This window comes from Silurus meridionalis, chromosome 18, assembly GCF_014805685.1.
Source record: "Silurus meridionalis isolate SWU-2019-XX chromosome 18, ASM1480568v1, whole genome shotgun sequence".
In the NCBI taxonomy this organism is placed as follows: domain Eukaryota; kingdom Metazoa; phylum Chordata; class Actinopteri; order Siluriformes; family Siluridae; genus Silurus; species Silurus meridionalis.
In genome coordinates, this window is record NC_060901.1 from 14928626 (window position 1) to 15000714 (window position 72089).

A 72089-nucleotide genomic window follows, 5' to 3' on the forward strand; every position below is an offset into this window, starting at 1 on the left:
GTATTGTAGTTAGGATTACAAGCTTAAATTTATCTAATTTAACAAGTGAGCCACTATAGACAAATGCATAGATCACAATGAGTGGGTGTTCCTAAACATGCAATCCAGAACTCTGTGTTGTTTTGTTTTATTTACATTTACAGCATTTATCAGACACTCTTATTTCTTATTTAACTCTTAGAAGTACTTAAATTTATTTTATTCATACAACTACAGTAAGTAGTTAAGGGTTAAGAGCCTTGCTGAATGGCCCAGCAGTGGCAGGTTGGTGGTGCTGGAATTTGGACTCATGACCTTCTGACCAGAAGTCCAACCTATAACCACTGAGGTACCACCTCCTTCTATCTATCTATAATATTTTTTCCTCTATTAACCAATCCATTAGGTATATCAGTATATTTAAATGAGGCTGTGTCACAGAAACGTGTCATAAGAATTGTACAGGAAGTTCTGCATGATCCTTTATGAGTGTGTATAACAGGATTAAGGTCTAGCTGACATGGCACTGGAGACAGAAGTAAGGACGTTGCATCTGACAGAAGAATTGATGCTAAAAACATTGTATGCACCTGTATTATAGACACAACACTACTTTTATCTATAGTGCCGGTAGATATTGACCTGTAGTGAAAACGTGACTCAAGGTCAAGATTAGCAAGACTTGTGTCACATTGCATTTCAAAAGCATGTGTCCTGAAGTATGAAAACTCCAGTATTGAGTACATGTACACATTAAGAAATGAGGCAATCTAGGAAGAGAAGAAAGATCAAGAGGTCAAGGTAAACAGAAACCATCTGATGAGCATATGAGTCAATGAGGACTGAAAACAATGACCCTTATTAAGTTAGACTTACTAGTCTTAGTAAGTTTTAGACCCTAATATAGGAATTTTCAGGAACCTATCTTGGTTAACGTCATGGTGGAGCCAGCGTCATGTCACAGGAACAGTGAGTATGAGTCAGGAATACACATACACATAGATCTTTGTACACATATACACACCTAGGAAGAAAACTGAATAACCCACAGAAATCCCACAGGGACACAGGTAGAACATGCCAAAAACCTTCACACAGATATTAACCAGAGCTCACGATTAAACCAGGGACCATGGAGCTGTCAGGTGGCAACACTAGCCACTGTGTTACACTTGTTTCAACAAAAGTCATTCTTTTAAACCTTAAAGTCTTTTCTGCTGAGACAAAAACTAAAAATATTAAACAATTAAAATGCTGTTGTTAAGATGGAAACAATCTTAGAAACTTTTCATAACTTGGGTTTATCCTGCTGAAAAGATATTAGACCTTCCAAAACTAAGAAGATTATACTTTGGAAGAAAAAAAAGGTTCTTTACAGGACTGTAGAGCTGCCTATACTTTCCTGTAAAGTACATCCTTGTTTGTGAAAGTCCACTTGGAAATTCGAACAGTTCCCACAAACAAGAATTCACTTTCATGTGGTAGATGGAAAATCCAAGTTTCTGTAAACTTGAAATAGAATAGAATAGAATAGAATAGAATAGAATAGAATAGAATAGAATAGAATAGAATAGACATAAAAGAGGTCCCTACACACAGAATGTTAGAAATTATATAATTAAATTTAATATTTAGATTGCTATGGTAGAGTTCAAAGATTATTACAACAATAACCAGCAAAAACATTGAAGACTTCAAGTTATCTTTTTAAAATTGAACTATATTCTAAGATTGAATACATTAAAACATAAAATCTTCCCATTATATATGTAAAGCTTTTCTTATCTTAGTTTGCTAAGATATAAATAAAAGTGTCTTCCTAAATAAAAACTGAGAACTTTCAGATGAGCATGAGCATGACGATGACGAAAATTCTAAGTTCTCAGTATTTTATACCTGGTGTGTAAAATAGTCTTTTGGCTCATTGTATTATAAAAGGAGAGACTGAAAGGACTGAGACCTGCTGTTTAATACAACACACTCAGGACATCAAAACACATCGTTTATTAATGCAAATGGTCTGGATTCCAGTTTAGACAATTCTATACAATCATATAAACATGTACTAATCTTTTATTCTAATTCTCTGCTTTATTAAGCCGCATTTGATGTCACCGTTTCTAAAGTTGTTATTTTTGTTATATAACACGTCTAAAGCTTTCATTATTACCTTGTAATTCATTCTGCACAATACTCTTGTATTTTATTATCTATTCTCTAATCTCACTGTCAATATGTGCCTTGAAAATGTAGTTATTCTAAGCTCTGTAATTTAAATACAATTATATAGATATCATATTAAATTTGCCCTATGATGCAGCATGATCTGTATTTTTTTTAGCATGTAGGATAATTCATATGTAATGTATATGTGTGTTATAATTTAAATGTAAAAATAATTAAACCTTTTTACTTTAGTATTAATTATTTGATCATTTGATTTCTTCCTCATGCCATCTCAGGAAGTTTTCCTCTCTACAGTCACCAACGGCTTGTTCAAACGGACAAAAAAAATGTAATTATTATTCTTATCTTATTAATGCTTTTTTTCCACATTATCTGTGTAAAGCCGCTTTGAGACAGTATCCATTGTTATAAGTGCTATACAAATAAAAATAAATTCAATGAATTTAACTGAACTTTTGAAAAAAAGAAAAAAATAAGTTGGGTTTTCCTGCACAGTCAGGAGATTTCAGTCCTGGCCACCTGACACACACACACACACACACACACACAGACAAATACACAAATACTGTAAGTTGCTGTCTGCTTCCCGTGTGTGGTCACCAATTTAAAAATTCCATCCATCTTGATGTTGTGTGTCTGTGCGCGTGCGCGTGTGTGTGTGTGTGTGTGTGAAAGTCTGGAAAGTTTGGTACTACAGTGCATCTCAGTTTAACCTGAGCTAAGGCTGACAGTCATGTTTTGATAGAGTTTAACTGGGTCATCCAGGGTCATATCTCATTTTGCTCATGTCTCTGAAACCTGAAGCAGCATCTCAACAAACTTTACAGAGAGTAAACACACTGCAGTATGTTGAAAACTAATGGTTTAATGTTGAAAACAAGCATAAGAATGTTGAAAACATAAGACAACCTGGTCTTTTTGTTTTTTTCTCTTTTTTTTGTTGCCCTTTTTAAGGCATGCTGAGGAAGTGTAATTTGTTGCTCTTGCTTAATTTTTCTTGTCATTGTTGGGTTTTTAGCAATATCCTAATTCTTGGGTAAACCTTTTTTCATGTATGTCAAGACTTTGTTCTTTGCAGTTCACACACTATTATCATTGTTATATGCTTTATTGAATAAAAAAGTGTTGTGTCATAGGTATGTTGTCTTTCAACTTTAATAGAAGCGTTTAATTATCATTAGCATTTCAAGGGCCATGATCATTTCCATTTCTATGTTGCCTGCCCACAGTATGTGAGTGGAATCACGTACACCTGAGTGCCTTCTCTCCTCCTCTTCTCCTCTCTTCTTGTTCTTTCTCTCAGCAACTACCCTGTGCATGCTCCACCCCCAAAGCCAGTTTTGGTAACTGCCAGAGGAGAAGTGTTGGCATTCTGTATTTGGCATTCACAGTGCGAAGGATGAGCAGCGCTCCGGACTGCTCAAATTTCTAATGAAATATCTTTAACCAAACAATCAAACAAGTGATCCAACGTTCTTGAAGAAATAAAACTCGGTAGGGACTGTTAAAAAATGTCCCTGTGCAAATATTCACTAGCAATATTCACAATATTCAGTTCTTGCAAGTTATAACATGTCAGGCTCTTGCATATGTGCGTCTTTTAACTGTTTATTGCGTCCCCTTAGGTTAAATAATGAACCTGATTTTGACAATAATAGAGATTTTTACATTGCATTCACAATGCATTTTTGCATTCAGAGTGCAACCAAACATGTTTAAAATGCGAAAGCAGCATAAAAACGCTGTTTAAAAGGATTCATATTCTATCGGCGTGTGAATGTGAGTATTGGCTTAGCATCAGCGGCATGCAAAAAGTTAGAAACCTAACTGGAAGGGGCGGGGAATGAGACTGGCAGAGAAAGTGCAGAGTGGAGTACGTGATCTCTGGCACACCACAACGCAGGGATCAATTATTCAGCCATGTGAGAGAAAAAGAGAGATGGAGTGAGGGATTAAGGGAAAGTGAGGACAACTGTAATGCCATGTAGGTGAGGCTGCTGTTGAAATAATGGAATTAAACTAAACCCTACATACTGCCATTTCCAACTGAATACCAGTCGCATTAGTTTACGTTATCCTTGCTGCCATGTGAAACCTTAGTTAAACATGTTCCATGGTTAGTGTTTGTGCATGACCTCCAAAATAAATTTTACCCCAGAATTAATGTAAGAATGATGCTGTGCAATCACAGATGAAAACATCATGCGGGGTGTTATAGGAAAAACAATCCAACTCATTATTGAGTTCAATGAAAAATACTGATATTCAATGATCTCTAATGAAAGAGATGAAGCTGCTGCTTATTTTTCCAAAGTTTTTCCCATTGGCATTTCCCCCCTTATTTTCCTCTTCTCATATATAGCATGGTGGGCCAACTTTGGTCCATGGGCCCTAGTTTTGATATCTCTGGTATAGCACTTTTAACAATGGATATCGTATCAAAGCAGTTTTTACGGAATAAAAAAATGATAATATAATGAAATAGAGGTTATCATCTTTTCACTTCAATATATAAAACTGTTCATAGCAATTGCAGTCCTAAGCACCTGTAGACATTCGAGTCCATCATCCTGGTTATTAAGTTTAACACTCCACAGTAACCTCATGACTCTACATGGATTAATGTGTAGAATTAAATGACAGTACTGTTGTTATACAGTACTGTTGTTATTCTGTATTATACAATACTTTTAATTATGCTAAATATCAGCAATCTTGATAAGCCACTTGTCTGAACTGTTGTATAAAGATAAACATTTATCACTTATCATTAACCCTATTGTTATAGTACTCTGCCCTTCCTCTTTATCGATTCATCTTCTGCGTCTTGCTCTTGGGAGTGAGAAAAATGCAGTATAAGTCAAGGGACATGAGTGATTATCTCACTGTACAACTCGATTGAAAATCCGGCTTTGAATTTCATTTACTTTCCCTGTCCCCCAACCAAGGATTAAACCTCTAATCTCCTGACTGGGCTGCTGTCTGGCTGCCATTCTGGGTCACGTTTTTCACTCAGATAAGAGTCAGCAGAGTTCTTTTTCCTCCGGACATTGGCACAACATGTGCAGATTGACAAACTGACAGACAGACAGATGCCCTTATTAATCCCAGAGGGAAAATGACAAAAAAACACAGTTTGCAGTTTTGTTTTTTGTTTTTTATTTTGTTATACAGTGGTGAAAATCACAACCTATAAAATAAAAAATATATTTTATTGAATCAATTATACAATAATTAGAGTCAATTACCCAATAATTATAACGTGACATTTGTGCACCAACTCTAGTTTTTTTTTTATTTGTGCAAGAACAATAAAGCCCTGTATTGCAGTCAGAGAAGTCACAAAAGGCCACACAAGAACATTCTGTCTTTTATTGTATTGCAAGTAAGTCACTCAGCTTTACATTCCTATGACTCAGGAAAGTGCTGCCTTACAGACATCTTTGACAGACAGCATTACTTTGCTTGTTCTTTAGCATTCAAATCACCATGAAGCCTGGAAAACCCACTGAGCACTTGTATAAGAAGTCACTGTGCCCAGACCAGGAAGGTGTTTGTTCTGAGGGTGACTCAGCTCTGTCTGTTTGCTTGGTCTTAAAGAACTCAGTGACCTGTTCTTCCAACATGGGTCCAAGTCTCTATAGGCTCTTAAGGACTGGTGCCTTAATATGTTGAAGACGATTACGCTAAGGAGCGTGGGAACATTTGTCGGGTGTAAGAGTGTAATTAGTCAGTCAGCTAATCTGCATGAAGAGCATTATCTATCTATTTCAAGCAGGCACACCTAAGTGGATCGTATCAAACCCCTTGTACAGACATTTGTAAATGTAAGACACTTAATAAAACAAATCAGTTCAGAGATACAAGACCTCAAAGCAAAGACTCGGATCATGCATACGAATGTGAGGAGCCTCGTCCAAGCCATTGGAGTCCAAAAACGGATTTGTGTCACCCCATTCCCTTGCCTGCATAAACTGCTATATAAAATGAAAATGTGTCCTCTGAGTTTCCAAAATGTTGTCAATTAAGACAAGAAACCGCTCTTACCAGTGGACATGAGAGAAGTCACATCCACACTCCACACTATTAAATGAAACTGCCACTACGATGCAAATGTTCCATTAATACAGTCATGTCAAGTCAGTAACAAATGTTGAGTATCCAGCTGCCTGGGTTTGCTCCACAACCACACATACTCTCCACACTTCTTTTTCAATGTGTTTAATGCTACTCCAACAATAATACACAAGAATTAATGCAGCAATTTGTTCTAGAGGTTAGGACAAATGGATGCTTACATTTGTAAGAGGAAGCTGTGGTTTTAACATTGCTGCCAAATCGAGCTTCCTGTTTTCTTCCTTTTAAAGCTAATGCTGCACTAGTCCAGGCACATGTTTTGATAGATAATAATATTATGGGAAAAGAATGAAAGCAAACTGAGGTGACATCCCAAGTAATAATGGTATAAATATCCAAATTGTCTTTGTAGGGTGAAATAAATGGCACTGTTTTAATACCTTAACAGATAATAACTTTCTGAAATACTTAAGGTGTGAAATGCAAATGAAAGTAATGTGTTTTCAAACTAAATGAAACTGAAAAATGCAATGGCATTTGGTATAATGGGACAAAACCTCAACTTTTCCTTGGTTAGGCCTATATGTTTATTCTAAATTAGTTTTTTTTGTTTGTTTGTTTTTTTAAGCTATTTAGAGGTTTTTAAGCAGAATTATTCCTGACATTATTCATTATTCATCATTGAATAGATTAAACATACTTAATAAGTATGTGGGAAGCAATTTATTGGTCATCATATTTGGTTATAAACAATTACAGCAATGGCCAAAAATTGTGACCACACCCTTAAGTTACCGCTAATAACCTGGTCTTATGCAATGATTTAATTACATACATTTTTACTGTGAATTGCAAGACAAGTACAGAAATAAAAGCTGCTAAGTTTAAACGTCCCGTTTAACTAAATGTGTCTTGAGTATACCCAAGTTCACCCTAATTACACCCAGTGAGGTATGTGACTGCACATAAAATAAAGAAGTGTGTCCATGAGTGGTAACTCAAACTCTCAATTTGTGGCATTTGACCACACACAATTTATCATAGGAAGTCTTCAGGCTAACTGGATGTTGTCCTATAAATAGCTATTAGAGCTCATAATGCTGTGCCTGACTAATGTCACATCCACACAGCTATCTAAACTGATGAGTCAAGCTACTATCAACAACTTTTGTCTTGAGAACCATTATTAGGTTTTGTGGATAAGATAATAACTGGGCAGGGCGTGTTACAATTTAAAAAGAATTTACCTTGATATCAGTATATTAGCCTACTGATATAATTATAATCTTTACAGCATTTAATGAGAATTTAGAGACCTCATCTCGCACTGCACCACGCTGTCTGAGATCCTCCAGCACTGTTCGACTGGTACCTTACCTTCTCTCATAATGAGAGGTAAGTATACTTCAAGGCTCTTCTCTGTTCTGGCACCGAGGTGGTGGAATAAATTTCCCCTAGATGTCCGTACAGTGGAGTCCCTGACTATCTACAAACGACGATTGAAAACCTACCTCTTTCTGAAACACTAGAATTAGTACTTTCCAAGTTTGCTTTGTAGAATTCAGGAGTCATATTTATATTAAGTTTGTAATCTTGCATACCAGTGTAGATTTATTCATTTCTAGAGACTCAAAGCACTTTTGTACGTCGCTCCAGACAAGGGCGTCTGCTAATAACGCAAATGTAAATGTAAATTGTTTTAATGTCCAATAAAAAGCCTTTACACAGAATGTAAATGTATTTGTTCATAACTGCTTTATTGGACAAAGTTATTTCCTGTGTAGGTCTACTTGTTTACTTTCCCGTTACAAACTCTTCTTGATTTCAATAGCTTACTCATGCAGTATTGCTGGCTGTTGCATGACTGATGATACGTTTATAGTTACCTAGTGACGAAGGAAACGTTTCTTGTTGTTTATTACAGTAATACATCAGTCGTTCTGTCAACTCAAAATAGGATTGTGCCACTGATTATGATTATGAGTGTGTGAGTGTGTGTGCGAAGTGTGAAAAGGCCTGTTGTAATTGCAATGAGCTAAATAACTGGCTTGGATTCAGGGAACAGATTTCACCCTCTACATTCTTAAGATGATTTGAGTCAGACAGTGAACAATGGGTGGATACAAATCTCTATTTTCCATAAATGGATTTGCTATCTTCCTTTTCGTCTAAGGAACTGAAATGCTATGGGTGTAGATAGGCTCGTTAGTGTAGGGTGTTTTTGTCATCCAGATCTGAAATAGTATGTTTATGCATCAAGGTCAGATACAGTAAAATTTTCTACACTGTAATTGCATTTATTTCATCTTAGTCATTCATGACTCACACCAGAAAAAGGATGATACATCTAATTTTAAATGGCAATGCTAGAACATACTTCTATGTCCATGCATCTTTTAATTTTTTTTTAAACAAGGTATGCCGCAAGAATGTTGTTTCCAAATTTCTTATCATACTCTCCCCAGACTTTAGCCCTGAAGTTACAGTAATCTTTGATCCCATGAGCCACCTTCAGGTAAATAATTTACTATATAAATGTGTATGATGTAAGGATGTGGCAACAAATGATCTTACAGAGAAACTGTGGTTCTTGTTCAGAAAACTAGACTCATTTTTCTCATGTTCATCAGCTCTGCTGGAATTCCCTGAAATGCTAGGTATATTTAGGCCACATAAAAAGAGATCATAGAATTTCACGGACTCATTTAGTATTGCTAGCATGTCGCATCAACCGGAAGACTGGCAAGTGTCTAGAACTGATAGACAAAATTGGCTTGGGCTGCAAGCCTCATATAAGAATATAAGAGAAAGTTAAATGCTGAAGTGTGGGAGAAATGTAAAATTAACCACAGATACGGTGCCAAAAAAAAAAAAGAAAAAGGACAAGTTGTGGGCTGAAAGATGCTGAGTGCATGGTAATGATGTCATGTTGATGACAATCTTGAAAAAATAAAATAAAAAGGAAATGAGACACATCTCTGAAAGAGGAAAATAAAAATCCCAGGCATTCCTACTTCCTTCAGGTTATTTATTGGTCCAGTTAAAGGAACATGTATGTTTAAGTAATAAACTTAACAGAGAGGTGCTTTGTACTCAAAATACAAACTCAGGTTGCACTTTAAAAATAAATAGATAAACAGAAAAGCATTACAAAATACAGAATTAGAGAGGAGAAAAAGGGGGGGGGGGGGTGTACTTCTACAGTTAGGAGCGACACAGTACATTTGTGTTATGTTTTTACATAACTTGCATTTGAGCCAAGCCAAGACTCCTCAAAGTGCATTCAAATCTTCACTACATTCGCTAAATAATACTAAACTAAAATAATACCATCCTGCCCAAAATAGCAAACAGTAAAGCTTTTTTTAACCTACAAAATAGATTAATTCTCAGAAGTCAAACAGTAAACATTTGGTTTATATGAACTGTATATGGAAAATTAAATATGACACTTCCTCCAAAAAAAAAAAAAAAAAAAAAAACATACACATATATATATATATATATATATATACACATATACACACACACACACACACACACACACACACACACACACACACACACACACACACACACACACACACACACACATATATATATATACATACATACATATATATATATATATGTTCTTAGATCTATAGTACCGAAAAATAGTTGTCGGCCTTAAAGCCGAAGCACTAGGCACTCTACGGAATTTGTTCAGTCATTCATCAAGCACAAAGGAAAATCATCTTTTCTCCTTCATAATAAACAACTATAAATACCCTGTCAATACAAATAAATTCCATTTAAATACACATAATGGTGTTCTCAATCGTGCAGACACCTCTCATCATCAGAACATTTCTTGCTTATCAAACACACATTCCATCATTCACACACTCAACAGATAAATGAAAAACTAACATTAACAACAAACTATTTTTTTCCCTAAAGCCAGCAGCAGTATTCAGGAGATCATTAAAAAAAAAAAAAAAACATACGACATCATAAGATAAAAATGCCGTAAAGAACTTAGTATTGGTTGCCTGACATGAGGCAAAGTGTACATTATCTGCACACACACAGATACAAACACACACACACAGGTGCTTTTTTTATCCTCGTTGAAGGTGAAAGACCCTTAGTGCTCATTTTGTCCTTGACAAAAAAAAGGACTCAACTGGTCCATTGTAAGTTTTTGGTTTAGTTAACTTCCATCATAATGAAGTCAGAGATCTTCCAACTCACTGGCAGAGCTGGGCAAAGTCATGATTCTCTGTGATGTGGTGATTCAGTTCCTGCAACAAAAAAAAAAACGACAACGAATTTAATTAATGATTAATAGGAAAAATGTAAATGATGTTGACGTGTTAACATACCAGGAAATTACAGCAAAGCTACTATAAAGAAACGAATAAATGGCACATGCATGCACTAAGAAAGTCAACCAATCATGTGGAAGCCACACAATGCACATATCATGCAGATACAGGTCAAGAGCTTTAGTTAATATTCACAACAAACATCAGAAAGGAAAATAAGTGTGTGATCTCAGTGACTGACAATGGTATGGTTTTTCGTGCCAGATGGGCTGGGTTGAGTATTTCAGAACCTGCTGATCCCCCGAGTTGTTGTTTTTTCTAATACATAATAGTCCCAGTAATTAATTCAAAATGCAGTAAAAATAAATAAATAATAAAAAAAAATTAATCCAGTTCTGGGATTGCAAATGCCTTGTCGATTAGAGATATCATAGGTGAATTGCACACATTGGTGTGAGCTCCACCACAGGATAGCTACTGTAGCTCAAATTCTTCCTCTAGTGCAGCCTCAGTGAACAGAAAAGTATCCCTACACAAAACAAATTAAACATTGAGGCAGACAGACAACACTCTGAAGGCACACTGGACAGGAAGAAAACAAATCGGTGGCATTGAAACGATTCGCCATTCAATAATTAAGTGTATAAATGAACAGGTGTTCCTAATAAAGTGACCATGAGTGCATATTAATAGCAATCAACCTGATTATGCTGAATGCTTAATAAATAAACCCATACAACACAAGGAGTACTCTACTCTCCAGAAATGTTCCAACATGACCCACATTCCAAGAACCATTTTCGTGGGGTGTTCTTTAAACAGATCTGACGCTGAGCCCCGGCAACATTTAGTTTCCTTTTTGTGTAGGTTATAACTGGTCTAATTGTTCGGTACGCTCTGTTCACTTGCCCCTCCCGTCAGCGTACAGTGTAACCTAATTTGTAGGTGGAACGGAGATGTAGTGGCATAGAGTAAACCAAGGTCATATGAGGTTGCATCAGTAAAAACCTGTGGGTATGTGTTCTCATGTGACCTACAGTAGCAAACACTCGTTGGGAACATTAGATATCATTGTCCAGTCACTGAAATAAAAGCTTTTCTATCTACCACCAGTGGCAACACTATTACCTCTGAAACAGCAACACGGTCATGCCTGTCAGGTAGTGGAACACGGTGCGTCTTTAGGCATGCAAAACACAGGCAGGATAGACGAGAGGAGCGTTACACAGTGTTCAAAAGAAATATGAGCAATACGCTAACGGACAGCTGGAAAATGCAGAGTAAGCCCACACATTCACACACACATACACATACACAGCAGGGTTATATAATGATGTGTTATGTGTTATAATGATGCAGGGGGGAAAATGCCAGTTATGGAAGTGATGTAATTGCAGAAGGGAGGACTTGGGTGAGGTTATACCAGGACATTATAATTCCTATTGAGTTTTTACCTCAGAACACACTGCAAAATTCTATTATAATATTAATACATGGTGCATTTAGCGAAACTAGTATGATGTGTTCATGAAGACTGAATATCACCAGTGAAATGAGCTATCTGAACTGATCTACAAGCTCTGGTTAAATAATGAAGAGAACGACAAACATTGATACTTACAGACAAGCTAGGCCAAGCCAGTGCTTAAGTGTTAATAGAGGAGAGAAAATGAGGAAAATGGGGAAGAATGTGACTAAACGATTAAAGCCTTCAGATCTGTTAGTAGCACACAAACGACAGGAGCACTGTGGCAGTGTGGAAAACCCTGTATAATGTGCTTCCAAGTTGTCTAATTTTGACCACAATTGGTATATAGTATAATAATGAATATAATTCATATAAAGTAGGAAATGTCAATATTTAACTTTTTCCAGGCTGCCACATTTAAACAAAACACAGCTCACACAAAGATACACACACTAAAGAGTTTATACCTGTGTGGACAGTGAAAGAGAGTTGTTTGCGCTGGCGCAGAAACTCATTGGCGCTGGACTGAGCTCCGGGATGGCCGAGTCGTCCAGGCTATCCATGCGAGGCTTCTTAGTGGGTTCGTGACTCGTGAGAGGAGTCACGCTGTTCCTCCGAATCAGAGTGCCTTGACTTCTCTTCATCTCCTAGGAAGACAAAAATAATCAAGATAATCAGGCTTGGGGTCCAAGTTGGTATGCGCCTGTATGCGTTTTTTTTTTACGCGTGTTGCGTTTACCTCAGGTCTGTCTCGGTGTGTGTTTACTGCTTCGATGTTTAACGAGATAGACTCCACTTTACATCCTGAAATAAATGTGTGAAACAATAGCAGTTATCATTGCTTCTATTTAAATATCAGAATTAACACTGCTGATAAACTTGTCTGGACGATAACCTACTGATTTGTTTCTCCAGAGGCACCGATAAGTTTTACATTTTTCTATGTTTTTACATCAAGATCTGAACTTACAGTGAGATTATAAAATCTTTAGGGTGTGTTTAATATTAAAAATATGAAAAATCTCAAGGCTCTTACCATAGGCCACTGGGGTCAGCTTCAATATGGTATGAAGTGGACACTTTAGGTACGGCATCTCATCTGCAGCCAGAAAGCCAAAGAATTAGTCACATGAGCCTCAAGCACAAAGCATCCAATAAAAGAAGCTCATTTGGAGTAATGCGTTATATACATAGTCTCACCAGCACTCTTGTCTAGGAAATAGGCAAGGAGGCAGCGCATGACAGCTTGGTGACAGATGACTAGGACATTCTCCTGTCTCTCGAGCTCCATGATCACTGGCTCCACACGCTGTACCAGGTCCTGGTAGGACTGCAGAGGAAAACAATTTTGAAAACTATTATTATTATTATTATTTTTTTTTTTTTTACTGCTTGTGTTGCATTGGCCATGTGTGATACAAGTTTCTGATCATCATTAATATACAAATGAGTGTTGGTGGTGTTTATGTATATTTTTGTATCGTAGGTTTGTACAGTGTAGCTACTAATCAGAGGTGTAATGAATTACATTTACTCGCATTACTGTAATCGAGCAGTTTTTTGTGTACTTTCTAAAGTAGTTTTCAAAATCTTTTATTTTAGTTCTGTATGTTTTTGTTTGAAGTATTCTACTTAACTACATTTAAGTAGCACTCACCTCCCCAGTAGGGTAGCGGTAATAATACTTGTCCTGGTCTCTGAGTGCGAACTCTTCAGGGTATCGCTCACGCATTTCCTCATATGTAATTTCTTCACACACACCCTGTGAATATACACAACAAACATTAGACTTGATAGAAAGACTATTTTGCCAGATTTGAATAGAAGATGGACATGTTGATGAACGTACTGCATCGATCTCGTTCAGGGCTTTCCACTGCTCATATGGCATGTTCAGCGCCTCAGCTGTCTGAATGCTTCGCTTTAGCTGGCTTGTCCAAACCTTCAGGTTCTTAAGATTCTGCTCCTCGACAAACTTAGCCAGAGCTCCGGCGAACTGCAGGAAGGAAGATAATATGCAAATTAGAAACACGTATCATTGTCTCCTGGTAGACATGTGCTCTCTAGTTTGAATCGCTACTGAACTTTGCTTTAACGTAAGAGTGCGTATTCCATACACAAGTTTTTTGTTTGTTTTTTTTTTTGCCTGTAATGATTAAACATGAGGAAATGTATTACAGATGATATCTTTGACAAAGAGAACAAAACATCATCATTGCAGTACAAACAGTACTCTAATCAGTATAAAAAAAAAAAAGTATTCAAATGTAACTTCACTTAGCGCTGTCCCAGTTGTGCAGCGATTCCCAGTACGGATTACTGTTGCTTCTCTTGCATGCATGTGTTCGGAATACTGTCAACACATACAAAGCATACAGGACAAGATTTGCCATTTTCTTTACTGAGCTGGTATGACATCTGGTACGATAAACAGACTGAAAGAGTGTATGGAATACCATTCTCCTATGTTAGTTCACATTAGCACACAGCTAGCCAGCTGGGACACGGATAATAAATTAGCTTAGAATAGTAACTTCAAGTATGGCTCATTTAGAACATACATACGAACATAGATAGATAGATAGATAGATAGATAGATAGATAGATGGATAGATAGATAGATAGATAGATAGATAGATAGATAGATAGATAGATAGATAGATAGATAGATAGATAGATAGATAGATAGATAGATAGATAGATAGACAGACAGACAGACAGACAGACAGACAGACAGACAGACAGACAGACAGACAGACAGACACATATTTCTGGTTATAACATCCTTCTGTAATAGTTTAAAGTTGTTTCATATCACAGGGCCGATTCTGCCAGATCACTATATGAACTTCTACATAAATTGATATGCAAGAATAATTGTATGGTAACTTGTTAAACGCTTATTCTGTGCATAGCTCAGCCCAATGAAATGAAAGACGTGTCATTCCTGTATAAGCATACCTTTCTACCACGAGTAGAGAGGCCAGAGTCTCCTCCCAATCGGCCCTGCAGGTTATGTTGACTCTCTCCATGTCTACACAGGTAGATGGAGCGTGGCTGGACATGGATGTTCATTAGGTAGTAGACAATGCGGCTCTGGATGTGATCCTGGATGCTGTTCACCAGGAATCTGCGGCCGACGTCGATCACTTTGATAAAGGACAAGTTCCTGAAAATAAAGAAAAACCCAGGTTGGAGAACAGAGAGAGAGAGAGAGAACACTGTATACTTCTTTTTTTATATTAATGGATGCATATTTTGCGGAGTACTAGTCACCTTTTGATTTTATTGTTAATAAATAAATGAATAAATAAATGTCTACTAGGTTTTATTTAGAACTATTTGAATATCTACCATCAATCACATCAATGATAATGTCAGTGCATGTTTATGGATTTAAAAAGAGAGTTGTAAGGAAAATGTCTATATGATAATTTCAAAAGCACATGAAGCCTTTGGGGTTAGGGGGCTACTTGACTTGTGTGTTGTTTGAGTACCTGTCATAATCATCAGGGTCCAGAGGCTGATAGTTCACTCTGTAACACTCGATTCTCTTCTGAAAATCTTCCACAGCGTCTGTTTTGTTGCAGTCTTGGTAGTCAGGACAGGAGACCTTCACTTCCTGTTTCGTTTTTTTTTTTTGGTAAAACGAGTTCACATTTAACACAGGACCTCATCACTTCATTAACTCCAGACTGACATCTTTATTGTAAAAACGTACCATGATGTTGGTAGCAATGACGTCTGGATCATCACATACAGACTCAATGAAGAAAACCTTTAAGATGAAAGAATGTTTTGTTATTTATTTAAGTTTAAGATTGATTATTATGAAAGAATAGAAATGATAAAAAATAACCAACCTTGAAGCTGTTCTCAGCACCAAACCCCAGAATCATCTCTCTTCTTTCTCTGGTTGTGTTTGTTGCATCAAAAACCTATAGATGATGACACCAATAAGAATCTGTACCTTGTGTATATAGTTACATACTGTAGCTCATCTGAGGAGAAAACACTTACAGCAACTTGTCCACCCAGCTCATTGAGGTACAGCTTGACATCTTGGAGAGCAGCTAAGGCACATTTTCTAAGCAAGCAAAAAAATGGATAATTATTTTCTTTATTACAATCTCATTTTACTGACTACAGTGTACTAAATAGGATTTCTGACTCACTCTCTTATTTTCACTGCCTCCTTGTTGTCTGATTTGAAAAAGTCATATGAGCTGTAGTTCTTTACTGTCTCTCTGCGATACTCCCCAACGTTGAAGACTGCAAAAAATAAAGATGGACAGTGCATTAAACATTGACCGACACATCTTCGGGAAACAACTTACTTTAGCCCTCAGTTTGGACTTTGGATTCTGATCACACGCATGCTACGTTTGTATAAATGCAAAATGTGAAATTTGGTTAGCTTACCTTTTGTTGGGATGCCGATCCAGTTGAGGTAGCGAGTGAGTTTTCTTGAAATGTATGTTTTGCCCCTGGCAGGCAGACCAACCATCACTATGACCAAGGGGGAGTTGGCCAGGTGAGGGCCTCCACCAGCTATAACAGAAAAGTGAGAAAGGGGTAAATCAAAGGGGGTAGAACTGATGTCATGTATCTATCTATCCATCTATCCATCCATCCCAGGGTTGGGTAAAATGTTTTTGGGTAAACCAATTATTTCAATTCACTTTTCTTGGCGTATCGGGAAAAGACTTTCTACTATATTGACATTATCTAATATAAGTGACTGAAAACACACAATGTTTCAACTTCAGGTGACAAGTTATTTATGATATAATACAACTTAAACTGAATGAGGGATTATGGTCTGCATGTGATATTTTGTCCTTTCTGATAAGCTCACCCTCTCCTAGCACATCGTCTCCTTCAATCAGGTCTTTTTCTCATTGAGACTGAATAAATTGAGAAGCAAAAAATAATGACAAAAGCTTTTCTCCTACTTCTCCATCATTTTATTTACTCTAATCTCCAACTAATTCACAGAACTCGCACACGAGATTTTGAGGAGTCACTGAACCAAGGTGGACATCGGAATTGATTTTTTTTTCCAGTGTAAGAAATATTTCAATTAGACTATTGATTGTATAAAACAATCAATACATTTCTGTCAGTATTAAAATGTCTGTATTAAAGCACTATATCATAGAAACATTTTAACACCAATGTTACATTGTCTATGTAGTCTATAATGTTATTTTCGTACATAAAAATGTTCATAAAGCGAAGAGCGAGTGCCTTTACAGCTGTGAGCGCATGCCTGCACGCATCAATTACTGAGGCAGAAGCATGAATGGTCCCAAAAAAAGTAAGTAATCCGTTCTCCTTCAGGACAAAGCAACTCCACTCAGTCAGCAGAACCCTGCTGATCTCATTAACCTCCCTGACTGATCAGTCATACGTTAGACAGCGCTGCGTCTGGTTAGTACGTTCTAACTTCCCCAGCCTCATTAAGCATTGTGTCTATGCAGAAATGAGCACGGAGGGCATCCATAATTTCACATTCTGCGGTGTTGACTCAGATTGTTCTGACAGAACTGTGAAGTACCGTGCACAAGTTTAGGCTAAGCATACACATGCAAGACCTGCTTTTAACTAAAAAATGTAAGTGAATGGTTTTATGGATTTACGATATAAGGACTCTCCAACATTACTGCCTGCAAGAACCGACATAATGAAGGTCACAAATCTGGCCAACAAAAACTATTTAGAAATGTAAGTTGTATGGACAGCGCTTCATAAAACAAATGTGTGTGTGTGTGTTAGGCGGCGGATTAATTCCATTGGAGGCAAAATAATAAAAAAAATAATAATCAAAATTATGGGGTTTCACAACAATGGGGTAAATAATTATGCATATATACATACATTTTATATATATATATATATCTCCTCTGAATCCAGACTAAGTGGGTCTGAGGGACCTCCTGTGTCCTTCTTTTTTCCAGTGAGTCACTCTAATTCAGGCTCTCAATAAAGGTTCTTCAGGAGTTTTCACACCCTGTGTAGAGCATCCTGTCCACTACTAAGTCATTTGCACTCAATGGTGTTACACTCTCTTCTTCTAGGCAGTTGCCTTGGTGACCTCTGTTACCCTGAGAGCCTCCTGATCGATTCATGAATTGCTAATGATGCGAATCAGTGATCTATATTCACACACCCATATGTGAACTGATCCGAATTATATCACATCACAGAAAATCGAAAATATACACCAAAAAAAAGCTTTACGTTCATTTTGAAACATGACCAGATTGACCTGTATATCAGGATGGCAAACTGGAAATGAATCAAACATTCTTGGTTATAGGATGTTCATATGATCCTGATTCTGTTATTAGGCGAGGGATGCTGGAAAGCTCTGTGTGAAGCACTGTATCATCATCATCATCATCATCATCATCATCAGACAAGCGGTCAGATAAACCCACTTACATTTCCGAGGCACTGTGGGTTTCTCCTCCTTGGATGGAACCCAGATCTTCTGGATCCTAGTTTGTGTTAGTTCTCTTGTCATCTCTTGTAAATATCAGCGGTAAGAAAACCCAAAGCACAGCTTATTCGATCTTTCACTCTTTTTCAGAAGACGAAAATGAAATCTAAAATATGATCAAACCCGTATTCTCTTTCAAAACACGATCCTGTTCACACTGAACTCCGGAGCCGGCAGGTGCGAGCTGTTTTAAACCTCTTCTCCTCCCTCGTGACTTCCATAAGTGTTACCGGCACTTAAAACCACGCCCACACGCGCGTTCATTGACTGAAGCTCGCCCTGATGCGCGGCCTTTATTGGCTACTTTAGAAGTCATTCACATCACCATGGCGACACTTAAAGCGGAAGTTGTTTCCTGTTCCGAGTTTTAACATTTTATATATATATATATATATATATATATATATATATATATATATATATATATATATATATATATATGTGTGTGTGTGTGTGTGTGTGTGTGTGTGTGTGTTTAAACAACCAGCCCAGGCAAATAGGCAAATGGCAATTTTTTTAAGAGGCGGGGCTTAAAAGAATACAGACGAGAGTTAGGGGAATAACCCCGCCCCCACAACCCCTTCCCATCCCCCTCCCTATCGCCTCGCCCTACGTGACCTCGTTGGGAGCCATGGGTGTGCACGTGCGCGGGGCATGATCACGCTGCGCCACGCTGTGGTGAGACGAAGAAATCATGAGACACCAAAAAAGACCAAATCGAGAACCAAAAATCCTTTCATTCAGACGAATTATGGTACATTTCTACATGATATGCACGTTATTTTTACTTATTAGATGCATGATCCATCATGCACCAGGTGTGTATCAGCTGTAGGCTGATTTGGACTGTAATGCCCTGAGATGAACACACTCCAAAACATGCCTAAACCATGAATCTGACCAGGGCACCAAATCATTCTCTCCACCAAGTGCCTACGTGCTGAGTGTCACTGCATCACCAGGAGAGAGAAAAAAACACACACCAAACACAACCACTTCTGCATTCCTCTCTCATATTAAACTTATTCTTCTCTTTTGCTGTTTGGTCTATAAAAAGTCATTTACACTGACCATTATTATAAAAACATGTTATTAAAATGAAATAAAAATGCAAACATGTTTGCACGGATTACTTTAAAGGCAAAAAAAAAAAATATTATATTATATATATATATATATATATATATATATATATATATATATATAAAACATCAATACATTAATTTTCAGTACATTGCATAAAAAAAGAACCTCGGCTTTTAATTGACCACAGAATTTAATACAATTACAATTTGCATAAATGTGCGCTGCCTAATACGCATAATGCATTGATTAATTTCCAATAAACAAAATGTGATACCAATATAAAAAGTAATAATTTGTAGGTTAAAATAAATAAATGTAGAAATTTTTATATATATTTTTTTTGTGGGTTATATAAGCGTTATAGAAGAAGTGACTATATTTAAAATACCGAATTAGGATTCATCTTATGATTAAATAATGCATGCATTTGAAACAATTTCCGACTATTATTTTTTGTGGCAAACCGAGATCGTAAAAAATAGTAATATTTGACATAAAGCCTCCCCCGACCCCCAACAACCCGTGGGATGAATGGTTTCTATGGAAACAGACAAGCGACCCTTTATTCATTTCCTGATCATACGCACTGACGCGTGTCGGAGTAACGGTTTACTGTAGCTCACTGACTGCGGGAAAAGAAATGCGATGTTTGGTTGTTATGTCTTCTTGTAAATTAAAATAGCTCTTATTTTGTCTAGACTGCAACTTTTTCTTTGTTGTACCTGGTATATTAATGGGCAGCTGGTCCCCCTTTTGTTTAAAAAAAAAAAAAAAAAAGCCCCGCCTGGCGGACGCGCGAGCCCGCACGTATCCGCGCGTGAACGTGTAGACATGTAGAGTGCCTCTGCATCCTTAACATCACCTCTGACCACTGTGTGCTTTAGACCTGCTGGGTTTAACACCTGCTGCAATGATCAGTAATAAATAACAATCGAAAGTCAGACTGCATCCAGACTCCCATCAAAATGAAACATGTTGTGTGTCACACTAATATTTCCTCTACACTGAGACCTCAAACTTTCACAGTTTTACACAGTCTTTAAAGATCCTCTATGACTTTTTTTTTTTGCAGAAAGCATTCCCAGTCTTTCCAGTGTCCTCAGGTTACGGTGATGTCTTCCATGTTCTTCGAGACCATGTGGCTTCTCAGGTTCCCTTCAACCTGTGTGTGTGTGTGTATGTGTGTGTGTGTGTGTGTGTGGAAAGAATATGCTCCTTACCCGGAGCCACTCTGGTCAAATAAACAGATTAAAATAATTGAAAATGTATGATATATTTCTATAGACACTGAATCATTGCAGAACTAACAGCCTGTTCATACAAAAAAAAAATAGACTTTGAAAAAAAGCATAGGCAATCTACAGTACATTTGAACTTTTTATAACAATGTCTATTTGACCTATAAAGTGGTATATATTTCTGTTAGTTTTATGCAACGCATACGTTACTGACCAGGTGCTTTAGTTCAACCATCAAATATCAGAAAGGAAAAAAGTGTGATCTCTGTGACTTTGACAATGGCATAGATGTTGGTGCCAAATGGGTTGGTTTTAGTATCGGGGTCATTATCCTGAGATTTACACAGGAGACACAGTTTACACAGAATGGTGCGAAAACAAAAAAAAAAAAACCCCGCATCCTGTTAGTGGAGGGTCTACAGGTTGAAACACCTTGTGGAAAACAGAGATCAGAAGAAAAGGATCAGACTAGACTGGTCTGAGCTGCCTGGAAGTCTATAGAAACACAAATAAGCAAACTTTGGTGAACGGAAACAAATCTCAGAATGCACAATACTTCAGACTTTGAGAGGTGGATGAGCCACAACAGCAGATGACATCGAGTTACATTTGGTCAGCCAAGAACAGGAATCTGAGGAATTCGGCCATTTCCTACGACCTTTCTAATCAATACGGTGTTTCCACCCACAGAACCGTCACTCATTCAATGTTTCCTGCCCTGATCTGTGTAAACTCTAAAGACTGGTGTGGGTAAAAATCCAGAGATCAGCAGCACAATCAAACCAGCCATTCTGGGACTATAAGTGCCTCGGGTAAAAGTTTCAGAGGTCAGACTTGATCAATTGGATCTTTAAAAAATAGTAAATAGTATCTGAAGCGCTTGACCTGTTACTGCATGATTTTATACATTGTGTGTTATCCTACACACGAAAATTACATTTTCAGATTTGACAAAAAAAAACTATATAAAAAATTGTACCTGGTTAAATTATACAGTTACAATGAGTACAGAATAACATGGTCCTTTTACACTGTTCAGACTGGATAAACCGAAGCCTAATGCAACCTCAGGATTTGAGTTTGTATCCAGTCAAAGACAAGATGCCCACTAATAAACTCTAGAGACCGCTGCATCATTCTTTAAATACTTAAAGCATCCACTTTGCTACCAAAAGCAATGTAACCATCAAAGTGACTGATTATAAATGTCTTTTTTTTTTATTTTTTTTTAAGATTAGGTTAAATCAGAAATCCCATCAGCACAAACCAGTGTACCCTGTTTAGAGCAATAAAACATCTTTGCGCTTCTCTCTGTCTTGTTCTTAGATTACATGAAGATGCCTTTCTCTCTTATCTGAAGTAAAATTCCCATGGTGGCGACAGGTATTTCAGCGAGTCCCCAAACACGGCTCATAACAGCGTACATAAGTGCCACTATTTTGGAAAAGTAGCACAACTACACAACTTCCACACACTCCATTTTCAGCAATGTACTGCGAAACACTACACATTGAGCTAATAATGTGAACTCTTTGATTACCTTATTAGAGACACCCTCGACTACGTCAAAGTACACAGTGAACTACAATCTCACCACCCTGTTCCCACGGAGGTGTTCATAAAAACAAAAACAAAAAAAAAACACACAATTACATTTTTTTCACGCAGCCCAGATGATCATTTTTACGAGTCAGAACCGTACGATCCTGTGAATAAACTGAATAAAATTGCATTGGAACACAGAAAACAGCATTACAGACTTTTGTCACAAGTCTCATGGACTGGAATGGCCTCTCAAGAAAGGGACAGAGAGAAACCAGGCCTCTGGTCTATCAATAGTCTGTAGATGACAGTGTGAATCTCTCACAGGAGCAGAGATGACATCAGTCGTATGTAGGTTCCCTATTTTAAAGGATTCGCAGGGGAACAGGTGAGTGGCATTGCATAACTAAAAGAACCAGGACTCATTCACTTTCATTCATGTGCTTTTCTCCAAACCTGGAGAGAACATGATCAACCAATTCAATGTGAATCTTGGAACAGGAAGGGAAAAAAAATTGCAAAAAATAAAAAGCAAAGAGGACTAATACATTAACTTTTTGACCCTGGAGATATCTACAAGAACATCCACATTTAAGCATATGCCAAAATAATCAGGATTCCCAAAACAAACAGGCATTTATGACAGTAAGTGAATCCCACTTCTTTTAGTTAAGCCATTTTAGAGATATATTTAAACTCTTTACCCACAAGCACCCATTTCTCAGGAATGGTCTTTTAAACTAATCCCCAAAGTTACAATACTGGTGTGGAGAAATGAAAAAAAAAATAGGTTTCTAAATGACTGTTTATTTCCTGCTTTCTACAACACACTCTGCTTCTTATTCAAAGTCGTTCAGAGAATGAGATGTTCACCGTAATGGACACCATAATTCACACTGAACTGGAGACACAGGGAATCAGATGACACATAAAAAAAGAAAATATTTCATGATACAGGTTAAATATGCTAATGTTAATCAAACAAATGAGAATGAAAAATAAAAAAAATCATCCATTCTATGTACAAAAAGGAGGGTCAACTTTTTTTCTTTCTTGGATTTCTCACATACAGAAAGTCAGGGTTGTTAAGCAGCATGTGTGATTCACACCGTCTCTCCCAGGTCTAACACACGAAATTTGTCCAGGTTATAGAAGCAGGCTTTAACCACTCGACCTCCAAAATACCTTCCGTTCAGATCCACCACGGCTGAAAAAGAAAAATGTACACACACACCCAGATACAGGTTATACGGCACATATCCACTCACGTGAGTCTGTAAACAGGAACAATCGTTTACAACCTTAAGTAACCCTGATATTTTACATAAAAGGAAATAAGTTATATTTATTATAAATACAAAATAATATTCTACAGTATAAGCATTAAGAACAGCTTTACACACACACTGTTGTACTTCACTAGATGAGATTTATCATCTAAGAGCAGTTCAATAGGATTTAGGTGCAGTGATTGCGCAGGCCGTTTTACACCAGATAACACTCCAGTCGACTGTTTGCTCTCTAAATAGCGCTTACAGCGCTCGGACGTACGCTTCGGTTTCTTTATTGTCTCGTTGTATGGTGACGTTTGTTCTAATGAGCCGCATTCCAGACAAAACTGCATGCTGTTGAAGTGTGGAACGGTAGCCATGTTGGTTCTGTTTTCCTTTCAAATGGAAAAACAACCCCAAACTATTAAGCTTTTACCTCCATGTTTGACTTTGCGTGTGAGGCAGTCTGTTAACGTCATCTCTCTTGTTCTCCATCTTACACAAGTTCTTTTCTTAAAGGCAAAAATGTCACGTTTGGACTCATCTGTCCGCAAAACTTAGCTGTCATTTACTGTGTTTTTGCATTTTACCTTGTATGTTGCAAAAACAAAAAAAGAACATACATGTGTCTCAAACACCAAAAAAGACTGGGTGTTTCCAAACCTTTCACATGCACTGTACTGGCTCAATAGCAACAGCTGGATCACATAAGACTTATGTAATAATCCAAATATAATAATAAACAGATTCAAAATATTTATCAAAGAAAAATGTAATTGATCAGAGTGAAATTTCCTTTTAGAAACGTTTTATTAACCTTTATGAAAGGAGTCTCAGGACAAAGGATTTTCCATTCTTAGTAACATGAGGTTTTTTTGTTTGTTTGTTTCACGTTTCATCAATGAAAGGAAAAAAAATTAGAAGAGAGGAAGTGAGGGAATGATTGTTTATAGACACTAAAGGCAAGTTTAAACAGGAATTTGTCTCCAACATTGTTTCTCATTTGAAGCAAATATAAATAGTTTAAAAAAGAAAAAAGTTAAGCAAATTAGACACATTAAACATATCAGGAAATATTATAGGGAGAAAAAATTCTCCCATCCGATAAACAAATTTACACAGGATTTTCCCAATTCTGATTATTCATAGATGAAAAACTGTAGCTGGACAAGTATACATTTCATTAGTAACCAAAATGTACTTTTTATTGCAAAGCCTTTTAAATGCTTGAAGAAATCTCTAGTAGCAGAATTATTACTAAAATACTAATTAAAGATAACATTTCCTGACTTGTTTTTTTTCCATAACCCCAGGAAAGACAATATACTTCCTGGCCTTGTGTCCTGTGTCTGACACCTTCACGCCACAGAAATGACTGTGCAGGTTGTATTGTTTATAGACATTACAGACTTCTGACTCTTAAGTGTGTCATGTAAGTGGCATCGTTCCGAGTCTGTTATAATAATTCCACAAATTAAGACTTTTATCATTGAACGTTCTATTTTCTGGAGAGACGTCATCCGAACGTTACTAATAGACGGCAACAGAGCTCCATGGTGCATGTCGAAGCAAATGAATGAATGAATAGCATTAACTGGTTTGTCAAGGTTAGGGTCAAGAGGACAGGAGTCTGCAGGGAATGTGATGTAACTTATTACAAAAGGATATAAGAGAGACAAGGAAGATGATGAGTGAGAAAAGACATGAGGGACCTCATTTGGAGAATACCAATTATAGACACACCAAAATAAAATAAAAAAAGAAAGAAAGAAACATAGAAAGGAAAATGCTTACCTTTAATGGCCGATTCGACCCGCTCAAATTCCAGGAATATTCTCACCGCTTCGTCATCTGACACATCTGATATCTGAACACACACGCGGGTTGATTATGATTGACAATTATACAGAATACGTCAATAAAAAGAATGAACAGAATCTTAGCACAATTCCACTGTGTTTTTTAATAAAGATTCAACTTCACAACAAATTTTGTTTTGTACCAAATGCGTTTAAAAACACATTCTGGAATTGTACGTCAATGGATGCAATTTGAAATATGCTTTATGACTGTACACAAATGAATGTTGAAAATAAAACAAAGTAGAACATAGTAGATTGAAACTTTTCTTTCAAAGATAACAGCATGCTATCTATGATCTTGCATGCAATTGGTGTGTATGATGACATGTTTGTTGTGTATCCTGACAAATATGTTTTTAACACATTTCCACATTTCCCTCTTTCGAATCTTATGATTGCTCAATTTTACTAGTAGACCATGAATTCAAAATGAAGTTTTTCGTTTTTCACGTTGAAATTTTTTTTCTAACAAATAAAAAATAGCTTTAGGGCAGTGGTCCCCAACCTTTTGTTGCGCCACGGACCGGATTAATGTCAGACAATATTTTCACGGACCGGCCTTTAAGGTGTGGCGGAGAAATACAACAAAATAAAATGATACGGCCGGCATAAAAACGGGTATTTTCCAAATATAATAATAAAAAATGTGAATCCACTGTGTTGTTTTTTGTTTATTTTGCTCACTTGGGGGTTTGAATTTAGGGTTAATGTAATATGTGTTAGCGGCCAGAGCAGCCACTTTAAAAAGGTAGCGGATGTTGGTAAGACATGTGACCAAGCCATCATGACATGCATCAAGAGTGAGTCATAGACAGATGTGGCGGAGAGAATCTGGTAATTTTCAAAAATAAAACAATCAGAATAAGATAAAGAATAAAATGGAAATAATGTAAGTTATTTATTCTTTCTGTGCAGCCCGGTACCAATTGACCCAGTCCGTGGCCCTGGAAGTTGGGGACCACTGCTTTAGGGCATCACTTTTTTTTTTTTTGCAACATATTATTTGTGCAGAAAATGAAGCACTAAGCTGGACGTGAATTATATGCATGTGCTCCTAATCGGACTCTAAACAAGTTGAATGGGATTAAAATGTGATGTGCAACTCGTGGCTCTGAAAGCACTCTTTCACAGTGCAAGTTTTATTTTTTATTACAATCTATTTAACTTCTACAAAATAACTGCGAAAGGAATTTCTGCAGCAGCGGGCAGGAATGGGATTTTAATGCAAAGTGAGCATGAAGTGATAATGGTCCATTGAGGCAAAAGAAAGTTTTGAGAAAGGCTTTTCCCAGCTTACTGTACAGTTGAATGTAGAATTAACTAACAAAACACATTTGTCCAGACAGAATGTAAGTGCACTCACTCGCATCAGCTTTCTACACACGAATCTCCAATCGCTCACCTCAAAGATAACACACTTGATGACTTTGCCGTATTTCTCACACTCCTCTTTAGTTTCAGCCTCTAGGTCTTCATCCACCTCTCCTCTTCCCACCATGTTCTACAAACACACAATGTAACCTCTTCATTACAGCATACAAAAGTTGGATAGATAGATAGATAGATAGATAGATAGATAGATAGATAGATAGATAGATAGATAGATAGATAGACAGACAGACAGACAGACAGACAGACAGACAGACAGACAGACAGACAGACAGACAGACAGACAGACAAATGTTAAAATGAAAGTGCACCCTCTATGGGTCATTTTGGATTTTTGGGTCACTTTGGATCCAAAGGTCATTATTTTAAATCCCAGCCACACCAAGCTGCCACCTCTGGGCCCCTGCACAAGGCCCTTAACCCCATAGCTGTTCAGTTGTATGAATGAGATAAATGTGAGTCGCTCTGGATAAAGGCAGCCACCAAATGCCATAAAATGTAAATGCAAATGTTATGCAACACTATGAATTCTATAGTTTAACTAATCCGGACATCTTATAATTTCAAAATAGAAAAATACAACCTCAGATGAACAACACCATATTACACTGCGTCATTACTTATTACAAAGACAAAAGCCAGAATGATGAAATCATGTGTGGTAAAAGTTGCACAAAATTCAACTGCTTGTAGAACCACTTTAAGCAGCAAGAACCTGAAGCAATGGTGTTCTGTATGACTATCAATCTCTCACATTGTTGGGAAAGAATTCTGGCTCAGTTTTCTTTACAGTGTTGCTTCAGTTCATTGGGGTTTGTGGGCATTTGTTTCTGCACAGCTATCTTTAAGGTCCTGCCACAGCATTTCAGTCAGGTTGAGGTCTGGACCAATGCAACACATTGATTCTGTTCTTTTTCAGTCAGTCTGCTGTAGAGTTGCTGTCTGCATCATTGTCCTGTTGCATGACACGATTTCGGCCAAGCTCTAGTTGTCAGAGAGATGACCTCATATCTAACTCTAATATACTTTGAAAAATTACAGAGATCATGCCCAGCTCAATGGCTGCAAGTTGCCCATATCCAGTGGCTGCTAAACAAGCCAGAAACATCGCCCATTCACCACCGTGCTTGGCAGTTGGTATGAGGTGTTGGTGCTATAATGATATGGTGTATTTGGTTTTCTCCGAACATGGCTTGTGCATTATGGCCAATCATGTCCATGCCACTTACCCGCAATAACACCACCTTTGTAGGGCACTTGAGGATCTCAGTCAGGGGGTTGACATCATTCTTCTTCGCATCTGCTGACGAAAGAATGCAGCAGGAACGTTATAATACAGCACATCTGTTCCTTCCAAACAGAACAGACAGAAGCTGAGTATTGAGTATTATGAAGTTACTGAGCAACTCAAAAACTATAATGATGAATTTAAACTGTAATATCAACAGCCTGCTACAATGGCTTAAGACTGCAATCATACTAATCGTAAAACTATTTAGAATGGGCATTTGGTGGCACCCAGATGAGGATGGGTTTCCTTTCAGAGTTGTTCCTTGCCACTTTCTCCGGCAAGCTGATCACGCGACACAGACTTATAGGCACCAAACGTATAAATAAAAATTGTATAACCTCTTTACCACTGTAAAGGCACTTTTGGTCAATGTCCATTGTTCTTTACAAATAAAAGTAAATTAAATTAAATGATTTCTCTTTGAAAAGAACCAGAGAAAATATGCTATAGAATAGTCTGGGTGTAATAGAAACCATAAGATGTTCTGTCTGCTTAAGCCTCATGTTTATTATCTATAGCAAGTATGATACAAAGTAATGACTTTTGGATATCTGCATGGAAAAAACAAAGGCCTGATGTGTAGCTTTGAGTGTAATGCACTACAGAAGCCAAACCTGCTGCTGCTGGAATAAAGCCAGGCACATCAGCTGCATTTTGACTGGATACTCCAGCTAAGAAACACACAGATACACGAAGTCCACAAATAATTAAACCTGCTATACAATAAAACCTTAATATTATTTCATTTAACAAATTTAAACAGAACTATAGTTAACCAATTTTTTTAAATAATGTGTATAACAGTAAATGAGTGTGATTATCATGATTAGTGTGTGTCTGACAATGTGTAAGCTCACACTTTTCTGTCGAGTCTCCGATGATGATCTTCCCACCCCGTTTGCTTGTTTTTTCCACTGACAGAGCGGTACTCAGCCCCTGTTCATGCTTGCCCAGGCCCTGGCCTTCCCGAAAGCCGTATTTCTGCATAATCTTGTGAGCCACAGTCCCCCTGCAGGAGACAAGCACGCACACACAATACATCCATTGTCAAGCATACATGGTGGTCTGGAAAATAAATCTCGGGTGAGCGTGATCCTTGCTAACTGCGTTTACCCAAAAGGTTGCCACATCCTACTTAAACTTCCATTAACCTACAAACCTCTGCCTCGTGTGTGTTTGGTTTTTTTTTTGTTTTTTTTTAAATGTGTGCAAAAGTTATACAGTGGTACCTCGACATACAAGTTTAATTCGTTCCGTAACCTTGCTCCTATGTAAAACTGCTCATATTCCAAAGCAAATTTCCCCATTGAAATTAATTGAAATGCCATTAATCTATTCCAGCCCCCAAAATGCCACCCCAGTTGTTTTTTTGGGTGGGTGTGTGTGTGCGTGTGTGTGTGTGCGTGTGTGTGTGTGCGTGTGTGTGTGTGTGTGTGGAGGGGGGGGGTTGATAGAGGCGATAGGTGGAGGAGGAGGGAAAATTCGTTTTTTTACTATCACTCCTGTACACTACGTATCCCTAAACTTTAAAATTTTTACTTTTTCTTCTTTGCTTATCTTAATTTTCGTCACAATCTTCGCTTTCTGGCTTCGCTTTGCCATCTTGCAGCGGCGTCTCGAGCTCGTATCTCGAGTTTTTGCTCGCGTATCAATGCAAAAAAACGTCAGAGTGACCGCTCGTACCTCAAAAAACTCGTATGTTAGGGCACTCGTATGTCGAGGTACCACTGTACTAAATAATGTGCTTAAAGAGCAGGGTTCTAATTGTTTTTAAATAAAAAAAGGTAAGCGTATATAATTTCCACTTTTATCCTAAATGTAGTAGATCATTCAGCTGTTGATGTTCTGTGAAATCTATAGGTGGTAACACTATAATACAGAACAATAAACATCCGTCAGTAAATCAGTAACTTTCTGTCACCAAATTCTAAGGATGGAAGACACTCGTTTCCTGGCACAGTTTCTCAGCTTCAAGAGCATTGATACCACTGTCTGTCTTATTTATGTCCTTATTTTTTTATGAGTAAGATTCAGGTCTCCTGACCTTCCCTGCTCCTGGAGCACTGTATCACTACTGACCTATGCTCTGAATCCAGCTTTGGATAAGCGAAAGCATTTCATTGAGCTGTTCTTTTATACTGTACTTATATGTGGCAAGAGTCGAGACAAGACGTGTCTTGTTTAACTGCCATTGGCAAAATGTTTCACGTTGCATTCCAGGACAAATTATGTTTTTTAGGGAAGCAATGGCCCGATTCTCTACAGATCTCTCATTAAGGACTATCTAATGATGTACTGTACATGCAATGCTCTTCTGCATTTATTCTTTGTCCAAGTATTCATGAACATGTAACATTACAAGATGTAAAATGAGGCAAGAACGTGCAGATAAAATTAAGGAATTAGCAGTGGCACTGACCCCATGTTTGCCAGGAAAGAGCTGGTGGGTCCCGGAGGCGAACGTGGTCTCTCAGAGTCCTCAAAAACAGGAGGAGGGATCGCTGCTTTGGAACGCTGACGACTTTCATCTTCATTCGAGTACATCGTTGCTAATGAAATCAGAGAATTTCATTCACAGACTAAATTTCAAATTGACTGACGCTTCCAAACACGAGCGCTTCGTTCTGCTTTCTGTCCAACACTTTGTCAGGAAACTCAAATATATAAACTCTAATAGTTAATAATACAACACACAACAAAAGGTTGCTGGATAAAATGGTGAAGACAAGAATACAATGACAGGCGAGTGATTTTTTTCAAACAAGTAATGACAGTCTTTAACATTACCATGACATCCAAAACCACTACAGATGCTCCAAGTGGCAAAGTGACATAGTACAGTTTGAAACAGTGTTCATGTGTATGTTCACATCTACAGTTTATAATTATGAAACCTTTGCATGATTGAATTAGAAAGAAACAGGTAACTACAGCATGCACTAAAACACGATGCGAGACGTGTCCGATATTAGCAAACTTGTATGGCATATTTACACACTACAACTGTACATACACAAATTAAAAAACAATACACATTAACTATAAAATTTACTTACAGTCCTTCTCGACTAGAGATGATGGAGGTGCAATTGCGGCTCCTCCCATATCTGTATGCAAACAAGACAACAATCATAAATAAAACATACTGGCTCAAAAGTAGAATTGTGTTCAAGAACCACCTCCGATTATCTGCCCACCTACCTACCCACCTAAATATTTACCTGCCTACCTGAATAAATATATATCTACCTACATAGTTATCTACATATCCATCTATCTACCTACATATTTCTCTATATACCCATCTACCAACCAACCTAAATATCTACCTACTGACCTATCCATCTGTCCGTCTATCTATCTGTCCATCTATCTATCCACATATATATCTACCTACCTAATCATATAGCTATCTACATATCTTTCTATCTACCTACATATCTATTTATCTATATACCTTCCTACCAAGATTTCTACCTATATAGCTACCGACCTTCCAACCTACCTACCTATCTAAATATTTACCTAATAATTAACTTTTTATCTACCTACACATCTCTGATGATCTGCCTACCTTCTTACCTAAATATCAACCTATATAGCTCTCTACCTACCCAAATATCTACCTACATACCTAAATAACTACATTAATATCTACTTCCCTACCTATCTAAATATCTACCTTCCTACCAATTTTTTTCGTTCTTTGATTGTTGGAGGATATAGAAAAACATTCCAAGTAACTGTCTTCTTTTTAAGATAATTTCCTTACAAATGGGAAATAAAATTTTTATTAAGTGAGAGAAACACAGAGTGTAAACAGTGCAGAAGTTTTAGGAAACACCCACTTCTCTTCCTCTTCTCTTTCTCATACTCCTCTTCTTCATCAGACTCGGCCTCTGCAGGGAAGCGAGAGAAACCGCTTGGTGCTCCTCCTTCATGACGCTCTTTACGCTTCCTACAAAAGAAATAAAGAAATAAAAATAAAGAAACACACCAGACACGTCCTGTGAAATAACAATCTCCAGTGCATAGGTGTGGGTTGTACGATTGTTGTTGCGCATGGGGACGTACTTCTCCCTCTCCTCTATCTCCTTCTGCCGCTCCTGCTCTCTCTGCCTCTGCCGCTCTTCTCGCTGCCGTTTTAATACTTTTTCATAGTCGTTGGGGAACATGGGATCGTACTCGTCAGCGAGCGGGATCAGGACATCGCTTGAAGAAAAGGCGGCAGGTGCAGGGTCCTACCCCACAAAAACATGTTAAGTTAAATACATTAAGAATACTAACATGATCATGTTTAACAGACCTCAGTGCCATGGTGTAAAAAGCTCTAAATAAAGAATCCTGCACATGCTCTTGACCTGCTCGCTTCTCACCTTTAACCCTGTTGCTGTGTGTGGAGGCGTGTCTGAGATCTGTCTGTCATCTACACTGCTTCCCCGCTTCAGATCGATAACTGGAGCCAGGACATTTGACTGCCGCATTCTCTGCGTCTGCAAAAAAATTAATTAAATAAATAGTTAAATAGAAGTGAAACGTTTAAGTCATAAATGTTTGAACTAAGAACACATTATATGGTAAATCCAAGGATAAAATGTGGGCAAAATGTAAAAATAATGTACCGCACAGGCTTTTGCCTCATTCTTGAACTAGATCAGCATTAAACAATTGTAGGGTCATAAGATAAAAAAGCCAACCAGGTTCCAATATGCAAATGTCTGATTTATCAGAAAACATGGGAGAGCATTTGCAGGTCTCAAAATCCTAGGGTCATGACTTTATAATGTTAAAAGCATGTCTGCTGTTTATGTCATGCAGTTCGGTTTTGCCAATTAATCAGCACCAATTGTTGGAACTATCAGCAAAAATCCAAATCGATGGCTTGCATCCATTGCTAGACGGAGAAGGTCCACTGTTATTACAAGAGCGGCCTCTAGAGGCGAATCAGTAATGCCTTGTTAATCGTGTTTATACCCGTGAAACTGCTATTATATTTTCTTATTTATACATTATATGACTATATTATTTAATATAGTCCTGTTTATTTAATTTAGCACATTTTCATGATTCAGTACTGATTTTTAATTTCTTGTAATAAAGTTGAGTAATATTTACATGGAGTGTTTTTTTATCCAGTATACATTTTAAAAACTATTGGTTGATTAATCGGTTATCTTTGAGTACGATCTAATCTAGCAACAGGTATCAGTAAAATCCACTATCGGTCAACCTCTAATAAATATCGCTAAGACAATTCAATGGCTTTAATGCTTTTAGTTTCATTTTTAAGATGATATTTGAGGTTTTTGAAATGTTAAAGCAAAACTTATCCGTGCACCATTTTTTTTTCATGATACATTGATAGCTGGCAAAGACAGCCACATTTTCATTCCAAATGTCAGCCCTTTAATTGAGTCATTGCCATGCCAGGCAGTTTATTATGCTGTAAACGAAACAATTTAAGGTTGCGTTGAACACTGCTCAAAAAATACTCTGTAAATGAAGGTATAATTAACAAACTTTTCTTTTTGCATGTTTATGACAGAATTTATGACATAATCCTTTCAAACCCTGAGAAACAATCACATACTTTAAGTGTGTTATTGGTCCCCACATATCGATATGGTACCGTTTATCAATTCTCAACCCAATAAAATGATGCACAAACCCCCTGTACCTTGGCCTGTGTCAGGGCTGCTTTCTTCACTTTAAGCTGCGACTGCAGCAGTTTGAAGTTCTTCGACCAGCCTTCAGTTTTTGCATCGCTGGTGGCAACACCCAAATCATCATACAGAGACATGTTCGCCTGCGCACGCGCACACACACACACACACACACACACACACACACACACAGAAAGAATTATGTAACATTGAAAAATAATGTTGTATCCAATTCAGTGAATTAAACTATAGGGAAAAAAGAATTATATATATATATATATATATATATATATATATATATATATATATATATAAAATATATATAAATTCACTCTTTTTGAGGAACACACAGAATGTAAAGTTTTGGTGTGTCTATGGAGCTAAATATTCAAAATAGTCTCATCAATCATGTAGTGCAATAGGCACTTCAACAATAATAACTAACATTGGTTATGTTACACAATACTCACATGCCCACATACTTTTTCTAGCTATAATTAATAACCCCGAATACAGTCTGTATTAAATATCGAGCATTATTATACACATTTCCCCATAACAATACAGCGTTAATGAGTCTAGCATTTAAAACTTAGCAATAGCTTTAACTAGCAGAACAAAAAAACCCAAGCAAACAAACCAAACACGAAACAAATCAACAAACAAAAAACGACTGGACTTTTAGTCTAAGAAAACAAATCCACAATAATACAAACCAAAAGTCAGAGATCAGAATATTCCAGTAAATCGGAACACCATGCTAGCTTGTACAGCTCCTTCGCATTGTTGTCGCGCCAACACAACGTCATCAGCCGTGGACGCAAAGCCGACCGTCAGCTTTTACTCGTCTCTCTGCCGCCCTCTAGTGGTGAAATCTAACACTTAAACAGGAGCGTTGATTCAGTTAATGACTAGGTGTTTTAACCTACATATGAAACTGATGATCTTTAGCATCTGCTTAATAATTGGTAAATCAAACACCTGACTCTGATCCTACAAAATCCCAGACGTTGTGCAAGTGTACACAGTGTGTGAAAGTGAGAAGTGAAAGCCAAAGGTGTGGGCTTATTATCGTTGTCATGTAGGAAACTTAACCCAGTCTGAAGTCCAGAGGCCTGTAAAACAGGTATTATTTTAGAATATATCTGTACTTTTCAGCATCCTTTAAATCTGTTTTTTCCTACCTGACCAGTTGCCAAATCCTGGCTGCAGAAAAGCACCCCACAGCATTACGCTGTTTCCATCATGCTTCACTTTTGGGATGTTTTTGGGCAGATCACGAGCGGTGCCTGATTTCTTTCAGACATTACTTTTAGAATTGAAGTCAAACAGTTGATTTTCTTGGTTTTATCAGACCAGGGAATCTTGTTCCACACAGACTGAGTGTCCTTCAGTTGCATGTTGGCAAACTTCAAGTGGCCTTCCATGGGTTTTGCACTCAGGCTTCTGTCTGAGCACAAAGCCCAGATCGGTGGAGGCAGCAATGATGGATGTCCCACCTCCACACAGGTTCTCCGGAGCTCAGTCAGAGTGATCATTGGGTTCAAAGTCATCTCTCTTGCTAAAGTCCTTCTCCCCTGATTGCTCAGAGTGGCCATGTGATCAATTTTTTTGGAAGAAACCTGGTTGTGTCCATTTGAAAATGATCGAGGACATTGTGCTCTTGGGAATCTTCATCTTTAATATTTTTAGCAGCCTTCCCCAGATCTGAGCCTTGCTCCTTTGACCTCATAGCTTGTTTTTGTGTGTGTGTGTGTGTGTGTGTGTGTGTGTGTGTGTGTGTGTGTGTGTGTGTGTGTGTGTGTGTGTGTGTGTGTGTGTTAGAAGCAGGAAAAATGGGCGAGCGTAAGGATTTAAACGAGTTTGACAAGCACAAAATTGTGATGGCTAGACGACTGGGTCAGAGCATCTCCAAAACTGCAGCTCTTGTGGAGTGTCGCTGGTCTGCAGTGGTCAGTATTTTTCCAAAGTGGTCCAAAGAAGGAACAGTAGCTCAGTAATAATTCCTGTAGCTCAATTTGCTGAAAAAGTTGATAATAAATTAGGTATATATAGTTGTAGTTATAGCTTTTGTTTCATCAGCCAATAAAAAGAACTTGATCACATTTTCAGCTAGATTGAAAAAATCGACATCACCTGGTCATTTTCCCAATTGTTTGGTGTGAACATGAACTAAAGCTCCTGCCCGTATCAGCATGCTTTAAGATATTGTTCTGCTGTCATATGAAACTACATTCTAAATCAACAACCTGCTGCTAATTAGTTATGTTATGTTCACATTTACAGCACTGATTATCACATTGTAATATCATTTATGCCCATTATTTTACACTAAAACTGTGTACCGTATCAGCCGGATATGGCACTATAATCCTGTATTAATTGCAGTACATAGTCTGTAAATACATTCCTTATCAATGCAGAGCCAGTGCTTTAAAAAAAACACATTCATGAAATAACTGTGTGAAGTTTGTCTGTACAGAAAAAAAACAAAAGTAGTCAATTAGAGGGAATAAAATAATTAGTTCTTATGTAATTGCTGCATTGAAACTGTTGCCAGCAACAAGTGAAATATTACTCATTGTGCGTTAAAATGGAATGCTGTTCCTCGAGGTCAGAGTTGTACAGGCTTGTGTGCAGTTGTGTACATTCTTCTTTACTGAAGAATTCATGGAGCTGATGTGTTAAAAACTTGGTTCGTTAACTCTATCTGTAGATCTGTAGATCCTCTATTTGACTTTGAGAAAACCTGTGGGGTTCATGTCAAACATGTGAAAAATCAAGAAACGTTTCAGTGGGTTGGATGTTAGTGCCGGATTATCCGGTTTGAGCATTTCAGAATAGATTTATCTTCGGAGTGCCTGGAGTTTGCCCAGAACAAAATTAATTAAAACCACGGAGTGATTGACAGCGCTGTGGGTGGTGGTGTGTGTGGAAAATCAGGTACGGATTAGATCTTTTAAGAAAAAACAAAACATGGTATAGATGTTTACTGATGGGATAGGGACGAAAAATAATACACTTCCGGCGAAAGGGCCCGGATCCGACCCTGTCGCAAAGTATGTGAATAGTGACCTTGGTTTTCACAGCAACAAACAAAGACCATTCCTTTTCAACGAGACCTAATGACTTCCAGTAACGAGTGGCATGACCAGTCGATCTACTAGCAATGGGTGTGTCTAGTGATGTGAAAAAAGTGACAAAAGCGTAACTCCACACAAACATGCATTAGTGTAATGACTACTAATGGCAGTAAAGACAACATGATTTGTTAAATGCGTGTGTGGCAATCTGTTAAAAAGGTTTACAAGGGCAACCTGTTGTAATCACACCTGCAGGCGACTTTTGGAGTTCTGGAGACTTGGATGTGAAGTGCGTGGAGAAGCAGGATGGTTGCCCATTTTTCCTGCTTCCAACACATCAACTTTATGAAACAGCTGTTCACTAGCTGCCAAGAGATAATGAGTGTCAGTGGTTTTAATGTTATGACTGATCTAAATTACTAAAAAAATATCTGCTTTCATACACTTTCAGTTCAGATCGAGGAAGTAGGAGATCAGTAAAGCAGAACACTGTTTTTTTTCTCCCTAAAACTGGAGAAAATAAAAATCGAAAGCCAAAATGTCACGCGACACACCACAGCAGACTTGCTGAAAGAAAACCTGATGCTGAAGGAAAGCATAGTGAAAGTGGTGCCGCGACACGTCTTTACGGTAAAGCACGTGAGCGACGTGAGTGACGCGTGGATAAGGGAAGCCGGGTATTTTGCGCTCCTAGGTCAGCAATAAGCACGAGGCAGAGATCAAACGCGTACTGCCGGTTTTTTCCCCCCAATCAATAGGACTAATGTAGGTAAAAAACACATGATGATCGAGGTAAGAGGGTTTATTGACCGCGTGTAGAGTCTGGAGTGTTTTTCTTTTCCTCTTATTTCTGTATGTGGCGTAAAAAGTGGCGTTGCATTTAACTACTGCTGTTGTGATTGTTTTTTTTCCGGTAAAATTTCAGGCATTTTAATCTCGACATAACACACACGCACAAGGAGAGCGCGGATTATATCTCTTCAACTCGTGCAAAGCGAAAGCGAAAGTATTGCGCGCCCAGAGAAATAAGGAAGGAAATACTGACGCGCGCATCCGCACGGACGCGAGCGCGCATTTGCGCATACACGCACAACTGTTTCATCCGTAAGAGTCCCTAAAATGCGTGTGAAGCTCTTGAAGGACAGTCAGGCTCGGATACCCCGGACGCACTGGATATGCGCGCATCCACTCTAACTTTCATTTTCATCATCTCTGAGTACTCCATCATCACAGGAGGAGATGGTGAGTAAGACAGAACATCCACCTTCCTGCTGTGATTCAGACAGGTTTCTTCTTTAACACCTCCTGTAGCACCAACGTGCTGTTGATTGTGAGTAGGTAATGAAGATGCAGCCATGAAACATTATTTACAGGGGGAACTCAGATCTGCAATTTTTTAATCCTTTTCTGTTAGGAATCTGTCTTTTTTCAATACAATTGCATAATATCATGATTATATATATATATATATATAAAAAAAAGAGCACATGATTTTACACAATCGGGAATCCTAAATAAATAATTTATTCCATTATTGATTTTATTATGGTGTTGAAATAGAATGCAGACTGGATGTTTTGACATCAATATATGGTTATCCTGGCAAATGGCAGAATCAGTGTGTTATTGTGAATTTGCGGAAATGATGACATACTTATTGTTATCTGATATTGAACTGATGATAATCTGTTCCCAATCTGAGTCATATTGGAAATTCATCACTAACAATATGTGCTTCTTTAACCTAGCAGGTTTGGGTTAGTATGTTGATCCAGTATATTATTTTTGTGGTGTGTGTGTGTTTTTTTTTTTTTTTTTTTTACCAAATTTGGTTAAATTTACTATGTTCCTGGGATCCAAGTCACGTTTATGTCGCATCAGCAGATTCCTTTGTCGTTTAAGCAGAAAAATAGCTTTAGTAGCTTTTTTTATTTGTCAGGAAATTTTATTTTATTTTTTAATAAAACATAATGTTATATATGCATAAGCATTTTAAATAAGTTAGCAGATTAACAGTCCATGTTATCGAGCCAAGTTACATATAAGTGTTATATGTTATATAACTGAATATGTCCCAACATACATCTGTCATATATATTTTTAACTACAGCATTCGTAGACAAAAATTGATCATAGGAACAGTGGGTCAAGAGAAGGTTGATAATAAATCTCAAATCTGATTTCAGTAATAACAGTTGATCAAAAAATAAGAAGTTACACATATACACGTATTTTATGGTGTTCTTTTTTTTATAGAAAGAAAATCTTTGTAATGATAGAAAACTACAATGAAAATGATTGTAAGCTATTAACTGTATAATATATAATTGAATAATGGAAAAAAAAATTTTTTAGGACAATATCTTGCATTAAATGAATTGATCTTAAAATGATCTCAGAACATATAAACTTTCTTTCGGCTTCTCCCGTTAGGGGTCGCCACAGCAGATCCTCCGATTTGGCGCGTTTGATTTGGCACATGTTTTTACGCTGGATGCCCTTCCTAATGCAACCCTCCCTATTTATCCGGGCTTGGGACCAGCACTGAGAGTAGCTGGGGTTGGTTCCCTGACCGGGGATCGAACACGGGCCGCAGAAGTGAGAGCGCCGCATCCTAACCACTAGACCACCAGGGAACCTCGATCTCAGAACATATGACCAAGAAAAATGTAGATTACATTGTTGAGGTTTACAAACAAGATTATAGGAGGAAACACGGAATATGAAGGAGTTTAATTATAATTTTATGGCTGACTATATATTCTGTAATTTGGGTTCCATAATATAATTCTATAATATTGGGTCAATTTGATCTCAGGTGATGAAAACATGCTAGATTTATCTAGAAATATCCGATCACAGTTTTTATGCGTCTATTCAAACAAGCTTTTCTAGTCATGCATTAGAATTTTGTGGACTTTGGACAAGGTTAGAGAAATTTGTAAGTGAGTCATGTCAGAGTTATTAAAAAAGAAAAGATACTCTCATGAGCATAGAGCATTAGAAGTGGATGTTTGGTGATGTAGCCGATAGCTGGAAAGGTCTGTCACTCTTATTACATTGATATGCTAAGTAAATAGATTTTAACAAAAGTACTTGAACTTTAAATTTACACTTATTGCATTTGGCACTCACTCTTATCCAGATTGACTTACGCTTATTTATATAACTGAGTAGTTCAGGATTAGGGGCCTTGCTAAATCTACAGACTGGTAATGCAGTAATTTACACTCATGTTTTTTCTAGCCAGAAGTTCAACATATTAGTCAGTGAGCTACTGCTGAATGTGCTCAATTTGCACAGTTGTACATTGTACATTCATTGTCTATCTGGCAAAAAACTTATTTATACTGGAAAACGTTTCCAGACTGTTGGGCTTCTGCATATGTGGGAAACAAGTGTACTAGGTAGCCACTGAGTGATTTAGGGGGTTATTTATGACCCAGATTATGATTTTATTTCTGCCAAAATTATTACAAATTTGTTTTTTTGAACAGTGACGATTTGCTCAAATACTCATTCTGGAGGTTGTCTTATATATTATTATATTTTGCTTGTGTGATTGTTCATTAATAAAAACACAAAGGACATGGGAAGTATTTCTGCCTAAATTTCAACCCAACATTCTTTTTGCTGGGCAAGGTACATATATTTAAATATCAACAGGATCCTTTGTCTGTTAAAGGGCCAAAACACCAGACTGCTACAATATAAATCGTAATTTTTTTAATGATGAAGGAATCCAAAAGGGTAACTATTCCCATCTGGCATTTGTTTTGCATTGTGTTACCGAAGTCCTGGTTGTAAAAGAAAGCACTTACCATATCAACAAACCAATACCGTGTCAGCGAGGCATACCACTGATACTATAATAAAAGGACGTTGTATTAGTCCATTATTTAAAAATAGCGCAGATTATTCTAGAGTTTTGCGCTGAGATGGGCAGAGGGAAAACACCAGCGACACTGACATAATGGTTCGATAGCTATACATTCTATATATAAGCTCTTACACGTATTGTTTGTTTATTTAACCGAGAAAACTGCAAAATATAGTATATAAGCGAGTACACATTACAGTGATTCTGGGCCCTAGTTACTGACCGCATGAAACGTCTTCTCACAGTTCGATAAGATGTGTCTCGTAATAATAATTAAATAAACGAAGAAACCCTGCATATATGAGTTGTTGGCGTGTAAAGGAAAAACCCAATCATCACATTTCTTTCCAGCATTAAGCAAAATATTGTATCCATCTCGGGTTTTTCTTCATTTTCTCCCCCTGTGGGGAAAATATTCACCGATTAATTCCATTAGGCCCATTCTGCTGATAAAATATCTTTTTTTATGTCGTCTTTACACTCCTTCCGATTAGTCAGAATCTCAGGTTTGCGTTCTTATTGCTCAATTGCACAATTTCATGTCAGCTTTTTGTGTAAGCAGATTTGCAAAACTACAGGCACTATTTAATTTCATCGTTTTTTGATGCACCACATTCATCATGCTTTTTGGACTTAAGGATTGGCATCATGTATTAATAGCTGCAAACAGGGAGATGATTTATTACAAAGGGTGGCTGTGTAGGTGTATTTTTTTTATCGTGTACCCTTGGGAAGTTGACACAAAAAGCTTAAATGGTAATGTGCCATTGTGAAGTAGTTTTAATACATGTTATTTGCACATAGTTCTTAAATCCATCACGGACATTTAAAGAGTCTGTAATTTTTCACAGTCAAAATGGATATTGTAACATTTCTTTACATCAGCTGAAATGAATCACGTAATCGAATTATGACACTGTGTGAAAAAAGCATTAGTGGTCCTTAGGCTGTATTAGCAGCATTTTTATTAATGTGAAATTATATATACAGCCAGAAAAACTCGGTTTCATCCTTTCGGTCAGTTTTCCCAGAATTCAACCAAAGCTTAATGTTTCCATCTACAGCACAATATTTCTCTTGTTATTACATGTCAGCTACATGGTCTATTCAGTCACAAAGCCGTCCATTATGTAACACCGGAATAACTGGAGACACATTGGAAAGGTTTTTAAAAAAAGCAGATTATTTTTTTTTGTTTGACTTATATCGAATTGCTGGATGTGGAAAACGCACTCTAAGCACTTTAAGTCCCTAAATCCCTCGATTTTATGAAGGACATAAAAATATGTCTCTCTATTGTAAATACCCTATTGTAGTGTAGCTTGGACTTTGTGTCAGAAGTCTGAATTTATCTTTTAATGATTGTTAAAATCCGATTAAATGTAAATATAAATTCCTGAAAATTCAAGAAGTAATAAGCATGAGTAAAGCTTTAATCAATCATTTATCAATCAGTAGTATATTTTACTGTTTAGTGGACAGTGGGAATTCATTCTAGACACATGAACATGTCCACTTGTGACTGGCTAACTTGACATAAACAGACTTCTGAACATTAGAGGCTTAAATACCTCACAGAGGTGTTTATCAGTGATCTGTGTGAGAAGCCTTGTCAGAATGGTTTCTCTTTTAGGCCCACATGTGAATAGTGCTCATGTTTATGTATGTCCCATTGAGCTGGTTTACTGTTAGGACATTATTATAGTCCTACAGTGCTTTCAAATTATAGTAAATTTTCAGGCTTTTTCAGGCTGTGTTTCTGTGACTTAATGTAATGAAATGCACCATTTATGGAGAAAGAAAAGGAAAAGGATGTGGTTATCTAGTGTTTGCTAAGTGTAGTTCTAGTGTAGTCATCAGCATGTGGTGAAAAGCATGTTGCTTGTTCATCTGAGCTTTCAGTACATTTACCTTATGGCTCATTAAAGGCAGGATACCAGAATTTTATGAAAATTGACTGGAAAATGAATGGAATGTGATGCTATCACTTTTCTGGAGATCTGTTCAGCTCCACTTGTCAACACAACTTCTTAACCTATCCATCATCAGCTACATTAAAAACGCAGTCGATTAGTCATTCCACATGCCAAGCAAATTTTTGTGTGAAATTAAATTTGAATAGGTCTACATTCACCAGCCATTTTATTAAGAACACCATACTATTTACAATACTGGGTAGCACCTATTGGTTTAGATACAAAATATACTGCACTTCAATCAATGTTTTTACACTATATTCAGAAATGAGAAAAAGAATGAAATTAGGTAAACAGCAGTACCCAGAGGCAATCAAGATAATTTTATCTGGAGTTTTATCTGGAATCGACAAGGTAATAAAAGGATGCGGTAAACTCAGTCTACTTGTATCGCTAACATGGTCAGATGTTGGCTTAATAAAAAGGCCAGGACTTGAGTTTATTGTGAATGAGTTTATTAAAAGAGACTTGCATGTACAATCAAATTTAAATTGCAGTATTCAAATCAGACTTAGGGCAATGTATGAACAGGTTATCAGGACATAACCAGAGTGTGAGATAACAAAATAAGGAGTAGGGATTTTGTTGCCTGGTATGCCAGAAGAAATATTGACAGAGTACATTTTAGTGTGTGTGTGTGTGTGTGTGTGTGTGTGTGTGTGTGTGTGTGTGTGTGTGTGTGTGTGTGTATTTATATTGTACTTATATGCTGTGGTGTGGTTTGATTAATAAGATTAGTTATAATGTAAACAGGAAGTTGAAGTCTGTTTGAAGATGGACATGCATCGTTGTGACTTATTATTCATCACACTCAGCAAAAATCATATATTTCAGAGGAAAAAATGATGAATTATTTTACTGTAATACTGAAATAATTCATTTTAAAAAGTAACTTGAAAACTGACTCAAGTCAAGTTAAGTTCTGAAGCACTTTTCACAACAGACATTGTCTTAAAGCAGCTTTACAGAATTTTAAGAGTTAAGGTGAAATGTGTGTATTTATCCCTGATGAGCACCCATGGCGACTGTGGCAAGGAAAAACTCCCTTAGATGTTATGAGGAAGAAACCTTGAGAGGAACCAGACTCAAAAGGGGAACCCATCCTCATTTGGGTGACATCAAGAGTGTCATCATAAATCTTTAAACAATACAAAACACTGGAGAGTGAGAACTAACATGAGTACTGGAATGTAAGATTATGAGCAATGTTCTTTCTACAGTAATTTGTGGTTATAGAACTAGGAGCTACTGAGCAACTCATAAAATAGCCCAACATTTGAGATCATCATAGATCCAACACCAGCTTCTCCATGCCAGAGCCTTTAAGAAATTTTAAGAAATTTCCCCATTGTGGAATAAATAAAGGTTTGTCTTATCTTATCTTAAACACTCAAGGAGGTCCAGTGTCCAAACTCCACACGAAGTGGGATCCAATTGGCGTTGGTACGTCTCTAGATAGTTCGGGATGTTTGCGGGGTCAGTATCTACTTATTTAAAGGTCCACAATCTTCATGAGGTGGGACGTGACTGGGGCTGGCTTAATGGGTGCAAACATTAATTCATTGGACAAGAGACTGTTTTGTTTCCTGGCTGAATTGATTACTTCACTGGGTGTGAATGGGAGTGTAAACAGTTGTTTTTCTTTTTCATAAGAAAACCCTTTGCACTGCTTCTTCATACCATGATTAGGAGATCTCTCAATGAGGCACAAACTTGTTTTTTGCCAACACTGAAATCATCTTAAAATTGAATATATACAGAACTGGTCAGAATTACTGAATGCCCCGATCTGTGATTAAACAAACCACCGTAAAGAACATAAACAGGTATTTACTTTAATAACCACAAGTACACACATACAGACACATATACGCATTAGTTGGCCTTTAGTTGTTGTATATTATGTGCCCTACAAAAAGAAGCAGTAGTTGATGCTTGGTTTAAATCAAAGAGAAAATCCAAAGTACGGTCTGCTTCATAAAATTGTCATAAAAGTGCCAAATGCTAGATTTAACTTGCACAGATGATTCATTCAATTCAATTCATTTTATTTGTATAGCGCTTTTAACAATGAACATTGTCTCAAAGCAGCTTTACACAGATAATGTGGTGATTAAAAGTGAATATGTTCTTTATAAGTAAGTTTGTCCGTGATGAGCAAGCCAGTGGCGACTGTGGCAAGGAAAAACTCCCCGAAATGGAATAAGGAAGAAACCTTGAGAGGAACCGGACTCAAGAGGGAACCCATCCTCATCTGATTTGCACCGAATGTTCATTTATAGCAGATATATGATGTTGCTGGGTACAGTGATGGTGATCAGAAGCAAAAAGTAGTCCTAAATCCATGTAGCAGACTGCCGACATTAACTACAGTCCGATCCTCCTCAAAACGCCCGTTCTTGCTCCGGAATTTCATGGAACCACCCAAGGTGTTGAAGAGAAACCGTCCCAAGCTGCACAGAGTGGCCTCCAGTTGAAGAGAACACTATCCAGAGGCAGGCCTGGTGGGAAGATCCACGGAGGGGAGAAGGGCAGGAACAGTGGTCACTGGACCCTCAGAAGCATGTTTAACTCGACCGAGAGAGAGAGAGAGAGAGAGAGAGAGAGAGAGAGAGAGAGAGAAGAGGGTGACAGGAAGAGAAGGATATGGATTCTTAAGTTCCTTATTGTTGTATGAAAGTTAATATCACTGTGCAGTTTGGAGACTCGCTATCGCAGCATAGCTAAAAGGGAGAACCAGAAGGTAACACCGACATGAGGGATCTCTGGGATAAGAGACGACCCACCACACCACCATCAACAAATCTGAGTGAACGTGTGAGAGTGAGGGGACGACAGCATACAAATATCCCAGTTCACCAAACACTCTATATGCATGATCCCTTCAGATCTGCGACGTAACTTAAGAAAAAATCTACTGATCAAAGGCTTGACTAAATAAATACATTTTCAACCTCGACTTGAACACTGAGACTGTGTCTGAGTCCCAAACCCTGATTGGAAGGTTGTTCCATAACTCTGAGGCTTTATAAGAGAAAGCTCTGCCCCCTGCTGTAGTCTTCATTATTTGAGGTACCAACAAATAACTTGCACCTTTTGATCTAAGTCGGCATGGAGGATCATACTGGTACAGAAGTTCACTCAGATACTGCGGTGCAAGACCGTTAAGTGCTTTATACTTCAGTAGTAGTATTTTATAATCAATGCGAGATTTGATTGGGAGCCAGTGTAGACTGATTAAAACAGGGGTGATGTGGTCATATTTTCTAGATCTAGTGAGGACTCTTACTGCTGCATTCTGAACTAACTAAAGCTTATTTATGCACTTACTCAACACCCAGACAGTGAAGCGTTACAGTAGTCTAATCTAGATGTAACAAAAGCATGAACTAGTTTTTCTGCATCCTGTAATGACAACATATTTCTAATTTTAGCAATATTTCTAAGGTGAAAGGAGTTGATTCTTGTAATATTATTCACGTGAGACTCAAAGGAAAGACTAGGGTCAATAATCACACCAAGGTCTTTGACAGCCGTACACTTTGACACAGAAACACCATTCAGAGATGCTACATAATCAGAAAGTTTGCTTCATAAGGTTGATGTTCTTTTATGGACTTCACTATGGAGTCTCTCATATAGAGAGTCTGGTATCTGTATGTTCTCTTTCTCCTACTGATGAGATAAGGATGATCAGGACCACACCTACACGGATGGCCACTCGGTAATCTGGCTGGTCGGCCTTGCATAGGTCAAGGGGACCAAACTGGATGTTGGTAAAGTTAAAGGCTTGCATCCTGTCCTGACTAAACATCTGGTAGATGCCATTGCCCAGTATGACTGATTCTGTTTTGCAGGAGTATGAGTGTCTTGCAGTCATGCTGAAAAGTTGCACCGATTCATACTTCTTCTCCAAATAAAACAAAACTCCAGACTTGAAGGCATACGTAAGGTTGACAGCCACAGTATTGACGAAGACCATTTTTGTTGTGTCATTTCTTACTATGATGTTGGTTGGCTGCGTTGGTTTTGGGGTGGGTGGTGTTGCTGTAGTAGCAGTGGTAACATTGGCATGGTAGTATTGTGAGTGGTTGGATGAGCAGTGGTAACATTGGCGGTGGTAGTATTGTGAGTGGTTGGAGAAGCAGTGGTAACGTTGGGGGTGGTAGTATTGTGAGTGGTTGGATGAGCAGTGGTAACAGCAGTGGTTGGGGTGGGAATGGTTACATTGGTATCGGCAGTTGTTTTTGAAAAGGTAGGAGCTGTGGAGGAAAACAAACTAGCTGCATGCTGGCAGGCAGCCTAGGGCGTCTGGCATCTTCCTGAGCTGAAGTGAAAGCTGTCGCCAACACAAAGACAGACACTATAAAGTGCCATGGTTATTTTTTAAGTCTTGCATAAGGGTGTGTGTGTTGTTCTTGTGTTATCAGTCACAAGCTCTCATGCATCATGGATATACTGAAAAAAAGTAGCTGGGATTGTGAAACTGTGGTAGAACAGGTCATGTTGTTTCTGAAAATTATTGGTCTACCTAAATATTGACCTTTATGTCTGTATACATTCACAAATGCATTCTTAGATTTCTGTAGGACTCCGGACAATCACAAATGAGCGGAGCAGTTTCGACATTGACTCAACTTTTGATGGACATTTATAGTATTTATATTTTGTTACTGTTTGGAAGCACATTTTTCATGTATTTAATTTGCTGAGAATCCACAAGCATGTGGTACTTTATTTAAGCAGAGTATTTAAAATTTGTGTGTGCTTCCTCCTCCAGTGGTTGTGGAGTCATTTGGACAATTATGAATTATTGATTTATTTATATACATTTTGTTATTTTACAGGGTTTTTTTTGTTTTTTAATACTTATTTCAAGGGCACAATGTACTTTTGGCCGATTGTTCTGGGCACATATTGAGAACGCTGTGTGTTCCCTTAGTCCTTTGTAGTCCAGTCCCTCTTTGTAGTGCAGTCATTATACCCACAATTTTTCACAGATTTCTACAGCACATCATTACATGACACACTTTGATGAATGTAGGGTTTATTTATGTTGACTCCCTGTCCGCTTAAATGGTAGCTTATTGAGAGTAGATCCAATGCATTTAGCAGAGTGTAACTATTATAACATTTCATTCACTTCAAAACAAGGAGTCATATTCACAAGTCACAACGACACAATCTCATGAATCATCATTTACACGATTTACGCAATATAAACATGTACGTTTGTGTGTATGTGTCCGTGTTTAAAAGCATTGTGTGAAAAGTGTTTATTCCTTTTTTTCCTTTCAGGAAATTGTGGGAATCCTCCTGATATTGACAATACAGAGAAAGCCAAAAATACGCCAAATACCAATTTCCGCATGATGTGTAAACCCGGATACATGAGAAAAGCTGGAACTTCTAACCTCTTTAAATGTAAAATCAACACGTGGGTGAACAATCCTCCTCTAGAATGCATACGTAAGGCACCTCTGTTTAATTATACTTTTGCTTATAATGCTGTTTTATAATGTTTATTGCTCAGGCTTTGCTAGAATTTTTATTTAATTTCTTAAAAGTATCCAAACTGTGTATTAGAAAATGGCTGATTTTCTAAATGGGATTATGCAGTTACCTTATAAGCTTATATATCACTTTTTTTCTTTCTGTGTGGTCTTTATGTTTGTAAATGTGCTTCCTGTGAAATCTAGAACCGCCATGTGAGTAGTCTTTCTTCATAACCTTATTTCCAATCTGTCATTTTTTGACATTTGGTTTAGATTTTAATCCTACAGCTGTCTTTGCTGCCTTAAGCTTATTACATTTCAATTGATTTCTGAGACAACGTGTTTGGGTTTTAAATTGGTACTTGTCAATCACATGTCTTTCTGACTGCCTCTCTACCTCTATAATATCTCTATCTGTATTTCTTTACCTTTATTCCACGTACACGTTTACAATGCGTCAAACCTGATCTATTCATTGTAGTAGAAAAATAGTTGTGCATATTCTATCTAAGCATATGTTTGAAAAAATGGTAATTGAAAAGCTCTGACTCATGCTCAATGTTATATATCACAGACAAAAGCTCACAGAATCCCACGCCTCATTCAACTTTCACACCATCATGGTCCAGCCATGGTACACAGGCAATGAACAGCACTCCCACAGTGTCTGGTACGTGTCGTTTTAGAACTTGCGTGGGTTGTACGTGTTTCCGTGTAACTGTGTGCCTGCATTGGGCCTTGCTGATATTTTCTTGTATGTAACACTCCTACGACAGGAAAAACTGTCTCCACAACAATACACACAGCTTCCACAACATCATGGACGTCCCACCGAACCACTCAGAGGACCACAACAACAACGGAGGAGACATCTGTGACCACATCCATTACGGCTAGAATTGCAGCTTCATCCACAACCGAGAAAGACAGTCTCAGTGTCTCAATGTCCTCACATTCCCCTAGCAGCCGCTCTACCACAAGCACCGGTCAGCATGAATTAAAGGATGCTAAAAGAGCTAACACGTCTAACTGGTCTTTGTTTAGGTTTAACTCAACTAAAAACTGGCATCATATTTCCTAAAATTGTGACTTTTTTTTTTCAAGGAGAGTTTCGCGTCTTGGTGTTCATCAGGTTCGCCTAATATATGCTACTTTGTATGTACTGAAATGCTAACTACGACCTTTTTCTCACTATGCATTATTCACCAGCCTCCCTGTACCCTGTCCATCAATGGGAACAAACGCCACCAAAACACCACCACTCATCAGATATTATAATTCATACCACGGTCTTTCTCAGTACTTGTTTCTGATTGGCTTGAAGGTTTGCATTTAAATCCGTTGAAAACACAGATGATTCATTTTAATTACTGTTCTTAATGAATGCACTGTCTAATAAATAGTTGTAACACTTAACATGCATTCACAGCGATATACAACAAGGCAACTATAGCAGATGTTTCCTATTTACTTTACTTTGATAAATGTGTGCATTAAACTCATGTAACTCACACAAAGCTGCGGATTATCCCTTAGATAACATATTCTATTATATTGGGTGTTGGATCATTCTCAGAATGGTCACATCGCTAGTGTGTGACACCGATATGGGTGTCACTGTCCTTGTCAAAGCATCAAGAAAAAAACAAAACATGAATCATAGTTTATTTAGTTTGAATCCTGGAGCTGCTTCAAAAATACTTACATGTTGCTCAATGGGGTCTATGTAAACTATGTAAATATTTGGTAATGCTGCAATATCCGGGTCGGTAGTTGGAGTTTCTCAGAGTGAACATGGTCATTGAAGTTTACAGTTGCTCCAGATCTGCCTGGGGCTAAAACAGAGCTAGGCCCTAAACACTCAACTCAGTTGTAAGTTGCTCTGGATAAGGATGTCTGCCAAATACCATAAATGTTAATGTAGTTGCATGGGTTCAGAAGTGTGAGGTTCTTGAGCAGGGTTTCCATTCATATTGACCTACTGTACCCTCAGTTCCTAAGCTTCTTATTGTGTTGCTTTGCTTATACCAGTGCAAAACATACTACTATGACAGTGTCTATTATCTGACAAAATTGAGTTACCAGACAAACAATATAGACACAGTGGTGCTCCTAAATTGTTTCTGCTGATGGACAGAAAAAAGTGAACACATTTTGTGGAACAACGTTTGTTTCACCAGTCCAGCCCTGTCTCACTATTCTATTTATCTAGTATGTATTTTTGTTTGTTCCAGATTAGCTCATCACTTCAACAATGTACACATATTTATATGTTAAAAAAAAAAAAGATGGATGATGTAAACATATCTTTTTTCAATTCAGGAAAATGAAATACTTTCAAAATGTATATATTCTTTTCAGGATTCAATTCAAGCAGCTCTTAGTCTTTTTCTCGTCATTGTACTTCATATTGTGGTTTAGCAGCTTGCAAAGAATGCGTGTTCTTCCTGCAGTTGTTCTGTCTTTTGTGTGTGATATGTGATTTCCTCTTGTGATTCCAGTCCAAGCAGACAACACAGAGAGAGTTCAAATAGGATAATACAATTTATACAGACTAAACACTGCATATGTATATTTTACTCTCAATTACTTTCAGACAGATGTGCTTGGTCTTGTAGTCACCACTTCACTTTTTTTTACAGAACCAGGTTCTACGGCACACCACTCCCTCACACAAGCACTATCTCAATTCAATTTGATTTTTTTTATAACACTTTTAGCAATGGAAATTGTCCCAAAGAAGCTTAACAGAAATAAATATCAATAATAAATATCACTAATATCATTTCTACATTTATAAACAAGTCCCTATAAGTTTGTACCTAATGACAAGCCACTGGTGACAGTGGAAAGAAAAAAACTCCTTTGAATGGTATGAAACCTTGAGAGGAACTAGACTCAAAAAGGAATCCATTCTCAGCTGGTTGACACCAAATGTCCATTCATTAATGTTCTATCATTGTGAGGTTAAAAACTGCTCATTATAAATGCAGTCCTGAGCCATTGTAGCAGACAGTTTATATTAATTCAATAACAGTCACCAATCTCTCTCTCTCTCTCTCTCTCTCTCTCTCTCTCTCTCTCTCTCTCTCTCTCTCTCTCCTCTATTTCTCTCTCTCTTTCAGGAGTTTCAGTAGTCCCTGATCAACAAACTGGTGAAAGTAAGTCTTTAGATGTGTGATTATTATTTTGCTTTCAATATCTCTCTGCTTTATTTTTTAGGTCATTAAAAAAAGTCATGAAAAAATATCTCTGTTTTTGATGCTGTTTAGCCACGAAAGGAATCACTGCAGGAATTGGAATTATCATAACCGTTGTTGTCTTCGCAGCAGTAGTGGGCTTTCTTTTGTGGCGTAGACGGTAAGGTTTCAAAAAACTTTGCAGTGCAACCCAACACACAGTATATTGTCTTATTGAGCTTTACCAGATCTTTACACTGTTTCTGTTTCTCTGTTAGTTCAACGCCACCTGAAACTAGTGACCAATTTGTCACAATAGCAAGACACAATCCTGGCTCAGTTACGCCCTTAATGAGGATTCAAACCATCAACAGTTGTTCTCCAGACTTCACTGAACCTCCAGCCAGTCCTTTAATAGACTCTGCAGAAATTAAATATACAAATATTTCTCTTTCTGCATAAAAGAATCTTAACCAGGGCAAATTAAATAGAAAGTATTTCATGTGGGGACAACAGCATTATCAACAAACATTCTTACGCTTCTGAAAGAAAACGGCAGAAGACATGATAGAAACAACGAGAACTGACTAAAGTACTAAAGAAAAAATCCACCTGAGCACTCGACAGTGTTATGTGTTTTATTTTAGTTTTACAGCAAAGATTGTATCACTTGAAGTTTTTTTGTCGCATTGACAGACGTCTTTGTTCCCCGTCACAAAAAATGCAGAAATTACCTTCAGACAAATTCATTATTGAACGTAATGCCTATTCATGGCAATTTTTGGTATTTTAAAACATTTTAATTGGTTTTCATATGTTTATATATATAAATATAAACTTTCACACAATGTTATAAAGTTGCTTATCTTTTAATTTATTTGCATTAAACACAGGAATTTTTTTTTAACCCTATGCAAACATATAATTACTGTGTCATGGCATTTATTTTGCCATCGTAAACGTTAAGAACAATACAATCATTTTTTATACTGTTTTTGTTGTTAAAATTGAGTAGTTTAAGTAATATAGAGGTTTATTAATGAAAAAATCTGAAGATGCTTTTATGTGCTTGCTTAAAGTGTATTTATATGAATAGCATTTTCATACTATTCTTGTATATAGACATATATTTTTTTATATCTTAAAAAAGCATGAACAACTTAATAACTAAATAAAACGATAACATCATACAGCGGATGTTGACCACTTTTTGGTGACTCATGGTAACTGCCATTTTTAGATTTTTCTCCATCTGTGTAATGTTGTATAATACGGAAATCCTAAGAGGCAATGCGTTAAAACAACGTTTTTCTTACTTGTTTTCTCTTGATCACGGCATATTTTTTTCTCATCATCAGTACTTCATTTTTTCATGATCTTGACATACCAATCATTGTTTCCTCATGATCAGTAATACATTTTATTGTGTAATCGGCATAAAAACATGTCCTGGAGGCTTTGATCAGCGAATAATTTAACTGAAACAGCTCTGTGTCTGTCTGTGATTGACAACATACACATAAGTGTCCAAAACTTGAGAAGAAGGTGGTCATGTTTCAGATGCCAATGCGTTGAGAGAACATCGTCATGATGAGAAAACAAGAAAGAAAAAATAAGGCATGGCCTCTTAGAAATTCCATAGTAAAACAACTTCTTTTTATTTTTGTCCCATAAATAACATACCACAAGAAATACTTTCTATTGAGTGCCAAACATTTTTTTTTTATTTAAAGAAATAATGTGTGAATAATAGTGCAAAACTTCATTTATGCACTGAAAACCATAATAAGTTCAATGAATAATCTATTGAGTAAACTCATTCCCTCAGTTGAATTGATTAATGGATTTTCCAAAACTTGTATATTTAAGTTTACATAACTTGGTGCTCATGTAGACTGTACTTAAATTGTTTAGTTTTATAAATTCCACTTTAACTATTTAGTTCACTTTCTTGCATATTTAAGTTAACTCAACTTAAAAAATATACTAAAATTAAAAAATTATTATAAATTAAATTGACTAAGCTCTTTCTTCTTTTAACTGTTTAAGATCTATGCAATCATAAAACATACTAAACAGCACATTGAATGTATTTATTGTGCAAAATTAAACAATATTAATTACATTTAAAAAATACTGTAATGAAAATAAAGCTGGATTACAGCCACACTATACAACACTGTACAGTTAAACAATAATTAAATCGCAGTACATACTGTAATGGACTCTACAATACTGTACAGGTTGTAACAACAGTAACAATGTCCCACATTAACTGCTGCACTTCATCAATACTGCGCAAACTTTGTGCTCTTCAACAATTTAACCACTTTCTATTATTCATTAATGGATTAAACAAATGGAAAAATTGTCTCACCATTCTGTTAATATGTACTGAACGTGTTCATGTAACAATACTGATTTAAATTTAGCAACAATAAGACTTTCTTAACTAAAACTGTACTTTGGGCTTGAGGGTGTTCTGTCCCATTTACATCAGTACACACTGTATGAAATCAAACGTGTTTGCAAGGGTTTTGGGGTCATTTAGGTCTAATGTGTAAATGAGACCAAAGAGAAGACACTTTGCTTGTGGGAGGTCTGGCATCTTGTCAATCACCATTGGTAATATACCAATCAAGGAATTAAAATGCAAGGAGTAGGGGGGTAAAGATCAGTGTCCTTGAATAAGACCCCCACTGGCACATAAAGGATAGAATTGCGATGATTGGACACCTAGTGAAGATACAAGAATAAATCTTATTTTGTGATCATGCATTAAAGGTTGAACATCAATGCACATTTTTTAGAACTCCTACTAAATATATGCACATCACTACACACATCACTTATTGTATGTTATTGTATAACAGATTGTTATAATATTCTTGTATTAAAAAGCCATGTTTCTTGAAGTTAGTTTCTTGAAAACTTAGCAAATTGTTGGTAAATTGACTTGCCCTCATTCTATTAAAGATGTAGATGATTTTGTTTCTTTATCAGATAAGATTTGCAGAATTGAAACATTACATCAGTTGCTCATCAATGGATCCTCTGCAGTAAATGGGTGCCATCAGAAAGAGAGTCCAAACAGCTGATAAAAACAGCACAATAATCCACAAATAATGGATTTGTTTCTTACAAACACATAGCTTTTCTCTTTACAAGATTTACAAGGATTGTTGTGGATTACTTGTGGATTATTGTAATGATGTTATCAGCACTGTCGACTCTGATGCTAGCGATTTCTCCAAATCTAAGCGTATGAATCATTAACTTCATCTACATGTTCATTCTCAGAACAAAAAGATACAAAACCTGTGACCAGGGCAGTACATTTTTAAAAGATACATTTTTGTGCCTTATTTACACCTAAAGGGTGCATATTAGTGTCTTTTTTTTAAAAAAGGTATTTCCCCACTGACAAATTTTGTTCCTTTGTTTCCTAAGTGTTGGAGGGTGAGTTCATTTTAAGCAAATTTCTTTTTTGTGTGAACTATTGCTTTAAAATCAACATTATCTTATGACAAATATTCAGACTGCTGTAAACACAGGTGGCTTTTCAAATGTAAACAGGTTATAAACAGATGCATTTACTAAACCTGACTCATCATCTCCGAGCAGGACAGGCAGTCCTTGCAGCACAAGGGTTCGGCCCTTGGGTTCAATTGGCTGGGCTGACTTTAGGAAAAAACATGAAATTCTCTTAATGCCACAACAATTCACAATTAATTGGAAATACATCCAATGTTGACCGCATAATATGCTTTCAATTTATCTTAAATTAGATTAATAATTACTAACCACAAGGCGCTTTACAAAGTTCAAGATTTAAAAAGATACATGAACCGTGGACTGTGTTTGCTTGAGATTCTTGCCTAAATTCCTGTAACACATAAATGACTTCCAAATGCTTCAGAAAATCTGCTTCTGTGCAGGGTTTAGAAAATTCACAGTGCTGACAAGTAAATGTAAGTGGGGCAATTTTCCGATCATGTTTTTTTACATGAACTTTTGACTGATGAACTTTCAAGCTACTGATGGAGATAAACTTACGAAGACAGCCGTGGTGCAGGCATGGAAAAGGTAGTTTTTGTATGACCACCATGTTTCAAACGATAATGTTTGAGAAGTTCCCCTTCTTTTTTCACAGTTAAAAATACATACATTTCCACAAGCTCTTGTCTCATATCACCTACAATATAAAAACAATTGAAAATATATATATATATATATAATATAAAAAAGGTTAACCAATGACAAAACATCATAAAGAAATGTATATTTTATTCTAATAATTAATAAAATCTTAATGTTATTTAAAATATGCCTAAACAAGCAAATTAAGGAAGATCAGCTAGATAGAGTTATTAAATAAAAAATAATTATTGATGATAAATGTGAGGATGGACTGTTGTTGGATTTCACTGACTATAAAACATCACTTTGTTCTTCCTCAAAACAAACGATTAACTGATTTATCAACCAATGTATTTACATATTACAAGTCAAATTTAGTTTATTTCTCAAGCAAACCTTCACAAAATTAATAGCAATGTTGGCAACGTTTGACCAGGAAAAACATCACTAATGTAATGTGTTTTTTAGAAAATATTTAATGATGGTTGGCTTGTCCTTTATTATAGAAATGTACCATTAGGATTTTAACAAATATATTACACAATTAAAGTTTATACTCTTATATTAGTTTTCTTTTAGCTTCTCCCATTAGGGGTCCCAACAGGAGATCATCCGTCTCCATACCCCTCCATCCTCTGCATCTTCCTCTTTCAACCATGCATGTCTTACCTCACCACATTCATAAATCTTCTCCTTGGTCTTCCTCTTTTCCCTTTCCTGGTGGCTCCATCCTCAACATTCTTCTACAGATATACCCCATGTCCCATTATCTGCACATGTCCAAACCATCTCAATCTCGCCTCCCTCACTTTGTCTCCAAAACGTCCTACATGCGCTGTTCCTCTAATAAGCTCATTTCTAATCCTGTCCATCCTCGTCACTTCCAAAAAAACCTCAACATCTTCAGCTCCGCTACCTCCAGCTCCACTTGCTGTCTTTTAGTCAATGCCACTGTCTCTGTCCGATCTCCACCTTGAACCAGTCTGTCGTTCCTACTGCACACTTCACTGCTGTCACAGTGCAATACCACAATTCCATACAATACCACAATTCCTCTTTTGGCTCGTACGCTTTCTCTAAATCCACAAACGCACAATGCAACTCCTTCTGACCTTCTCTATACTTCTCCATCAACATTCTCAAAGCAAATAATGCGTTTGTGGTGCTCTTCCTGGGCATGAAACCATACTGTTGCTCAAAGATAATCACCTTTTCTCTCAGTCTGGCTTCCACTACTCTTTTCTATCTTTGGTGATCCGCATATTTAATTTAGCAAGTTTTATGCTGGATTCTCTTTCAAACGCAACCCTCCCCAGTTATCTGGGCTTGGGACTGGCACTAAGAGTGCACTGGCTTGTGCAACCCTAATGGCTGGGTTATAATTTTATATACGTTTATACCTACATAATAATTTTATTTACTGACCTCAACATTTTCTCACTCTCCAGTGTTCTGTATTGTTTAAAGACTATAATTACAGTCATGATGTCACCCAAATGAGGTTGGGTTCCCCTTTGAGTCTGGTTCCTCTCAAGGTTTCTTCCTCATAAAATCTAAGGGGGTTTTTCCTTGCCACAGTTGCCATTACTGCTCATCAGGGATAAATGTACACCATTCAAGTCAAGTCAAGTCAAGTCAAGTTGCTTTTATTGTCATTTTTACTATACACAGTGGTACTATACACAGTGGTACACAGTACACAGTAAAGCTGCTTTGAGACAATGTCTGTTGTGAAAAGCGCTATAGAAATAAACTCGATTTGACTTGACTTGAAGACAGGCATTAAGGACCGCCTTTTATAATAATCTACCAATCATCTCCTTGCTAAGCCAATCACATTAAAGAGTGAGCTATTTAAATGAGTCAGGATTTTAAGTTCATAAGTTAAACTAACATGTTTGAGTTATAAGTAGAAAATACGAAATATCAAGTAGTTTTTATTCAAGGTTACTTGATTGTTTAACTAATGAGAGCATTAGGGTTTACAGTGTGTGATTAATTATTGTACTGTATGTTACATGAATCAGTGTGTTGCAAAGCATGTGATACATTAAAATAACCACTGCATAATAAATCATAATGAATTATGATATATTATTCAATACTACAATAAATTCCGCTGCTGCCTCCTACAACCTGCAATCATATACATTTAATTCCTGCTAATAATCGTGGAAACAAGAAGAGAGGCTGGTTGGGCTTCGTTATAAACATACAGATGACTTAAGGTCAGACTCCACCTGTAAAATGGTGTCCCAGATGAAGTAAAGATTTCTGTATTGTCTGTTCCATATTTACTACTGAAGAAGAAGCAAATGTATTTTTTATTTTCTAAAAACAAGGTGGTGTATAAATAAAGTCTTACCAAATGTCTTAATTATATTTTTGTCTCATTTGAAGAAAAGTCAATTTTTTTCTTGTTTTTTTAATACCACCATTATGTAATCCAGAACCTATTAATAGCAAATTAATACTTCCTGTGGCTTTTATTATGAGTCATAAATTAACTTGGAACAATGAGGTATTTTCTTCCAAAGCTGCCCATGAAGGAAGAAGCTTATTAAAGCTCACATGACATATGGCTGGGTATCCATTACAGAGGTGTCAAAAGTCATCACACTTACTTCACTCAAATAGAAGTACAAATACTCATGTTTTAAAAAACTCTGGTAGAAGTTGAAGTACTGACTACTTTTTTACTCAAATTAAAGTAAAGTAGTTTGGGTTCTGACATATACTTAAGTAACAAGTAGCCTTTACTACCTGTTTTAGTGTCACGCTAGTAACTGGACGTCACTTAATATTAATATTAGGGCTGTCAATCGATTACAAATATTTAATCGCAATTGATTACATGCTTGTCATGAGTTAACAATATTAAATAAAACTTAATCGTACATTTTTATCTGTTCCAAATGTACCTTAAATTAATACTTTTCAAGTTTTTAATACTCTAATCAACATTGGCATGGACAAACAAAGATGCTTTATGCAAAGCCTTATGCATTTTTTATATTATTGAAATCATTCCCAATATAGAGCATAATAACACAAAATATTCTTGTAAATGTTTGAAAGTAATTGTGGTGTTTTAAATAACGTAAATCATAATTTGCCTATAAAACAGGTAGCAAAGGCTAAAGGCTACTTAAGTACATGTTAGAACCAAAACTACTTTACTTCCACTTAAGTGAGTGATGTGTGTACCTTGCCACCTCTGCTTTTGACCCCTAAAACTAAAAATGCACTGGGGCAATTGGAAATGCCCAATTCGATTACTCTTTAATTACAGAACTCTTGAAAACAGTTCTGAAGTTCGAACCGAGCATTTGCATTGCAGTCGAACAAAGAGTCGACTCTCTGTGTTTGAATGCGCTGGGATACTGGAAATACCAAATTCGATTTCTCTTGAGTTTCCAAACTCTTAAAAACAGTTCTGAACTTCGAGAGTAATCGTTTGGGGGATTTTAAGTGTCCCAGCACATTCGAACACAGAGAGTCGACTCTTTTGAGTGCCTCACAGAGAGTCGACTCTTACTAGCTACCGCGGACATTGTACCTTCGAGTGCTAGCACAGCTGGCTCAGTCTGAAAGAAAACCCTGCTCTGTACCCTATGTTGTCCGCGAACAGGTAAATTCACCTATTTTGCATTAGAGAAAGCAAAGTGAGAGAGAAATTGTATATATTTGCGGGAAAATTCGATGTAAATGTGGTGTGTTTTGCTCCTGTCAGGGCTTCGAGCCGGCGGCTGCTGAGCTGTCCATGCCCCCTGCTCTCAGTGGAGCCCACTCGGGGACTGGTGGACGAAAAGCTCCGAGTTTTTGTGACAAATTTAAACCCGAACCAGCAGGTGACCATTCACTGTCTCCATTATTCAGAAGACAGGGACTACTGGGAAGCTTTTGGACACTATGTGGGCGACGAACAGGGCACTGTGACTGGTACAAACAACACAACACAACACAACTCAACTCAACTCAACACACACACACACACACACACACAAAAATCAGATTTTTGTGACAAATCTGTATGAGCATCATGAAGCGTGACACACACACACACACACACACACACACACATATATCGGGCATTAAGTGCAGTTGTTAGTTATTGCTTTAGTCAAAGGGCATCAAGTACACACACACACACACACTTTCTCACATTTCCACACTTGTGAGGTCCACCTTGTTTTTGTACTGTTTCAGGTACAAGGGTCCACCTTTATAAAGGTTCTATAACTCTGGGAAAAAAAATCAGACATGACCAAATGTAATCTATAATCACAAATATCACTTTAATTTAATAAATACATTTTGGCCCTTGTGCGGCTCGGTTTCTAGCGTGGTATCCTTGTAAGGTCCACTTTCACACACACACATATTTCTAGTTTTTTATAGCTTAACAAGGACAAAAGTTTTTATCTGGAGAAATTAATGGTTTCTATATTTTTGAACTTTAACAATTCCAAGACTGAATCAGACATTTCCATTGTTCTCTCTACACACTGTTCTTGAGCTAATCTAAAGGCCACATGAAGTTTGGACTTCAGTCATTGACTCTGCAGAAAGTTGGTGACTTCTCCACACAGTGTGCCTCAACATGCACTGCCCCCACCCTTTGATTTACCCTGGCCAACCACTTTGTGGCCGAGTTGCTTCCACATTATTATAATACCACTAACAGTTGACCGTAGAATATTTAGTAGTGAGAAAATCATGAATACACTTTCAGCATCCCGTCAGAGTACTGAGCTCCTGAGAGCGACCCCATTCTTTCATAAATGTTTGTAGAAGCAGTCTTAATGCTTTGGAACAAAATTTAATTATTTGTAGGGGTGTCCAAAAACATTAGGCAATATAGTCTTTAATTAGGCATTAAATAATCTCTTCACATGTTTTGTCCACAAAAAGCATGTATTTATATTTAGAAAAGGGCGGTTCCAAATTATTCACCTTCAGACAATGTGCACACAGTTTCACAACAAAACAAAGTACAAAACATTACAAATACAAAAAAGAAACACCATTAACACAGTTCATTTTGACAAAACTTAAGAGCATCACTGGTGTAAAAATTCACCTCCAGAGCATATTACAATTCATATACTTCATCATGGTGTGGAGTCAGAGCTTGCTCTTTTAGACTATACTGGATTCACCAGAGTTTGAATAATCCACAATGGAAACCACTCTGACAGTAATAACCTGAGTAACAAAGCAAATAACAAATGAAACACACTACAAGCTGAGAGTAATGATCAAAGTAAATATATTTAAAAGATACAACAATACCTGTGCAGTACATTCGTGTCTATTTGAATAGTGATTTGAATTCTCAGGCTCTATGACCACAGGTGAAGCCCGCTTCTTTGTCACCTTAAATACAGAACAAAACAAAAAATGAATTATAGGCTAAAAATAATCATGAATGTGGAAATATGCAAAGTAATCTCATGCAAAAACATTTCTAAAACAGCAAATAATAAAGCCAAGTGCATGTCATGGGCTTTTCTAAAAATCTCATGTCTCCCAATAATGTGGGGGACTGCAATAAATGTCATCTTAGATACCTGTCTAAAACAACCATCATGTCAGAATAGGTTAACTGGTGCACCTCCTCTCTGTATGCTGACTTGTCGTTCTTGCTGATTAGACCCACCACTGTCGTGTCATCGGCGAACTTGACGATGTGTTTCGAGCTGTGCATTGCTACACAGTCGTAAGTCAGCAGAGTGAACAGCAGTTGGATGAGCACACAGCCATGAAGGGCCCTAATGCTCAGTGTGGTTGTGCTGGAGATGCTGTTCCCGATCCAGACTGACTGAGGTCTCCCAGTCAGGAAGTCCAGAATCCAGGAGACAGTAGACTTCTTCGGCACAGGGACGATGGTCGTCGTCTTGAGGAACAACGTTGCTGCTCAGGGAGATGTTGAAGATGTCGTTAAAGACATCCGCTAGCTGTTCTGCACATTCCCTGAGCACTCTGCCAGGACTGTTGTCTATTCCAGCAGACTTGCGTGGGTTGACTCTCCATAGAGTTTTCCTCACTTCAGCTGTGGTTAGACAGAGCACCTGGTCACTGGAAGGAGGGGTAGTCTTCCTCAACTTCTCGTTTGTTCTGTACCTCAAACTGGGCTTAAAAGTCATTCAGCACATTTGGGAGGGAGGAGTTAAGTTCACAAGCAGGTGATGTTGTCTTGTAGTTCGTGATCGCCTGGATGCCCTGCCGCATGTCCTGGAAGTGTTCGTGGATTCTCTTGGCGTGTGTGTGCTTCACCTCTCTGATGGCTCGGGACAGTTTGGCCCTTGCTGTTCTTAAGGCCGTCTTGTCCCCTGCTCTGAAGGCAGAGTCTCTTTGTTTTAGCAGCGCACGCACTTTTGCGGTCATCCACGGGCAGGTTTTCACCTGTTCCAGAACCGGTTTAGAGCGTCTGATGAGTGGTCTGTATGCTGGAATTAGCATAACACAGATGTGGTCTGAGTAGCCGAGATGGGGGCGGGGCTCTGCACGATATGCACTGTGTAAACAAGATTCTTCGCTCCTCTCGTTGCAAAGTCCACATGATGTCCACAACTTCAAACTTTGATAATGTCTATGAAGGTTTATAGCAAGAGCTTGTCACACTGTATTAATTGTACATTTTCTTGTTGTCTAATGTTTTAGACAAAAACTCTTAAGTTTTAAAAGACTATTTTAACGGCCATTCGTTAATGTCACGAAGTGACGTCTTTGGTCCTCGGCCATTTCCGGTTAGCTAACGCGCACATTGAAAGCACATCGGTGGGAATTATACACAGTGATATTGAGTTATTAATTATTGTGATAAAAAATTCTAAATAAAAACTAGGACCATGTTGTTCATGCTCTCTCAGACCAGGAACTAACTTGCTGAAATACAAAACAACGTGACTCTTGGTTTACAGCAGTGAAGGCTGGATTCTGACTAACAACTTGGGGATCTCTACTGTTACCTAAAACCAGCAACACAGGATTCATTAGAATTTTATATAAATTAGATAAGACACGATATCCTGCATTGCATGCAGCTTCATGTTTATTCATGACCACAAACAGGGATCAGATGGGGCATTTAAACCCACAACTACCCACAAACGTTTCAAAATGTATGAAATACGTTATGATGGAACACAAATCTCTGGTTACTGTTAACTTGCTCCAACCCTTACTAAAACACAAGATCAGTATCATCCCCATAGTATCTAAATGTTTCTAACTTTTTCAATTAGGAAGTAACTGTAGTCATCCAGACTGCAGGAGGGCTTTACTGTGCTCCATCTTAACCAGATAATAATACACACCTGGATGCAGTACGTCCAGTAAGCATTTAATGTTCTGAGTAAAATGTCACCTCAATATTTGATTTAAGGGCTCCTGTAATTCTATGTTATCATCAATTATTTTTAGCTTATTAACTCTTCTGTTTTAGCTAAAAAGTATGTGTTAGTCAGTTGTTTTGACAGCCCACAGTTTTAAAAATGGTGCTACCGAAAATGCTTAAAGACCAGGCATGCGCAGTATCATCACAATGCGTTTATAAATTAATAATTGTTGCAAACATATTCTCTAGCAACAGAATCTAGTTAAATGTGCGATTAAACGCTATTTCTACTAGCAGTCTTCTGAGCTTTTAGCCTCCTGTGAAGCTTCTCTAAACCGAGCTCTTGGTGTCTGTAGAAATGTGTAAATATATGGGTGAAAAAAAACACAGATTTTTATGACATGGAGGGCCAAGTAAAAAAAAAAAAAGCACAAGGCACATCAGGGGTGTCCCCTGAGCATGTTTAAATGGATAAATGGGCATTTTTGGCACCACAATGTCTTTGGGCCCCATGTTGTTGGTGTGCTCCCTGTCACATGACCCCGCCAAGTAAGAAATGTGAGAACACACACAAACACTTTACTCACCCTGACCCAATACAAACGAATTCTGCTGGCCTGTATAAGAGTTTTTTAATCGAATTAGCTACGGCATATCCAGAACAAATATCCAATAGCAAATCAGTGGCAATGCGTGATTGGTTATTGGGAGTTGGTGCTGATGAAAGATCGGTCATTAAGAGACAGTGCTGAGTGATTGGTCTTCAGGGGACAGTGCTGGATGAATGATAATTGGAAGACAGTGATGGGTGATTGGTCATTTGGATATAGTGTTAAATGATTGATGGAAAAAAGGGGTGATGGGTAATTGGTTTTTAGGAGACAGTGGAGAGTGTTTGGGAAACAGTGGTGATGAGTGATTGGTCATTAGGAGACAGCACTGAGTGATTAGTGATTAGAAGACATTGGTGAATGAATGGTAATTAGGAGACAGTTGTCTGTGATTGGGAGACAGTGCTGAGTGATTGGTTATTAGGAGACCTTGGTGGATGAATGTTCATTAGGAGACAGTGCTGAGTGATTGGTCAATTGGAGACATTGGTGATGATCGGTCATTAAAAGACAGTGGTGGATAATGGTAATTGGGAGACAGTGGTATGTGATTGAGAAACAGTGAAGATGAGTGATTGGTCATTGGGAGACAGTGCTGGGTGATTGTTTATTAGGAGACAGTGGTGGATAATGGCCATTTTGTTTTATGATGTTACTGGTAGAGACAGATATGCTTTGATTATTCCACTACCCTGTCTCCCACTGTAACTAATCTGTTTAGAACAGAGCTCTTAAGGTTGCAGATGTATACCTGGGGCCAATCATCTTCACATTTGAATGTGCTCTGTTCATACACTGCTTATATAGGTATTACCATAACATGCAGTTTAAAAGCAGAGCAGAATGCAATCAGTATAAAGCCACTCTTGGATCCGACAATAATATTATAAAAAGCTAGAAACAAGTGTACCATACAGAAAGAAGAGGAAAGTGCATTTTAACACAAGGAGTGTTTAAGTTCAAGTCAAACTTCAAACTACACGAGTGTCATTACAGGCTAAATACACACAAATACAGATAAGGGGGTAATATATGAGATACTGTGTGTTCTTGGTAAAAGTGCAGCATTGGCTATCATAATGAAGAGTGGGATCAAGTACTCTTAATATACAGCTGTGATTTCAGAGTGCTGGAACACTGCAGTGGTGGACAGAATGATGATTAACGTGATATCGGGTCACTTGAGATAGGATTTAATTGTTCCATGAAGAAGCTTCATTTTTATCAGTCATTCGAATTTCATGTCAGTTCAGCAATATATTGCAGTCAGCCTGTAAAGCACATGTCAAACTGAAGGATTTGACATCTGGCCCAATGTACAATAATATCTGGCTCGCGAGTTGATTTTATATAGATCTATCATTATTGTTATTAATGGCCCGGCGATATGTAGAGCTGATAACACAAACTACAGATTACTCGGCTGAAGCGCTGCATTACACTGCATTGCTGGTAAACACGTGTGTCTTATTTGTGCAGCGAATGTGGCTGTAATTAAGAAATGTAATCTAAGACGGAACTACGACACAAATCAGAATAAGATGAAAAACCTGAATGCAGAGCAGAAGATCCAGAAAGGAGAAGAGTTAAAGAAGAATCTGTTTAATGTTTAAGTTGATTTAGTCTGGAATAATATTCCTGTCTGTTTTTATTTATATTTATGTTAAAAAAAACCATTTAATTTTAGTGTGTTCAATAAATGTTTATCCTGTTTGGCCCGGGACCTAAAGTGTGCTTTGAGTTTTGACCCCCTGAGCAATTGAGTTTGACACCCCTGCTGTAAAGATTGTTGTACTGTATGTGAACATGTGTGCACACAGTGGCGAAGGACTCCAGTGTGGGAGGCACGTACACGGGCGTGGAGTCTATGGCACTGATGTGGAGTCTGCGGCCGGTACCAGGCAGCAGAACAGGACTGAGGTACGTCACTTTACAGGCTCAGGCACGATCAGATATTATGCATGAAGTGATTTAAAATGCAAATATCAGATTAATTTTGGGGGGGCGTGTCATTTTAAATTTAATGGCTGCAACAGGCAGTAAACAAATTTAGGACAGGGCCATGTTAACCACTGTGTAGCATGTTACCACATGTCTACTGTCTTTATACATCTGGGAAATGAGAAGACTAGTTGCTGATGTTTTGGGAGATGAATGTTGCTCCACATGTATCTTATACAGGATTCTATCTTCTCAACAGTTCTGGTGTCCTTTGTTGTATTTTTTTTTGGTTTCATGATGCAGCAAATGTATTCAAATGGTAAAATGTCTACACTTTAGGCAGGCCAGTTCAGCACCCGGACTCTTGTTCTATGAAGTCGTGCTATAGTAATAGATACAGTATACCAGCCATGCCCCAACCCCCTCAAGTATACTACTACTTATACTCAAGTATAAAGCCTATTTTTTTCTTTACTTCTGAGAGACTCTGCCTCTCTAAGATAGACTATTTATACCCAATGATCTTACTGACCTGTTGTCAATTAATTAGTAGCAAGAAGAAGTAGAAGAAGAATACTTAATTTTTCCATACTTTTGTTGCCCAAACTTTTTTGACATGTGCGGCAGCTGTCAAATTAAAAATGAACATTCTTTCTTTAAAATGGTTCCTATAATTTAAACCGTTCATATATTTTCTATATTCTATTTTGAATAAAATACGGGTTTATGGGATTTTAAAATCATTGCATTCTGCTTTTATTTACATTCCAAGTGTCCCAACTTTTTTGGAATTGGGACTTGTATTGTGACATTGTTTTAGCCATTTTTATGACAATGTTAAATCAAATATGAAGACATATCTGTGGAGAACAGATTTACATACTTGTCAGTTTGTTTGGTATTTTCAAACTTTGTGGAGCTAGGGGCTTCATCACCTTCAAAGCCAAGTACTGGTCTAATTGTTTTCTGATGGGTGTTTCATTTTAACTGGCCCTGCTTTTTATGAATTGTTTGTAAACCATATTTGTTTTACTTTATTAAAAAAAAAAAAGTTACATTTGTCATGAGATTCATGTTAACATCATTTACATCCTTGACCTGCATGTTTTTGAGTTATTTAGGTTTGGCCTAAACTCATGCAGTGCATGTGAAGCCTGTGTACTTGTCTGATCAATCTCAATCTGTGTTATTTAGGTTACGAAAGAGCGATGTCCTCTCACCAATGATATTCCACATTTCTGTGTATGATGGACACATGACTCAAGATTTTAAGCAGCTCACACCATTAGTGACCACTGTCATAGAAAGATGGTACATGGCTCCAGGTGTGCAGAGGGTCAATGTACGTGAGAAAGGAGTAAAAGGAACTTTGTTCATCCCTCCGGGTAGACACACACGCATGCACACACACAAACACTCCTGTTTAGACATGAGTTTGTGAGTTCAAATCTCAGCATTAGTTAATGCAATTGATACTTCTGTAGTTGTATCACGTAATGTGTCAAATACAGTGGTGTGAAAAAGTGTTTGCCCGATTCCTGATTTCCTATTCAAACTATCGTAATTTCCAGACTATTAAGCGCACCCAAGTATAAGATGCACCCACTAAATTTTGCAAAGATTTTAATTTTGAACATAAATAAGCCTGTCTAAAAGCCGCAGGTTTCAACACTGAAACTAATGAACTTTACACAGGCTTTAACAAAAGCCAGTGCCTGTAACACGGCTTGTATCTAAACAGTATCCCTTCAAGAAAGTCATTGTTCACTGTCTTCCTCCTTCCTTTCACAACAATTTCTCTCTGGAGTTTATCTTTTGGCATCGTCGTGCGTTTAAAAATCACCATCGGTGAATTTTTTTCTTCTGATGCCGTGCAGCTCAGAACACAGGTGAAGTGTGTTTTTATCATGCCCGGTTGTTTTCAGCGTGACGAATAATTAGCATTTCCTGTAGACAGTCCGAGTGAGCGGCAGGTCAAACATCAGAGGAACATCCTCCATATTTATGATGTGGTGCGGGCCGATTCAGTGAGAGCGCATCTGATTTAATATAAAGAGTTTCATGGGTTTACCTGAACCCGTTCAGCAATTTCATTGGTCTAATGTTATGGGGTTCAGTTTTTTGGCTTAAAGTTTGTGAAACCCAAAAAAAATCCATGAATTAGCCGCTTCGGTGTTTAAGCCGCGGGGTTCAAAGCGTGGGAAAAAAGTAACGGCTTATAGTCCGGAAAATACGGTAATTTAAATATTAATAAAATACAACACAAGTGAACACAACATGCAGTTTTTAAATAAAGGTTTCTATTATTGAGGGAAAACAAAATCCAAAACTGAAAAAAAGTGTTTTTATTTCTCTAGCCACACCCAGGCCTGATTACTGCCACACCTGTTGTGGCAGTAATCTCTTAAATAGGACCTGCCTGACAAAGTTAAGTAGACCAAAAGCTAGACATCATGCTGAGATCCAAAGAAATTTAGAAACAAATGAGAAAGAAAGTAATTGAGATTTATCAGTCTGAAAAAGGTTATAAGCCATTTCTAAAGCTTTGGGACTCCAGCAAACCACAGTGAGAGCCATCATTTACAAATAGCAAAAGCATGGAACAGTGGAGAACCTTCCCAGGGGTGGCCGACCGACCAAAATTACCCCGAGAGCACAGGGATGACTCATCCAAGAGATCACAAAAGACCCCACAACATCCAACGAACTGCAGGCCTTACTTGTGTTCATGACTCCACCATAAGACAGAGACGGGGCAAAAATGGTCTGCATGTCAGAGTTCCAACAGAGAACCGCTCATGAGCAAAAAGAACATAAAGGTTCGTCTCAGTATTGCCAGAAAACATCTTGATGCTCACCAAGACTTTTGGGGAAATACTTTTTGGACTGACGAGACAAAGGTTTTTGGAAGGTGTGTGTCCCATTACATCTGGCATAAAAGTAACAACGCATTTATGAAAAATTACATCATACCAACAGTAGAGTGTGGTTGTAGTGTGATGGTCTGGGGCTGTTTTGCTGCTTCAATACCTGGAAGACTTGCTGTGATAAATGGAAGCATGAATTCTGCTGTTTACTAAAAAATCCTGAAGGAGAATATCCGGCCATCTGTTTGTGACCTCAAGCTGAAGTGAACTTGAGTTCTGCAGGGGGACAATGCTCCAAAACCAAGTCCACCTCTGAATGGCTGAAAAGAAACAAAATGAAGACTTTGGAGTGGCCTAGTCAAAGTCCTGACCTGAATCCTATTATGATGCTGTGGCATGACCTCAAAAAGGCTGTTTATGTTAAACCCTCCAATGTGGCTGAATTGCAACAATTCTGCATAGATGAGTGGACCACAGTTTTATTGCAAGTTATCGCAAACACTTGATTGCAGTTGTTGCTGCTAAGGGTGGCCCAACCAATTATTAGGTTTAGGTGGCAAACACTTTCACTCCACTGTATTTGTCGAATTTGGATAGAAGAATCAGCCAAGTGAGTAAATGTAACTGAAAATGCAGAATGAATGTCATGCAAATGCAGGACAACATGCAAAACTTCGCATAAACTTAGACCCTGAAGCTTCCGTGACAATTCCTTGTGTAATCTTCATGATTAGCTTTGGAAAGGAAAAGAAAATGCAATACAGATAGATGGTGATTCAATATTATCACAACAACTAATAGTAATAGTGTTCTTTCTGTCCATCCAGCTCTTGGCCCTTTTCCTGGTGTGTTGGACATGTGGGGAGGAGGTGGAGGCCTGGTGGAGTATCGAGCTGCCCTGTTTGCATCACATGGCTTTGTTGCTTTTGCTTTGGAGTATCTGTCTATAGACGAAAAGAAAGACATTAATACCACCTACTTTGAGGTAATTCAACACAAAGTTTTTTATGTTCTAATAAACGGCATGTGTATACAGGAAGTAAGCCAAATCTTCTACAGTAATGGGTTGAAGACAGATTTTCTATTAATTGTTCTATTTCTAGGAAATTAAATGCAGTGTTTTGTACGAATTTAAATATTAACCATTAGACAAGTACTCTTCCTCAAAATGCTCCATATGCATAATCAGAGTGGATGAATGAGTTAAAAATAATACAGAGTCCAGGCCAATGACCTTTTGCTTATTGTGAGGATGTACAGAGGATGTTGTTACTCGACTGATGTACAAGCACATTTTCACCAAAAAAAATAAAAAAGAATGCAAATCTCATATATCCATATTTTATAGAACTGTTTAACAGCAAGAATCCTGAATCAGACATATGGGACAACATTTTTCTTCCAAAACTTCATCAGCTGCTCCTCAGTTCCCAGATGTATACGGACAGAAGACATGATGCTACACAGTGTCGCAATTATTTTTGAGACGTGTTGCAGCCATCAAATCCAAAATGACCTTATTTCTTTCATTAAAATGGTTTATATTCTCTGTTTAAACATTTGGTATGGTTTTTTTTGTTTTATTGTGAATAGAATATTTATAAATGAGATTTTTTAATTAATTTTTTTTTTTTTTTTTTTTTAGTTTAGCCTGAATAAAAACCCATGAAAAAATAAACATGGAATACATGGATGTTTTTTCTGCAGTTGCAAATTATTTGTAAAGCTCATGTTGGATTTTTTATTTTTTTTTGCAGGAAGCATATCAGATCATGCAGGAGCATCCCATGGTCCAAAGGGACAGATTGGCTCTGGTAGGCCTCTCGTTCGGTGCTTCTGTTGCTCTGTCTATGGCTGCCTACTCCTCTTTAATTAAGGTGAGTTAGCATTATATGTACAATAAACAAATAAAAAGAATATTAGAGAGAGGTTTCTCATTTTCAAAGGAATATGCAATCAAACTTTTTATTGACTTTATTTTTTATTATTAACTCTACACCAGGGGTCACCAACCTTTTTAAAACTAGAGCTATTTCTTGGGTACTGATTATTGTGAAGGGCTACCAGTTTGATACACACTTCTGAAATAACTAATTTGCTTAATTTACCTTTAATTATATGTTGTTATTAATCATTTATAATATTCATCTACAGTGCCCTCCACAATTATTGGCACCCCTGTTTAAGATGTGGTCGTGGACTTCTTAAAATTCTCCTTTTTTTTAAAACAACATAGAACCCAAATGCAAAAAAAGAGAAAAATCCAACCTTTCATTTAAGTACATAACTTTGGTGGTAAAAAAAAATCATACATTTAGAAAAAAAAAAAAAACTTGAAATCATGTGTCCCACAATTATTGGCACCCCTAACAATTCCTCTGAAAAATGTAATTTTTTTTTTTTTAAATATATTTTTCTGTAGTTGCTAAGGTTGGTCAGGGTATCTAGGGACTTTTAATTAGTAATTCATGATTTCCTGTGTCCCTGGGGTATAAATATGACGTGACACAGAGGCCTAATTCTCTTACCCATTTGTCAACATGGCAAAGACAAGAGAACACACCATTCAAGTAAGGCAGATGTGTGTCGACCTTCATAAGTCAGGCAATGGCTACAAGAAAATAGCCACCCGCCTTAACTTGCCGGTATCTACAGTCAGAGGAATCATTAAGAAGTTTAAAACAACTGGAACAGTGACAAACAAGGCTGGAAGAGGTCCCAAGTTTATCTTGCCACAACGCACAGTGAGGAGGATGGTAAGAGAAGTAAAAAAATCTCCCAAGCTCACCGTCACAGAATTGCATCAAAGAGTGGCATCTTGGGGTCACAGAGTCTCCAAAACAACCATCAGACGCTCTCTACATGCCAACAAGCTGTTTGGGAGGCATGCAAGGAAAAGCCTTTTCTCACTAACACTCACAAACGTAACGCCTGGAGTTTGCTAAGCGGTACTGGGACTTCAACTGGGATCGTGTGCTTTGGTCAGATGAGACTAAGATTGAGCTTTTTGGCAACAAACACTCTAAGTGGGTCTGGCGTAAAACAAAAGATGAGTATGCCGAAAAGCACCTCATGCCCACTGTGAAGTATGGTGGAGGATCTGTGATGCTGTGGGCCTGTTTCTCTTCAAAGGCCCTGGGAACCTTGTTAGGGTGCATGGCATTATGAACGCTTTGAAGTACCAGGATATTTTAAATAAAAACCTGATGGCCTCTGCCAGAAAGCTGAAGATGGGTCGTCATTGGGTCTTTCAGCAGGATAATGATCCAAAACGTGGCAAAATCTACACAAAAGTGGTTCAGCAGTCACAAACTCAAGGTCCTCCCATGGCCATCTCAGTCCCCAGGACCTCAACCCAATCGAAAACCTGTGGGGCGAGCTAAAGAGAAGAGTGCATAAGAGAGGACCCAGGACACTGGATGATCTAGAAAGATTGTGCAAAGAAGAATGGTCAAAAATCATTCTCTCTGTGTTCTCCAATCTTGTGAAATGTTATAGGAGGAGATTAAGTGCTGTCTTGTTGGCAAAAGGAGGTTGTACAAAGTATTAACATCAGGGGTGCCAATAATTGTGGCACACATGATTTCAAGTTTTTTTTTTTCTAAATGTGTGATTTTTTTACCACCAAAGTAATGTACTTAAATAAAAGGTTGGATTTTTCTCTTTTTTTGCATTTGGGTTCTATGTTGTTTTAAAAAAAAAGGAGA

At 37.5% G+C, this 72089-nt stretch overlaps 4 protein-coding genes and 2 long non-coding RNA genes across 11 annotated transcripts in view; 4 read left to right on the forward strand and 2 right to left on the reverse strand.

Moving 5' to 3' along the window:
* Positions 1 to 827: 827 nt before the first annotated feature.
* Positions 828 to 7689, forward strand: LOC124400827. The gene is made up of 3 exons (XR_006928442.1): positions 828 to 948; positions 2442 to 2494; positions 7538 to 7689. It is a non-coding gene; the product is annotated as an uncharacterized LOC124400827 (long non-coding RNA).
* A 2131-nt stretch (positions 7690 to 9820) lies between these two features.
* Positions 9821 to 18731, reverse strand: pfkfb3 (6-phosphofructo-2-kinase/fructose-2,6-biphosphatase 3). Of its 3 annotated transcripts, XM_046874048.1 has the most exons (17): positions 18469 to 18731; positions 16444 to 16572; positions 16197 to 16293; positions 16042 to 16108; positions 15885 to 15959; positions 15743 to 15799; positions 15519 to 15643; positions 14983 to 15190; positions 13871 to 14017; positions 13679 to 13783; positions 13222 to 13351; positions 13058 to 13120; positions 12761 to 12825; positions 12489 to 12668; positions 12175 to 12197; positions 11682 to 11732; positions 9821 to 10529 (listed from the first exon to the last, which is right to left on the reverse strand). In XM_046874048.1, exons 1-17 carry the CDS (start codon positions 18548 to 18550, stop codon positions 10523 to 10525), a joined length of 1611 nt encoding a protein of 536 aa, XP_046730004.1. In that variant the 5' UTR covers positions 18551 to 18731; the 3' UTR covers positions 9821 to 10522. The 3 variants fall into 3 exon arrangements, with proteins under 3 accessions (XP_046730004.1, XP_046730003.1, XP_046730005.1); XM_046874047.1 differs by lacking the exon at positions 12175 to 12197 and having other exon boundaries at positions 9822 to 10529; XM_046874049.1 differs by lacking the exons at positions 11682 to 11732; positions 12175 to 12197 and having other exon boundaries at positions 9823 to 10529; positions 18469 to 18730.
* A 413-nt stretch (positions 18732 to 19144) lies between these two features.
* Positions 19145 to 19563, forward strand: LOC124401766. Its single transcript, XR_006928609.1, has 2 exons — positions 19145 to 19204; positions 19322 to 19563. It is a non-coding gene; the product is annotated as an uncharacterized LOC124401766 (long non-coding RNA).
* Positions 19564 to 23179: 3616 nt separating this feature from the next.
* Positions 23180 to 34731, reverse strand: rbm17 (RNA binding motif protein 17). Of its 2 annotated transcripts, none has more exons than XM_046874202.1 (13): positions 34585 to 34731; positions 33883 to 34011; positions 32582 to 32698; positions 32280 to 32446; positions 32054 to 32163; positions 31262 to 31312; positions 30625 to 30754; positions 29063 to 29214; positions 28820 to 28876; positions 28144 to 28214; positions 26928 to 27026; positions 25458 to 25530; positions 23180 to 23599 (listed from the first exon to the last, which is right to left on the reverse strand). In XM_046874202.1, exons 2-13 carry the CDS (start codon positions 34003 to 34005, stop codon positions 23496 to 23498), a joined length of 1254 nt encoding a protein of 417 aa, XP_046730158.1. In that variant the 5' UTR covers positions 34006 to 34011; positions 34585 to 34731; the 3' UTR covers positions 23180 to 23495. The 2 variants fall into 2 exon arrangements, with proteins under 2 accessions (XP_046730158.1, XP_046730157.1); XM_046874201.1 differs by having other exon boundaries at positions 28144 to 28217.
* Positions 34732 to 37537: 2806 nt separating this feature from the next.
* Positions 37538 to 54396, forward strand: il15ra (interleukin 15 receptor subunit alpha). Of its 3 annotated transcripts, none has more exons than XM_046874002.1 (9): positions 37538 to 37743; positions 37877 to 38193; positions 48106 to 48276; positions 48507 to 48515; positions 48877 to 48972; positions 49079 to 49288; positions 51437 to 51463; positions 51575 to 51662; positions 51760 to 54396. In XM_046874002.1, the coding sequence occupies exons 2-9, from the start codon at positions 38127 to 38129 to the stop codon at positions 51941 to 51943; spliced, it is 852 nt and encodes a 283-aa protein (XP_046729958.1). In that variant the 5' UTR covers positions 37538 to 37743; positions 37877 to 38126; the 3' UTR covers positions 51944 to 54396. The 3 variants fall into 3 exon arrangements, with proteins under 3 accessions (XP_046729958.1, XP_046729959.1, XP_046729957.1); XM_046874001.1 differs by having other exon boundaries at positions 37540 to 37743; positions 51428 to 51463; XM_046874003.1 differs by lacking the exon at positions 49079 to 49288 and having other exon boundaries at positions 37539 to 37743; positions 51428 to 51463.
* Positions 54397 to 59094: 4698 nt separating this feature from the next.
* The window catches only part of acot18 (acyl-CoA thioesterase 18), a 22436-nt gene continuing 9441 nt past the window's right edge, over positions 59095 to 72089 (forward strand). Inside the window, exons 1-6 of the mRNA XM_046873526.1 lie at positions 59095 to 59252; positions 59355 to 59563; positions 65395 to 65494; positions 66710 to 66900; positions 69210 to 69367; positions 70140 to 70259. Coding sequence (XP_046729482.1) covers positions 59236 to 59252; positions 59355 to 59563; positions 65395 to 65494; positions 66710 to 66900; positions 69210 to 69367; positions 70140 to 70259 — 795 coding nt within the window. The 5' untranslated portion in view covers positions 59095 to 59235. The remainder of the gene's footprint in view (positions 59253 to 59354; positions 59564 to 65394; positions 65495 to 66709; positions 66901 to 69209; positions 69368 to 70139; positions 70260 to 72089) is intronic.

Coding starts and splice junctions, on each gene's coding strand:
- rbm17 (XM_046874201.1), bottom strand. CDS start 34,005: ATGTCTCTGTATGATGATTTGGGTGTTGCCACCAGCGATGCAAAAACT. Junction 32,447..32,581: donor ACACAGCAACAGGGTTAAAG/GTGAGAAGCGAG, acceptor TTTGTGGGGTAG/GACCCTGCACCTGCCGCCTT. Junction 28,877..29,062: donor CGGAGACTCGACAGAAAAGT/GTGAGCTTACAC, acceptor TGTGTTTCTTAG/CTGGAGTATCCAGTCAAAAT.
- pfkfb3 (XM_046874047.1), bottom strand. CDS start 18,550: ATGACAAGAGAACTAACACAAACTAGGATCCAGAAGATCTGGGTTCCA. Junction 13,352..13,678: donor ACCGCTACCCTACTGGGGAG/GTGAGTGCTACT, acceptor TTTCCTCTGCAG/TCCTACCAGGACCTGGTACA. Junction 12,669..12,760: donor CACACCGAGACAGACCTGAG/GTAAACGCAACA, acceptor TTGTCTTCCTAG/GAGATGAAGAGAAGTCAAGG.
- il15ra (XM_046874001.1), top strand. CDS start 38,127: ATGCGCGCATCCACTCTAACTTTCATTTTCATCATCTCTGAGTACTCC. Junction 48,973..49,078: donor CAGCACTCCCACAGTGTCTG/GTACGTGTCGTT, acceptor CTCCTACGACAG/GAAAAACTGTCTCCACAACA. Junction 51,663..51,759: donor TTTCTTTTGTGGCGTAGACG/GTAAGGTTTCAA, acceptor TTTCTCTGTTAG/TTCAACGCCACCTGAAACTA.